This window comes from Carlito syrichta, unplaced genomic scaffold, assembly GCF_000164805.1.
Source record: "Carlito syrichta isolate Samal-C Ts95f unplaced genomic scaffold, Tarsius_syrichta-2.0.1 Scaffold308087, whole genome shotgun sequence".
NCBI lineage: Eukaryota > Metazoa > Chordata > Mammalia > Primates > Tarsiidae > Carlito > Carlito syrichta.
This window is the reverse complement of record NW_007252183.1, coordinates 148,089-213,166: the sequence shown is the minus strand read 5'-3', so window position 1 is coordinate 213,166 and position 65,078 is coordinate 148,089. Positions and strand designations below refer to the sequence as shown.

The 65,078-nt window shown below is 42.1% G+C and overlaps 1 protein-coding gene and 2 pseudogenes across 2 annotated transcripts; 2 read left to right on the top strand and 1 right to left on the bottom strand.

Moving 5' to 3' along the window:
* Positions 1-16,863: 16,863 nt before the first annotated feature.
* On the top strand, positions 16,864-17,331 carry LOC103267264 (ribonuclease 7). Its single transcript, XM_008064869.1, has one exon. It carries the CDS (start codon positions 16,864-16,866, stop codon positions 17,329-17,331), a length of 468 nt encoding a protein of 155 aa, XP_008063060.1.
* An 11,823-nt stretch (positions 17,332-29,154) lies between these two features.
* On the top strand, positions 29,155-29,485 carry LOC103267263 (annotated as a pseudogene).
* Positions 29,486-37,568: 8,083 nt separating this feature from the next.
* LOC103267262 lies at positions 37,569-38,225 on the bottom strand (annotated as a pseudogene). The gene has a single exon (XR_504743.1). The product of XR_504743.1 is annotated as a zinc finger CCHC-type and RNA-binding motif-containing protein 1 pseudogene (transcript).
* Between the last annotated feature and the right edge of the window lie 26,853 nt (positions 38,226-65,078).

The window sequence follows — 65,078 nt, the reverse complement described above, 5'->3', positions numbered from 1 at the left end:
TGTTCAGGGTCAACTGCACATAAAGTTCTTGCTAAAGTTGCCTAGCTGCCGCATTCTCTCCTATGGTTTATGTTACCTGTCACCTACCTTTTCTATTTTTTAACTATGTGAAAATTATTAATAATAATTGTATTATATGTATCATAAGCTTTCATAACCATTAATTACAACTTAAATAAAAATAATCTATGTGGGCCAGGCATGGTGAATCATGCCTATAATCCCAGAACTTTGGGAAGCTGAGGCAGGAGAATGACTTAAGGCCAAGAGTTTGAGACCAGCCTGGGAAACATAGCAAGACCCATGACTTAAAAAAAAAATTGTATTAATTAGCCAGGCATCATAGCCAACGCCTGTAGTCCTAGATACTCAGGCGACTGAGTCTGGAAAAATCAGTTGAGACTGGGAAAATCACTTGAGTCCAGAAGTTCAAAGTTACAGTGAACTATTATTGCACACTATACTTCAGACTGGGCAATAAGTAAGATCCCATCTCCAATAATGGTAAGAATAATAATAATAATAAAATGCATTTGTACTTCTACTGGCTGATTGACTTACTATACTTTTTTAAAGTTCTCAAGGAAAATTTCACTTTAAGTCCCATAACAAAGTGAGTAAAAGATATGAATAGATAGTTCTTTAAAGAATGCATGCCAATATTTTAAAGTTGATTCCTAGATGTATCCAAATAGGAAAGAGAAAGTTAAATTATCCCTCTTTGCAGACGACAATATTCTAGGCTCAAAAATTCAAGAGAATCTGTCAAAAACCTCCTTGCACTGATAAAGGACTTTGACAAAGTCTCTGGGTATAAAATAAATGTGCAAAAGTCAGTCACATTCCTATACACCAACAGTAAACAAACAGAACCCAAATTAAAAGCACAATCCCATTCATAATAGCCCCCCCCAATGAAATAACCTTGGCATATTCCTAACCAGAGGTCAAAGACCTTTACAATGAAAACTTCAAAACACTGCTCAAAGAAATCAAAGATGACACAAACATATGGGAAAATATTCCATGCTCATGGATTGGAAGAATCAACATTGTTAAGATGTCCATCCTACCCAAGGCAATCTACAGATTTAATGCAATACCCATTAAATCACCAGCAGCATACTTTTCAGACCTGGGAATGGCAATATAGGAATTCATATGAAAACATATTTGACCACAAATAACCAAAACAATTCTCAACAAAAAACAAAAACAAAATGGAAAGTATCACACTCCCATACTTTAAGCTTTATTATAAAGCTACATACAATAGTCAAAACATCTTGGTATTGGTACTAGAACAGGCATAAAGACCAAAGGAACAGGATAGAGATTCCAGAAGCCAAACGTCAATTTCTCAACCAATTCACCTCCAACTAAGCCTTTATCGTCAACCACTGGGAAGAGGAAGAGGAGAAGCTATTCAGTAAATTGTGCTGGGAAAACTGGCTGACCACATACATGAAGAAGTTTAAAACAAGACCCCTACCTATCATCATACACAAAAATGGATCAAAGAGCTAAATGTAAAACCTCAAACTATAAGATCCTTAGAAAATGCAGGTGATATCCATATGGAAATTGGAACTGGCAAGCAATTTCTGGTCAAGACCCCAAGTACCCATACCATAAAACCTCATCAAATTGACAAGCTTCTGCAAAGCCAAAGAAGCCATTGAGAGAGCAGGGACATAGCCCACAGCAGGAAAAAAATTTGTTAACTGTATGTCTGACAAAGGACTAACATCTAGGATCTACAAGGAACTCAAACATGTTGAAAAGAAATGAAAAAACAGTCCCATAAGAAAGTGGGCAAAAGACATGAGTAGACAGTTCTCAAAAGAAGGCATACAAGTAGCCAACATATACATGAAAAAATACCCAGCTTCACTAGTCATCAAAGAAATGCCAATTAAAACCACACCAAGACACCACATAACTCCAGTCAGGGTGACCATCATCAATAACTCAAAAAACAACAGATGCTGCATAGGATACAGGGAAAAGGGAGCACTTCTACACTGTTGGTAGGAGCTTAAATTAGTAAAACCTCTGTGGAAAACAATGTGGCAATTCTTAAAGATCTAGAAATCGACCTCTCATAGCACTCCACAATACCCTTGTTGGGAATATACCCGGAGGAACTCAAATCACTCTATGAAAAAGATTTCTGCACACACATAATTATCGCAGCATTATTTACAATACCAAAAACATGGAACCAACTGAGCTGCCCTTGGAAAGAGGACTGGATTGCAAAATAGTGGAACATATTTGTGATGGAATATAGTGTAATCATAAGGAAAGACAACATTATGAACTTCACAGCAACTTGGATGGACTCAGAGGCTATAATACTGAGTGATCTATCACAGAAACACAATATATTGACATACAAAATTTAACCTGTTGTTACCTGCTCAATTTATTCATGTATAACTTTTAGTTCACTGTATTCAGAAGTGCCTGGTGCTGATGCAACCACTTTGAGACATCTTGTAATTGATATTGGTACATATAGAGTATTGCAATTTTTTAAAATCGGAGTCTCACTCTGTCACCCAGGCTGCAGTGGAGGGCAGAGTCATGGATACCTCAGATTCAACCGGCTGAGCTCAGATCATCCTTCTGCTTTAGCCTTACTAGTAGCTGCAACTAGAGGCACATGCCACTATGCCTGGGTAATTTCTAGACATATTGTAGAGAAGAGGTCTCACCATGTTGCCCAGGCTGGTCTCGAACCTGTGGGCCCAGACAATTCTGTTGCCTCCACCTGCCAAAGTACTGGGATTGCAGGTGTGAGCCACCAAGCCCAGTCGAGTATTGCAATTTTAATACAGTTTTTTTTTCTTAAAATGTGTATACTTTTCTGGCACTCTGTATATGTTGGACACCACTGTTACTATGTATTATCTACATTTTAATTTTTTTCCTGTATGAATGAAGTGTGACAGTTGATTTAATAAAATGTTGCACCACATTCTTTGTGGCTTTACTGTGAGGGTGAAAACTTTCAGTGACTTTCTTTGTTTATCACTTCCTGTTTTCACAGTTTAGGAGCTTTAGGGAAACTTCTGGCTCTCTTCTCTCTGCCCCTATTCTAGATACCCAGGTATGTTGAATTCATGCTGTGAAAGCAGTGGTCTGTCACAGCATGGTTTTGCTATTGGTCAACACCGAGGACCTTTCTGTGTATTCTACTATTGTGTGGCCTCAATGACACCTTAGCTTTCAATTTCATCAGCAGTTGAAATCTTCAAAAGCATCAGCTAAGATAGAAACCTCAGATTTTCTTGCATATCTTAGAATCTTAATTAAACTAGAGCAAGACTTCAACCGCATTCATATATTTTTCTAGTTATTAAGATGTGGTTACTGTATGACTACAAAGAAGATTCCATCAATAAGGGGCCTAATAAGTCCTGTATCTTTTTTTTTCAGCAGGAGTCTCACTTTGTCGCCCAGGCGCATGGCCAGTGCAGACTTGACCTGCTGGGCACGGGTGGTCCAGCGACATGTTGCGAATTCCTGTTGCTTCATATCCTTGCCAGATTTTGATGTTGCCAGTTTTTGAATTTTAGCTATTCTAATAGGTATATAGTGGTATGTTATTGTTGTAGTTTGCAATTTCCTAATGACAGATGATGTAGAGTAGATTTTCCCATATGTTTATCTACAATATATATGTCTCCTTTGGTAAAGTGTATATTAAGATATTTTGCCCATATGGTAACTGGATTTTTAAAAAAATCATTGGATTCTGGGAGTTCTTTGTATATTTTAGATACAAATTCTTTATCAGGCATGTGTTTCCACAAATCTTTTCTCCTAGTCTGCACTTGTCTAATAGAGTCTTTCACAGAACAGAAACTTTTAATTTTAATGAAGTCAAGCTTGTCACTTTTGTTTTTCATGGATTGCACTTTTGGTGTTATGTCTAAAACGTCATTGCCAAATGCAAGGGGACCTAGGTTTTCTCCTATGCTATCTTCTAAAACTTGTATAGTTTTGCATTTTACATTTAGGCCCATGATGCCTTTTGAGTTAATTTTTGTGAAGGGTGTAAGGTTTGCATCTAGAGAAGGATGACGGTGATGATGATGATGCAGATGATGATGACGACGATGACGATTTGGCATGGGAATGCTCAGTTGGTCCAGCACCAGTTGTTCAAAAGACTCTATTTTCTCCATCGAAAAATGAATAAAGATGCCTGCTTGGTCAAAGACAAGTTCACTACATTTGAGTTGGTCTATCTTTGGGTTCTCTATTTTGAACCACTGATCTGTTTGCATATGCTTTTGCCCATACCATACTGTTTTGATCACCGTAGTTTAGTAGCAACTCTTGAAGTCAGGTACTGTCAGTTCTCAACTTTGTTTCGGTATTGTGTGGAATATTCTGGGTCTTTGGTTTTTCCATATAAACTTTAGAATCAGTGTGCTATATTTGGTACCACAAAAGAATTTTCTGGAATTTTTATCGGGATTTTGTGGAATCTATGGATCAAGTTGAGAAGAACTTACAGCTTAACAATATTGAGTTTTCATATCCATGAACATGAAATATCTCTTCAGTGATTGATAAGTATTTATTAATTTCATGAACATTTTATAGGCTTTCTCAAATAAATCTTATACATATTTTGCTGAAATTATACCCAAGTATTCCAATTTTTGCTGTTAATGTGAATAGGATTATGCTTTAAATTTCAAATTCCAGTTGCTCATTGCTAGCATATAGGAAAGCCATTGGCTTCTGTACGCTAGTCCACAACCTTGTTATAATCTCTTATCACTTACAAGAGTTTTGGGGGCAATTCTTTTAGATTTTCTATAGACAATCATACCACCTGTGAACAAAATCGACTTTTTTTCTTCCTTCTCAATGAATATGAGTTTTTTTTTACTTCTCTCTTAGTTGTGTTAGTGAAAGTTCCAGTACAATGTTGAATAGAGTGGTAAAAGGGAACATCCTTAATTGTTCCTGATCTTAGAGAGAACACCTCTAGTTGATCACCATTATTTAGCTGTAGGGTTTTTATAGATATTCTTTATTAAGTTGAGGAAGTTCGCCTCTATTTCTAGTTTTCTAAGTGTTTTATTATGAATAAGTGTTGGTTTTTGTCCAGTGCTTTTCCTGTATCAGTTGATATATCATTTTTCTTCTTTAGCCTGTTGATGGAATGGATTATATTGATTTTTGAATGTTGAGCCAGCATATCTGCAGTAGAGCTCTCTTGGATGTTATATATACATTGATGTATACCTTATTTTTGAATGTTGAGCCAGCATATCTGCAGTAGAGCTCTCTTGGATGTTATATATACATTGATGTATACCTTATTTATACATTGTTGGGTTTGACTTGCAAATATATTGTTGTTCACTTTTGTATCTATGTTTATGAGATATATTGGTCTGTAATTTTCTTTATTGTACCTTTGTCTGGTTTTGATATGAGAGTAATGACGACCTCATAGATGAGTTGCAAAGTGTTCCTCTGGCTTCTAATTTCTGTAAGAGAGTGTAGAGAATGGGTATCATTTTTCTTAAAATGTTTGCTAAAGGTCACAATCTGGGCCTATTGCTTTCAGTTTTGATGACTATACATTGTCGATTCAATTTCTCCCATATATACAGGCTATTGACATGATTTATTTCTCATCGTGTGAGTTTTGATAGTGTGTTTTCAAGGAACTGGTCCATTTCACCCAAGTTATCAAATTTTTGAACACAAAGTTTTTCATAATATATTTTATTATTCAGTTGACATTCAAGAGTTCAGTAGCAATGTTTCTCTTTTATTTTTGATAGTAGCTTGTGTTTTTTCTGTTTTTTCTTGGTTATCCTGGCTAGAGGTTTATAAATTGTAAGGATATTTACAAAGGACTAGCTTTTACTTTCATCAATTTTCTCTATTATTTATGTTTTCAATTTTGTTGATTTCTGCTCTGAATTTTATTATTCCTTATCTTCTCTAGTTTTTGAAGGGAGAAGCTTAGATCATTGATTTTAGACCTCTCTTCTTCTTCCACTTCCTGCTCCTCTTCTTCCTTCCTTTTCTCCTAAACTCCTCCTCCTTCTTCCATTCCTCCTCCTCCTCTTTCTCCTCCTTTTTTGAGTCAGGGTCTCACTCTGTCATCCAGGCTAGAGTGCATGGCACAGCTTACTTCCTGGGTTCAGTTTATTTCAACACCTCAATCTCCAAGTAACTGGGACTACAGCCATTCACCACCATGCTCGACTAATTTTTTGGTTGTTTGCAGAGATAAGAGCCCACTATGCTGCCTGGGCAGATTTCGAACTCCTGTTCTCAAGCAATCCTCCCGTTTTGGTTACTCAAAGTGCTGGGATTAAAGGCATGAACCACCGTATCCAGCCTTCGTTTCTAATATATACAACCAGTGCTATAAATTTCCCTCTAGAACTTGCTAAATGTACCCCACACATTTTCATAAGTTGTATTTTGATTTGTATTTGGTTCAGATTTGGAGGTTTCGTTTTAGACCCATGAGTTACTTAGAAGTGTGTCGTTTAACCTGAAAATAGTTTGGATGTTCCTGCTATTCTTCTGTTATTGATTTCTAGTTGAATTCCATTGTGTTCTGAGAGGATACTTTGTATGATTTCTATTCACTTGAAATATTTAATGTGAATTTTAAGACTCAGGATGTGGTTTATATTGGTGAGTGAGCTTGAGAATAATGTACATTTAAAATCCAGTTAATTGATGGTACCGTTGGGTTCGACTATGCGTTTCCTGAACCTCTGCCTGCCTGATCAGTTAATCACTGATAGAGCAGTGTTGAAATCACCAGCTATAATAACGAATTTGTCGATTTCTCCTAGCAGTTCTATCAGTTTTTGCCACATGTATTTTTAAACTCTTTGCAAGCGCCATACATATTATAGATCATTGTTTCTTCTTGGATGATTGACTCCTTTATAATTATGTAGTGTGTTCTTAAACCTGACAATTTTCTTACTCTGGTATGAAATTAACATACCTATTCCATCTTTCTTTTGATTAATGTTAGCATGGAGTATCCTTCTCAATCTTTTTACTTCTTGTCTTTGTGTGTCTTCATATTTATATTGGGTTTCTTTTAGGCAACAGATAGTTGTTTCTTTTTTAAAAATCCACTCTGATAATCTCTGTCTTTGAATTGGTGTATTTAGACCTTTCACAACAAAAATCATTTATATTGTTGGTTTAAAATCTACCATATTTTAACTGTTATATATTTATGACCCTTATACATTTTTTGTGTCTTCTCTTTTTCTGCTTTTGTGGCTTTACCTAACATTTAATATGATTCAATTTTCTCTTCTCTCTTGTCATATAAATTATATATAAAAAAATTTTAGTGGAGTTTGCAATTTACACTTACAACTAATCTAATAACACTCCAGTTCATGGTAGGGCTGCTACTTTATAACAGAATATGTATTTTCAATTTTTCCCTCCTGTCCAATACAGTTGTCATTCATTTCTTTTATGCATAACTCTAAATATCCAATATAGTGTTGCTATTATTACTTTGGATAAACTCTTAATAGATAAATCAAAAATAATAAAAATACAATAGTTTGCATGTATTTATTTATCTGTCTTTATGTAGATATGAGTTTCTGGCCCAGGAAAATAATTCTCTGAGAAACTTTTAAAAATATTTCTTTCAAGGCACATCCACAGGCTGTAGATTCCAGATTTTGTTTATCTGAAAATATCTTGATCTCTTTTTCACTTTTGAAGGATAATTTTTATTTATATGAAATTATAAGCTGAGTTTTTCTTCTTGCAACGCTAAACATTCACTTATGTTTTGATTAACTAGAAAATGTAGTTTTTATAATATCTGTCTAAGACAATAATAAGGCTTCAGAGAGTACAAAAAGTGCCCAGTGATCATATGTTCCATCATGTGCTTTTCTAGCTTCTTACAAATTTTCATTCATATTAAAGCCTAGCAACAGTGGACTCTTTTGAGTCTTTTCAAATCAAGAAAATGATGCATCCTACTTATACTTGATCTTTTTCTTCCTATTGGCATTGCCTCTTGAATCACTTCGGGGATGAACTCTGTGATAAGGTCTTCAAAAATATCTACTGTTTCAGTATAAGGATTGTTGTCAACCACAAACACATGCATCAAACACAATATTTCTGTGGACAAACTTTATTCTTTTTAAGAGTCTCCACCTTCTGCACTTTCCCCTGATTCGCCATTGTCTTCAGGAGTTGGACCTTCTTCCTCATCTGTCATCCTGTCACCTACTCAGCCATCATCAACCTGAAACTCTTTTATCTACTCAGTAAATTAATCCTCTTGCAGGACAACTCCGGGGAGGGGGGACTCTTTTACTGCATTGTTGACTGATGTACCCTCAGTACCTAGAACAGTGCTTAGAACACAGTAGGTGTCCAATAAATAGCTGATGCTGCATGTTACTTAGGCAGAAATTTAGCATTGTTTTTAACCCACTAAATTCACAAAACAGCGTTGAACGTAAATGCTGGATAGTTTTAGGCATAATTTAATTTTAATTTATGCCAATTTAGTGTCTCTGTACCTCATTTTTACTTAATACAGTAGGAAAATAATAGTGTTTACATCTGCATTGATAATTCTGTCTCCCTTCAACTCCAATTTTTTTTAACTCAGGTTCTCACTCTGTCAAGTACAATGGTACAGTCATCGCCACCGCAGCACCGACCTGCTGGGTTCAGGCAATCCTTCTGCTTCAGCTTTCTAGAGCTGAAACTACTGACTTGTGCCACCTCTCAAGGTTAACTTTAAAAAAAAATAATGTATTAATTGTACAGATGAGGCTTCACCATGTTGTCCAGGCTAAACTCTTGTGCTCAGGCAATACTCTCACTTCTGCCTCCCAAAGTGAAGGGATTATAGGCATGACTCACCATACCTAGATCATTCTATTTTTTTAAAAGTTTTGGGACAAGAATTTATTACCTTATCATCAAAAATCAGCTTACATCGGTACATGAGAGAGCACTAGTATGATTTAGGGATTTATTTCCCTAACCATATGAACTACAGACTCCTTTTTAGTAAGGTATTAACCTCCCTCCCTCCCCCACACATCCATCTGAAGAGAGTATTGTTAAGATGCTAAAGACATGAGGTAGGTAATGGACACTTCAGATGAGGAGGACCCAGGGAGTCTGGAGTCTTGAGCCTTGATTTACAGTCTGCTAATGCTGAGCATGGAGACTTCTACCAGTGCCTTGTGGGAGAGGTTCCAGATGTAGAGATACACAGTAATTAACTAGGATTGAGAAAATCCTACATGGATACTCGCCTATCCTGTACAAATAAATGCAACTCCAGATTTAGAGCACAGAGTGTGTTGACTTTGAAAGAAGCCCCTGCCTGTCAGGTGGGAATCCCAAGTGACACCCAGTGTCAGCAATAATGATCACTCCTTCTTACTCAGAATGCTAACCCCACATGATGAGAACTTTGCAAGTCCTAACCACTGCTTTGAGCAAACCAAACCTTTTCCCCAAGGATCCCTGCCACACCTACCCACCTGGATTCCCAAATACCGCCTTGGGGAACTGCCAAACAGACACTTGTGGGAGTTTTCACTCTACCATCATTCACAGTTCCAACGTGGGTGAGTTCTTGAGGGCTGATCTACGAAGATCAAGTTGGCCTCTGGGAAGCAGAAAGAATTTTCAAAATCATGAAAGTCAGAGTCGGTCCTTAGATGTAGTCACAGTAAGGACTTTTGCTTCTATGTGTAAAGTCTCTCCATAAAGGACGGGTTAGGGGTTAGCAACTTCCTGTTGAAAACCTCAGACAGCCAAGTGCATATGAGAATAAGTAAGAGTGATGGTGAAAGCATTGTGGGGTTCAAGGGGGTAAGGAAGGTGGAGTACAGTGTGCACCAGCAGATCTGAACCCAGAAGGAGGCCTATTTTGTCTCTTGTTGGTTACCTTAGTCAATGATTCTCGTGCTGGATGCGAAAGGGGACAGTGCAAATCTTGGGTGAATATAACTGTAAGACTAGACAACAAAGAAACAAAAAAAGAAAAGAAAGAGAAAGAGATGGCAATGTCAGGGAGTCATGTTTATATAGCCGAAACCACAGTGAGCACCTAGGTGTGGGCACTTTCCAAACCTCCATGATGTCCTAGGTGTGAGGTTTACAGGTCCTGGAGGGAGGGAGAGGGTCTGCTCTTTGCCACTAGTCCAAGGTCCTTGACGTCACCGGCAGGATCAGCAGATACCGTTCACAGTAATACCTGCAGAAGCTCTGTCAGGTCTTAATATTCGTTCACATACTGAGCCTCTATTTCCTCTTCTCTGAGATGTGATAATACCTTACTTACCTCATGAGGCTGAACTAATAAAATGAGACAGCAAGAATAAAAGTGCTTTGTAATCATTAAACAATATATACTTGGATAACTGGATATAAGCTCCTGGGTTCTACAGCAACTCACTTTTGACCCCTGCAAAGTCTCGTTTATTCCCTAAGCAAGCCTAGTACAGCACGCCCATCTACTACCCTCCACCACTACTCTGCCAATCTAGAGTCTCCTGTAGTTCCCGCCTTAGAATTCAATTCCACAAAGCTTTTTATGATTGCTTTAAATAATTTTCAAAAAACTTATTTTCAGATACTATCAGAAAATATTATGACAAATGTTGTGGGAAACATAAAGGTAAAGAAAGACAGTTCCAGCCAAGATTAAATTTATTATTCAGTATGACGAGGCACATGTATAAGCATACGTAACAAAGGAATAAACATAGACAGGGCTAGGAAAATTCTGAGATTGAGTAATGGGCCTTAGGGCTCGCAGCTAAAATCATTGTAGTCAGGACTTTACAATCCTGTCCTAGAGGCGCCAATCCATGGGACTGCCTCATCAATTCTGACTTCTTCAGTAGGATTTCACATGCTCCCAAGGCTGTGATCTGTGGGATTATTAACCTATTACACTGAGCTTTACGTATACAAGAATTACCCTAGAGGCAATTTTCCTTTGCCCATGTCATCTCTGGCATGTTTCTCTATCTCTCCCCTCTTCCTTCTATAATAAACTTTGTTTGGAAAATTATTTTTTAAGAAACAGAATTTTCTTACAGATGAAGAGACTAAGTTCTAGAGGGAAGTGACTTGCTCAGGGTAATATGTCTAATTCAGTGATTCTCAACTGAGATCAATTTGATAATGTCTAGGACACATTTTTGGTGAACATACTTGGGATTTGCTATTGGCACAAGGCCACGGATATTGCTGAGCATCGCACATTTCACGGGACAGCACCCATAACAAAGAATTATCCAGATCAAGATAAATAGCACTGAGGCACTGAGGTGGAGAAGCCGTGGTCTGCATGATGGCATAATGAAGTATCCTGGCAGACTTACTTGTACCTTACCTATTAAAAAGTATGGGTAAACAACTGGGGCTTAGAAGTATTTTTATTAAGCAGATTTTCATTGTAGTGGTGCTAGTTCTTCCACCAGCAAAAGAAATATCGATATTATACCATTGAAACAATAGCTGAGTTACTTTTCTTGTAAAGATGAATTTATCATGTAATCAGTTACACGTTTTCTTCCCACCTGCGATAATGGTAAGAATTCTTAGAACAATTTACTAGGGCGGCAGGTGCAGGGGTGACTCATTGTGATTGAGGGGAACCCCAAGATTTTGAAATGAATGGGCTCACCACTGTCTCAGTGGTTTTACTTTTCCCTGTCCAACTCAAGTTTCTCAAACAAAATACTGGGTTATAGACAGTTTCTGGGGTGCCCTTGAACCTGAAGGATTGCTTCAGCCATCTCAACCTTTTTGTCATAGTACCATTTCAAACCCAGGGCTGAAGACAGGGACTATATTGTCAGTTCCTCACCTGTTAATCATCGCTGTGGGTTGGTTGTAATCCCACCAGGGAGTGGACTCATTCAGCAACAGACTGAATATCTTCTTAAACTTGAGTCAGATAGGGTCACATGTATGCAAGACACGGTGCTAGGTCCGGTGAGACATGCAAAAGAAGTGGAACAGGTTGACAGTAGAAGTTGGAGGAAATGATACACACATATGAAGAAGTAACCAATAACTCAAGGCAGAAAATCATACATCTTGAAGGCAGTAAATGCTATAGGAATTTAGAGGTGAGAAAGATATCTCTGAATGGGTAGGGGAGTCACCCTAGGGTCTTAGGATGGGGTCTCATGGAGTAATCAGAAGGTAAGTGAAGATAAAAGCATCATGAATGATATGTTTGAGAAAGAAGAGAAAACCAGTCTGGCTGGGGTTTAGGCACTTAAGAAAGTCAGAGACAACAAGAGAAAGACAGTTTGCCCAACTGTGGCAGACCCTGCTTATCAGGCTACAGAAGTTATACCTTATGCTGTACATGAATGGCCAGTTGGCAGGGGCTCAAGAGACAGTGACCGGTTAAAGTCTCTCACCCCCAGACCCACTGCCTTGTTTCTTCATTCACAGTTGTTCCAGGAAAGGTCCTGGGAATTCAAGGACCTGAGGTGAGTTTCTCATCTGACCTCACTTGCTGTCTGTTTCACTTTTTCAGTCCACACAAATGAGCCCATATCCAGAATCAACAAAATTAGCAGAACAGAACTGGATCTGTCCCTGCTTGGAGGGAAACTCTCACAGGATTTCCACCAGTCTCCAAAGGCTGTGTGAAACTCCAGAGGAGAGAGAGAGGGGCTCAGCTCTGAAGGGTGGGCACCAATCCAGACCCAGCACTCCTCTCTCCCCTCCTCTCAACTCCCTCCTAGCACCAGAGAGAGGAAGTCGCAGCTGTGGTCCAGTGGGGAAGACAGGCAGTTGTCTACGTGGCACAGCTGAGACTTTCATAACACTCACCCCACCTTAAACCACTTGCACATAGCAGCAGCCTGGGGAGAGGTGGGGCCAACAGCAGGGACTATGGCAATAGAGTGAGAAGGAGGCAGGGTAGAGGCTGCTGGTGTGAGGGGCTCTCGTCCCTCCTGACTGCTCTCCTACCATTTTGTCCTCTGCTCTTTTTTCCCCTAAATTTCCATTCTCCCTTCTCTGAGACTCCCTGACCAGTCCTAGGCCTGATGCTGGACTCCTTTTGTTCTTCTTAACCTTGTCCCTCTTCCTCCGTCTTTTCCTGTTGCCCATGAATTCAGTGAGGGCAAAGTAACAAAATTATCCCACTAAATGCAAAGTGAAGCTGATCTTGAGAGCTGTGTAGATTAACCAAACAAATGAAATCACCCCCTCATCCAAATAATTGAGGCAAAGCACAAGTTTCAGTTGTATTATACAGATGGTAAGTTCAGCTCTTCTAATTCGATTTTCGTGTTCAAACTTAAACTTCTACTCTCTTTTCTTGTTGACCTGAGACAGTAGGGCCATGTTTATTTCACTTTCACACAGCACTGTGCCAAGCATAGTATAGTTAAAGGACAAACTAGGATAATTACAATGACAGGAAAACACAGAGTAGACTTCCAATCATTTCTTGGAACCATCTTACTCTCAGGTCATGGGAAGTCAAAAGGGGACCGGACTAGTGATTCAAATGGGCTGCAGCCTCTCACCCAGTCTCCACTTAAGGACTAGATGGGTCTACGCTGGATCTATAGTCTGTAACCACAGTCTGCTTCAATTCATAAATTTTACCTGCTTTCATTTGTGTTTCTACAGCAGTGGGGGAATAATTCTCCATCCAGAAGTTCAACCTGCAAAGATTCAGGCAACTTAACAAAGAAGAGATGGCTGTTACCATAGCCAAGGCCTTCCTCAGCACAAACCTGAAGAGCCAGAAGCCTGTGTGAACTTGCTCTTGATTTTCCTTTGCCATCTAGTGGCATCTTCCACCTCCAACACCACTTTTTCTTCTGAAGATCCTTTATCCTGACCTACAGCTTTACTCTCCATCTACTAAAACAATGTCCCACGACTCAAAGTAAAAAACCCACCTTCCTGACTCAGGTTCTAACTTCCGGACCATAAACCTTATGATCGAGACAGTTTATGTGACCTCTCTACTGTTATAATCAACACAACAGCCAGTTGATCCTTTGTCCTTCATAATGAGTGGCCCTTAGCTGTGCACGATGACTCATGCTTATAATCCCTACACTTTGGGAGGCATAGTCGAGAGGTTGCCTGAATCCAGGGATTCGACACCAGCCTGGGCAACTTGAGGAGACTTCATCTCTACAATAAATCAAAAAATTAGCTGGGTATGGTAGAAGGATCGCTTGGGCCCAGCAGTTCAAGGCTGCAGTAGCCATGATTGTACCACTACACTCCAGCTTGGGTGACAGAATGAGACTCCGACTCAAAAAGAAAAAGAAAAAAAAAGACAAGGTCTCTATTCATCTGCTTAGAGTCTTCCCATTGTGTTTGAGGTAAAAGTCACCAGCCTCTCAAAGTCTCTAAGGCTTCCCAGGACCTGGCATCTGCTTTCCCTCTGAACCCTTCATTCACCTGTTCCAACCACACTGGATGCCTTGCTGTTTGTTCTCCAACATCCCCGGTATTCGTTTGCTCGAGGCCATTGCATTGCAATTCTCAACACCTGAAAGTTTCTTTCTCAGACAAGCACAGGTTCACTCTCTCTAAGTTTCTGTACCAAAGTCACTGACATCAGTGACCCTACATAGAAATCACTGACCAGTTGGCGGGACAGACACTCAGGGACAACATGAGCACACTCTGGATATGGATTTAAGTATGGGATTGGAGACTGGGGAGTGGTTCTGGGGGTAACCCCCAGGATTTTCCCTTCCCCTCAGGTTCCATGCCTGGGCATGCTGGTATGTGGAATTCACAGGCAAAGTGTTCTCCATGCCTGCAGACCACATCTTGCAGCTAAGCATAGCGAATGTTCTCAGACACACTTCCTTGATGCATTCGCCTTCCCCAGCCTCGTTCAAATAAGATCAAGCATGCCTGGACCAATCCCACAACCTTTGGTTACCTTTAGTTCACCTTTAGGTCATTACAATACTAAGCAAACTACTCCTAGAGAGAAATCACAGCCACTTTATGTAAATGTGATGTACATATAAGTGCGTTCTACACTACACCTGAGCACTCAAAACCCTACCCTTTTCACACTTCACCCTACACTCAGCCCTATGCAAAATGCCATGTTACTTGTGTGCCCTTTGCAGTTGAGAACGGTTTTTTCCTGTCTAGCTAGCCATTCCTGGAAAGTCCATTTACTTCCATGTAAGTCCATTTCTCAGAAGTCCATGTCTCAGCCAATGTCTCTGGGTCATTTCATCTGCTCCATAAATATTTGTTGAAAAATTCTATTCATCTCAGTTTTCTAGGCCTTCACCCCCACGCAGAGTGATATTCCTCTGCCTCTACATCTCTGCTCTCCTGAGGGTCACGGGAACCCCAGAGCAGCACAGACCCAGACTCTCCACACAGCTGAAACCACCCCTAGGAACAGGGTACATGAAGTGGTAAAAGCACTAAGGCAGGGTGTTGAGAGCAGCAACACCAACAGCATTTTCAAACACAAAATGGCCTGTCTTTAAGTTCTGCTATGTTCAATAAATAAGGAGGGAAATAGTAAAATTGAGAGGCCTGAGTGCCTTCTCCAGGAGTAGCCAAGTGGCCTTGGTTGACACCTGGAATTGAAGGGCCAGAGTCATGAATCAATGTGCAGTAGCTGAGCCTCTAGGAATGATGCTGGGCATTGTGATGGTAACTATTCACTGCTTCCCTTGTCTTCTCGGTCTGCTCCAAAAGATGAGCAGTATCACCTGATGACTAGGAATCAGATACAGTAACTTCCTAAGCTATTCTACCTGCTCCTCAGATCAGAGCAGCAATCCTTAACCACAGTGATTGGTGCTTCCCAGGATAATAGACTAGAAGTGTGTATGGGAAGAGATAAATAACAACTCTTCCAGAAATTAATTTAGGTTGGCACCTGGATCAGGTGCTTTATTAGAGTCATCAAAACCATGTGGCCAGGGGACCAATATGTCTTTGAATGCAAGAATTCAAGCTTCCTCATTGCTGAACATGTCTAGGCAGCTACACGTATCCGTAGGCATTCACTTCTCTGGGACATGTAATTGGAGAGGCATGAGTCTGATTCATTTCCCCATCCAGGGATGTTTCCTAGTCCGCCCCTAAACAGAAGCATCACAGCCTCAGCCAGCTTTAAAGGAGGCAGGCAGCGAGAAGAGGCCCGCAGAGATCTGACAACCCAGCAGTACGTGGACACAGCTTCGACCCACTGAGCAGGAGCCACAGCACGAGGAGTCACAACACTAAGTGCAGAGACGAGGCCTGCCTCAGGACCTGGTAAGGAGAGGAGATAGAGGAAGAGGGAGGGATTCTGACCAAATGGAGTACACTCAACTGAGTGTCAAGACAGGCAAGGGAGGGACTCTATCTAGGGGATAAGGGCACATATATGGGGGAGAGAAGAGAGTGATCTTGCCGGTGGAGGCGCAAAATGGAACATAATGGGAGCACAGAGGAGATGATAATGAGGATGTGGAGGGGGTGAGACACAGACATTGTGACTTAGGAACACAAAAAGGATGGGACTTGAGAAAGAGGAGACAGGACAAAGAGTAGGAAGTAACAGGGACAGAATGATGGGATAGAATGTGAGGAACATGGGGCCACAGGATTGGGGATTGTGTCACAGTGGATGTGGGCACACAGAGGGGGAGGAAGAGATGAGACCGAGTGAGGAAGGAGGAGACTACAAGGTAGAGAAAAGGGTGATGAGTTAGAATGAAGAGGCATAGTACGGCTCACTTCTCAGCTTACCATGGCCTGCTTTCTGTCCCAGGTACCCGGCTCTCCATTCTGACGGTTCCCTCTTGAGAAATGGCACCAGTCAGAGCAGGATTCTGCCCCCTGCTGCTCCTGCTGCTGGGGCTATGGGTGGCCATGATCTCAGTCAGTGCCAAGCCCGGGCATGTGACCGACGCTGGGTGGTTTAAAACTCAGCACGTGCAGAACAAACGTCGATCATGCAAAGCCGCCATGGAGAACATCAACAAGCACACAAAACATTGCAAAGACCGCAACACCTTCCTGCAAACAACCTTCTCCAAGGTGGCCGCCACCTGCAGGACCCCCAGTATAGCCTGCAAGGATGGCCAGAAAAACTGCCACAAGAGCCGCGGGGCTGTTTCCATGACCTTGTGTGAAGTTACCTCAGGGAAGTACCCAAATTGCAAGTACAAGGAGAATCATCTGAAGAAACGTTACATAGTGGCCTGTAACCCTCCTCAGAAAGGGGACTCTAAGAAATTCAAGCTGGTTCCCGTGCACTTGGACAACATCCTTTAGGTTTCCAGGTTTCCTCAGTCTTTGGTCAAGCCTCGGCTTCCTTTCCAGTCCTTTCTTTCACCACCCAGAGCACTCTCTTCCTCTCATATCTTGGTGGTCTTCCTCCTTTGGCCTTTTCTGACCGGGAGACTGACACTTCCCTGACCTGACCTCCAGAGGAGATGATCTTTCATCTTTTTGTTGCTGTTTTCCCAGAAGCTTATCCTCAAGAGAGGGACTGAGCAAGAGCCCTTTCTTGAAAGGTATGATTTCCCTGGTCTATGCCTTTGTTTGTGTCTCCCCTGCCCCATGTCATCATAGCAGCATGACAATGGGAGGAAATAAATGGAAGGGGGGTATATGAGATTTGTGTATAGAGTTGTTTCTGTTCCTGAACTAGAAATCTTCCCCAGCTCTGATGTGGTAGTGAGGTGACCTGTATGGAGCGAGATGGCCTGAAGAAAAGAAGAAGACAGAAATACCACTTCATATATACATAGCACATCATGCATAAATGCACAGGAATCCTCTGATCTCTTATGACATAGACTTGTCTATTTATGGACGAAGAAATTGAGACTTCAGAAAATGTAATGAATTAAAGACCTTGTCTAATTGGTTAGTAGGAGAACCTGGACTCATACATAATTCTTGTTTCTCTAAATGCAATGGATTTTCCTCTGTCCCAGTTGGTCAAGAAAGCAAACACCATTGTAGGGTCAAGAGAAGAACTAGGTAACAATTCACCCGTGAAGAAATGTACTTGAGAGTTCTGAAGAGCCAGTTACCCTGTGTTGGCTGCAATGATGGCTATTACCTAGCTAGCCAAGAGATTGTTTATGAGGTGTTCCAGGATCTTGATCCATTTTCTCTCTCTGACTGTCCCTCCGCCTTCTCTAGTCCACTGTTCTTCAGACCTGGACCTCGGTCTGGCTCTGACTAGATCCCCTTGGCCTGAAGGAATAAGGTAAAGGGGGTGTCTCGCTTCATCCCTTTGATCCAGGATCCCACTTCCCTTGACCCAAAGGGACTTCCTTGGCCCCAGCCTGCCTGTCACAAACAGGCTGGTGGGAGCTTCCAGAGCTTCCTTTCTCCGGATAATGATCTCCTCTGCCTCTGTTGCTTCCCTGGCCCATCACTATCCTCTTCTCTCTTCAACTCAGTCCAGATAAACTGCCCCGTGTTCCACACTCACCCTACTCCAGACCCAAAACATGATTAGACATTCTAAACCCTGCTGAGGGTCCTACTCTGTCTTTCCTTTTTCACCAACTCCAATGAAACTTTACTGCTGACTAGAGTCAGAGCAAGATTTGGTGCCAGAGTCAGGTGTAAATACTGATTCAGTCTTTCCTAGCTGGGTGTTCTTGATCAAGTGACAATTCTATTTCCCTATAGGAAAACAAGAGCAATCCTACCTGCCAAACAGGATTGTAAGACAATTTAGAAATGACACACATGAAGCTCTAGACAGCCCCAAGTATGGTCTAAGATAACCATAACTAGTAGCAGTGGTTGTGGTAGGAGTAGCAATACCCACCTTTGGAAAGCAGACTGACCAAAGCAAACACCCACTCAGGTACTAGTGAGAAGAGACCTAGGTACTGCTAGAAGAGATCTTCTTCCACTAGAGTATAGTTCATGAATGGGCTGGAGGACATGCTTGCAGGCAGGGGATCCAGGTTGTTTGAGATGATGAGGACAGAAGGTAGGAAAACGGTAATAAAAAAAGAAAAGGAGAGAAGACCGTTGAACAATTCAAACAGAATGTGGGCCAATAAGTAGGTGAGTTGGACATCACAGAGGCTTGAAAGCACAGGAACATTTAAATGCACATTGTGGCCTAATATCTAAGTGAAAAAATAACTATTCCCTGGAAACATACATCGCCATCATAGAATGGACTTCTGGAATACTTGAATAAATCTGAAGTTTTATCCAAAATCTGAATTTGTTTGAATTCCTGTGATCACTATATCATACATTCACCATTCTAAAGAGATGATTTTCCACTGAGTACATTGAAAATCAAGATACATGGAGACAGTTGATTTTTTGTCTTCCCCTTTTTCTTTTGTCACAATTCTGTATATTCTCTTTTGTTGCTGTTGTTCTGAGTCAAAGTCTCACTCTATCACCCAGACAGAGTGCATTGGCATGCTCATGGCCACCTCAGCCTTGACCTGCTGGGCTCAGGTTTCCTTCTGCCTCAGACTTCCAAGTGACTGGAACCACAGATCCCTGCCACCATGCCTGGCTAATGTTTTTATTTATGTAGAGATGAGGTCTTGCCAAGGTGTGTCTGCTGATCTCCAACCCGTGGGCTCAGGCTATCTTCTCTCCTCTCCCTCCCAAAGTGCTGGAATTACCGGCTTGAGCTACCTCACCTCGTCAATTCTTCTTATTCTTTATTGATGATGGTTTCCTTTTTTTTTTCTCTTATAAACATTATGGTTTAAGAAATAGTCTCCTCACAAAATTTAAAATAGTTAAAATATGTCTTTAATGATCCTCCCAAAAGAATAATTTTCAAATAGGACATTTTCTTGAAAGACTTGTCACCTAAATAGGATTCAATAACAAAAAAGTGCTAAAGTAATCTGTGTGAAACATCTAACTGCAAAACCTTGCTTGACATAAGTAATATCATAGCTTGCTTGACATAAGTCACTCCATTTTGTAACAGATCCTCCATCTTAACCCAGAGATGAACCCCCCCACCCATGTAACCTTCCTGTAATCCCAGGATGTATCCTCCCATAATCAGAAGCCCATATTCTTGTTCCCCTCAGTGCTTGAAAACTCCCTAAATGCTAGTTCCATATCTAATCATAACTGTCAAATGTTCTGCCAGGAAATGTAATCATAAGCAGACAGCTTTCATGATTTTTGCCTTTATAAACCCACTGCTTTCTCTGTTCGGGGTTGAGAGTTTTCCTGGCACTAGCCTACTCTCAACCACCAGCTAGTAAAGAACTCGAAAATTCGACCCTCTGCATGTTGGTATCTCCTTTCTCTCAATTCGGCTATAACATGTGGTCACGGAGGTCAGAATAATTACAGCCTTGGGGGGATACTAACCGTGAAGGGGCAGAGGAGTCCTCTGAAGATCTGGATGTGTTCTCTTGGCCTGGATATATTTACTATGTGAAAACTCATTGAACTGTACACTTAAGATATGTGTAGTTTTCTGGATGTAAGTTATACCTCAATTTCAAAAATCTTTGCAGAAGTACAGTTAAGGATATTTTATTTTCATAATAAATGATAATGCACCAATTCTAAAAAGATTATGATATAATTAAATTAAGGTGGATTATGATATAATCTACTATTTATTGTTCTGCCTTGTTCTGTTCATTAAATTAAGTAGTATTGGTGCTATTTATTAAATGTTTATAAGTACTTTGTGCTCAGAAAGTACAATTGACCCTTGAACAACACAGGAGTTAGGGGACCCATTACCCTGTGTAGTAAAAAATCCAGTCGAATTTTTGACAGACCAAGAACATATCCACCAATAGCCTACTGTTGACTGAAAGCCTCACCAATAACATATACAGTCAATTAACTCATATTTTGTGTGTTGTATGCATGATATGTGGCATTTTTACAATAAAGCAAGCTTCACAAAAGAAAATGTTATTAAGAAAATCTTAACTAGGTGCAATGGCTCCCACCTGTAATCCCAGCACTTTGGAAGGCTGAGGTGAGAGGATTGCTTGAGTCCAGGTGTTAAAGATCTGCCTGGGCACCATAATGAGGCCTTGTCTCTACAAAAACTCAAAAAATCAGCTGAATGTGGTAGTGCATGCCTGTAGTTCCAGCTATTCAGGAGGCTGAGCCTGAAGGATTGCCTGACCCCAGGAGGTCAAGACTGTGGTGATTCATGGTTGTGCTGCTGTGCGCCAGTCTGAGAGACAGAGTGAGACCCCAGACAAGAAAGGAAGATAAAAGGAAAGAAATAAATAAGGAGGGAGAGGGAGGACGGGAGGGAAGGAGGGAAGGAGGGAGGAGAGAAGAGGGGGAAGGAAGGAGGGAGGGAAGAGAAAACAAAGAAAATGACAAAGAAGTCAGGGGCAGGTGGTTCACACCTGTAGTTCCAGTGCTTTGGGAGTCCACAGCAGGGGGATGGCTTGAGTTCAGGAGTTTGAGGCTACAGTAAGCTATGATCACTGCACTCCAACCTGGGCAACGGAGTGAGAATTGTCTCAAAAAAAGGAAAAAAATTAAAAAGAAGAGAAAATATCTTCACTATTCATTAAGTGGAAGTGGATCATTATAAAACTCTTCATCTTCCTCACCTTCTCGTTGAATAGACTGAGCAGGAGGAAGAAAAGGGCTTGGTCCAGCTGTCTCAGGGGTGGGAGAGGTGGAAGAAAACTCACACATAAGTGGACTTGTGCAGTTCAAACCCGTGTTATTCAAGGGTCAGCTGCACATGAAGTTCTTGCTAACGTCACCGAGCTGCCACACTTTCCTATGATTTATGTTACCTGTCACCTACCTTTTCTATTTTTTAATGATGTGAAAATTATTAATAATAATTGTATTATATGTATCATAAACTTTCATAACCATTAATTACAACTTAGATAAAAATAATCTATGTGGGCCATGCGTGGTAACTCATGTCTGTAATCCTAGAACTTTGGGAAGCTGAGGCAGGAGGATGACTTAAGGCCAAGAGTTTGAGACCAGCCTGGGAAACATAGCAAGACCCATGACTAAAAAAAAAATTGTTTTAATTAGCCACGCATGGTAGCCAATGCTTGTAGTTCTAGCTACTCAGGATACTGAGGCGGGAGGATCACTTGAGTTCAGAAGTTTGAAGTTATAGTGATTGCACACTGTACTTCAGCCTGGGCAACAAGCAAGATTCCCATCTCCAATAAAAGTAATAATAATAATAAAATGCATTTATACATCTACTGGCTAATAGACTTGCTATATTTTTTTAAAGTTCTTAAGGAAAATTTCACTCCAAGTCATACCTAGAATGTACGCCAATATTTTAAAGTTGATTCCCAGAGGTATCCTAATAGGAAAGAGGATGTTAAATTAGCCCTCTTTGCAGATGACACTATTCTAAACCTCAAAAACCCAAGAGAATCTGTCAAAAACCTCATTGCACTGATAAAGGACTTTGACACATCTCAGGGTACAAAATAAATGTGTAAAAGTCAGTCACTTTCCTATACACCAACAATAAACAAACAGAACCCCAAATAAAAAACACTATCCCATTCACAATACCCCTCCCAAAATGAAATACCTTGGCATATACCTAACCAGAGGTCAAAGACCTTTACAACAAAAACTACAAAATACTGCTCAAAGAAATCAAAGATGACACAAACATATGGGAAAATATTCCATGCTCATGGATTGGAAAAATCAGCATTGTTAAGATGTCCATCCTACCCAAGGCAATCTACAGATTTAATGCAATACTCATTAAATTACCAGAAGCATTCTTCTCAGACCTGGGAACAACAATACAGGAATTCACATGAAAACATAAATGACCAAAAATAACCAAAACAATCCTCAGCAAGAAAATTAAAAAGTGGAAGGCATCACACTCCCATACTTTAAGGTTTATTATAAAGCTACTATCGTCAAAACAGTCCAGTATTGGTACAAGAACAGGCATATAGACCAGTGCAACAGGATAGAGATTCCAGAAGCAAAACCTCAATTTCTCAACCAACTCATCTTTGACAAAGCCTTCACCAGCAACAACTGAGGAGAGGAGAACCTATTCAGTAAATGGTACCGGGAAAACTGGCTGACCACGTACTTGCAGAAGATGAAAACAAGACCCCTACCTATCACCACACAGAAAAATCAACTCTAAATGGATCAAATACCTAAACATAAAACCTCAAACTATAAAAGCCTTAGAAAATGCAGGAGACACCCTTATGGAAATTGGAACTGGCAAGCAATTCCTGGTCAAAACCCCAAGTACCCATGCCATAAGAGATAAGATAGACAAGTGGGACCTTATCAAACTGACAAGCTTCTGCAAAGTCAAATAAACCATTGAGAGAGTGGGGAGACAGCCCACAGACTGGAAAAAAATATTTGTCAACTGTATGTCTGGCAAAGGCCTAACATCTAGGATCTACAAGGAACTCAAATGTGCTGAAAAGAAAAAAAAACAAACAACCCCATAACAAAGTGGGCAAAAGATATGAATAGACGCTTCTCAAAAGAAGACATACAAGCAGCCAACAAATACGAGAAAAAATGCTCAGCCTCACTAGTCATCAAAGAAATGCAAATTAAAACCACACTGAGATACCATGTAACTCCAGCCAGGATGGCCATCATCAATAACTCAAAAAACAACATATGCTGGAGAGGCCCAAGGGTTAGGCCCATATACATTTAAAATTGTTATAGCTTCTTATTGAATTGATTCCTTTATCATTATATAATAACTATGTCTTTTTTATTGTTAATTTGAATCTTTTTTATCTGATACGAGAATGGCTACTCCTGGCTCTTTTTGTGTGTGTGTGGTCTTACTCTGTCACCCAAACTGGAGTGCAGTGGCACAATCTTGGCTCACCGCAACCTGAATCTCACTCCTGGGATCAAGTGATCCTTCTGCCTCAGCCTCCCAAATAGTTGGGACTTCAAGTGCATGCATCCCTGTTCGACTAATTTTTTTAACTTTTTGTAGGGATGAGGTCTCACTATGTTTTCCAGGCTGATCTCGAACTCCTGGGCTAAAGAAATTCTCTCATCTTGACCTCCCAATGTGCTGGATTTACAGGTGGGAGCCACTGTACTCAGTCTCTGAAAATCATTTTTTATTTTAGGAAAAAGAATTTATTTTGCACATACCACATACCTCACACAGTTGGTACTTTGTATATTAGAATTGTGGAGTTTTTAATATGCTTGTGTTTGAAGGTGGAGGAAATTCTTAGAAGATAAATTTTTATCATCTTTCATTAGTTAATAGATACATGTGTTAGTTTAAAAAATATATTCACAAACTTCTGCTCCCTTCAATGTGCAAGTGTGGGTTGCACTTAGTGATTAACTTTGAATAAACAGAGTACAGCAGAAACAATAGCATTTTGCACAGGTTTAAAAAAAAACCTGTGACACCCATCTTGGGCACTGGCTCTCTCTTGAGTCACTTGCTCTAGGGGAAAACAACTGCCATGTCTGAGGACACTGTGGAGAGGTCCACCTGGTAAGATAAGGAACTGATACATTTGGCCAACCGTAAATGAAAAACAGTGAAAAACAAGCACATGTGTGACCTTAGAAACACAATGTCTACCTCCAGATTACTATTGCCCTGGCCAACAGTTTGACTGTAACCGTATGAGACTTTGGTTAGGCACTCCAGAGAAATGTTGAGTAGAATTGGTAAGAACAGATACCTATGTCTTTCTTCTAATTATAGTGGGAAGGCATTCAGTTTACTCTATGATGTATATGAGCTGTACATTTTTATGTAGAGACTCTTTATAAGGCTAAGAAGCACATTTGCATTCCTAGTTTGCCAGTGAGTTTTTATCTCAAATAAACATTGCATTTTGGTAAAATTTTTGCATCTATTTAAGTAATCATATATATTTTTTATCTTGTTGTATAATAAGTTACATTGGTTTATTTTAAAATTTTAAACCAATCTTGCATCACTGGGTAAAATCTCACTTGGCCATGATATATTATCTTGATATATTTATAGATTCTACTTATAATCCCAGCATTTTGGGAGGCTGAGGCATGAGAATCACTTGGGGCTAGGAATTCCAGGCCAGTCTGGGCAACAGAACAGGACTCTGTCTCTAAAAACAATTTTAAAATAAAAATATTTTGCATTTTTTTGAATAAGGGATGTACAGTTTGTAGTATTTTTCTAATATTTTGGTCTAAATTTTATATTGGATAATGCTTGCCTAATGAAATGAGTTGCATAATGTGTCTCATTCTTTTATTTTCTAAAAGATTTATGTAGATATTGTATTCTCTTTTTTCTTTAAGTATTTGACAAAACTCACCAGTGAATTGATCTTGACCTGAAGTCTTCTTGGTGGAATGATTTTTAGCTACAAATTCTATTTACTTAATAGTACAAAGTAATTCAGGTCATCTATTTCGTCTTGAGTGAGTTGGCAGTTTGTCTTTCAAGTTAATATCCTCTCATCAAAGTTGTCAGTTTTTTTATATAGTTGTTCGTGGTATTGCTTATTCAACTTAACGAATGTAGAATCTGCAGTAATTTGTTTTTTTTCTATTGCTTTTCAACCTGAAATTTCATTGATCTGCTACTATCTCATGCCTTCTGATTATTTTGAACTTAATTTGCTCTTATTTTTCTAGTTTCTTAGCATAAAGCCTAGCTCATTGACTTGAGACCATTCTTCATTACTAATAGAAGCATGTCATGCACACACAAAAAGTCTTCTCTAAGCAATACCTTAGGCATAACCTCCAAATTTTGATCTATACATTTTAATTTTATTTTAGTTCAGAAAATTTTCTAAAGTCTCCTGTGAGTTCTTCTTTAGGTCATGGTCTATATAGAAGTGTGATATTCAATTTCCAAACATATGGGACTTCTCATACAGCTTCCTGTTTTGAATTCTAGTTTGATTCTGCTGTGTTCAGAGAACATACTTTTAAATACTTTTGTATTTATTGAGACTAGTTCTATGGCTTAGGGTACATTTTCTCCTGATTAATTTTTGCGTGCCCTTGAAAAGATGTCTATTCTGTTTATTGAATGGAGTCTTCTATAAATATTGATGAAGGCTAGTTGGTTGAAAGTGTTGTTTAAGTTAATACCTACACTGATTTTCTGTCTACATGTTCTATGACCGAAAGAGGTATTAAAATTGCCAATCATAATTATGGATGTATCTATTTTTGCTGTATACATTTTTAAGGTCTGTTATTATTTGCGAATACATTTGAGGATTCTTATGACCTCTTGATTAACTGATCACTACAATTTTGAAATGTTACTTTTACGTCTGATAATCATTTTTTGCCTGAAATTACATTCTGTGATATTAACATATTCTCTTTAACTTTCTTTACTTAAAAAGCTTTATTAAGATATAATTAAAATATATTAGCCTGTCCATATTCAAAGTATAAATTTGATAAGTTTTTACTTGTATATACACTGAAAATACATCACAATTAAGAAACTGAACATCTCAGTCACCCATGAAATTTTGTTGTGATTCATGGTAATCCCTGCCTTCCACATCCCTCAAACTCTTATTCTTAGGCAAACATTGATCTAACTTCTGTTCTACAGGTTAATTTGCATTTTCTATAATTTTGTATCAATGGAATTTTAAAGGATAAGCATTTCTTGACTGGCTTACTTTTAAAACATAATTATTTTTAGATTTTTCTTCCAAGGTTTTGAGTTTCTCTTTTATAGCTGAGTGGAATTTCATTGCTTGTATATATTACAATTTGTTTTTCCATTCACCTGATTATTGATATTGAGGTTGTTCCCATTTGGGGACTATTTCAAACAGAGCTGTCATAGAAGTTTCTATAGATGTCTTCGTATCGGCATATGCTTTTATTTCTCTTGAGTATATTCCTTGGTATTGAAATGCTCATATGTTTAACCAAGAAGTTGCAAATAGTTTTCCAAAGTTGTACCATGTTACCTTCCCACTAGCGTTATATGAAAGTTCCAGTTACTCTATATTCTCTCCAATGCTTGCAACCATTATGACTATCTAACTTCAGAACATTTTTTTCACCCCCAAATGAAATCCCAAAACCATGAGCACTCATTCCCTTTTCTTCCTTCTCCTGACCCCTGGTAATTACTAATTTGTTTTCTGCCTCTAGTATTTGCTTTCAGGACATTTTATATAAATGAAAGCATATAATATGTGGCATTGTGTGTCTGGTTTCTTTCACTTAGCATAATGTTTTCAAGTTTCATCCACGTAGAATGTATCAGCAGTTCATTCTTTTTAAGATTGAATAATATTCCATTGTATAAATAAAAGACATTTTGTTAATTCATTCACTAGTTGATGGACGTCTGGGTTGTTTCTACTATTTAACTACTGTGCGTAATGCTACCATGAATGTTTATGTACAAGTTTTTGACTAAACATCTGTTTGCAATTTTCTTGGGTATATACCTAGGAGTGAAAATTCCTGGGTCATGTGAGAAATGTGTTTAAATCTTTGAGAAACCACTAACTGTTTTCCACAGTGGCTACATCATTATATATTCCCAATAGCAATGTATGGGTGTTCTAGTTTCTCTACATCCTCACCCATACTTGTTATTTTAATTTTAAAGCAAGTATAACCATTGTGAGTGGATGTGAATGATATCTCATTGTGATTTTAATTTACATTTCCCTGACTAATGATGTTGAACATTTTCTTTCATGTATTTATTAGCCATTTGTATATGTTATGTTGAGAATGTCTATTCAAACCCTTTGCCCACTTTGTTTTTGTGTGTGTCTGGGTCTCACTTTGTTCCCTAGGCTGGAGTGTAGTGGCACGACCAGGGCTCACCATAGCCTCAATCTTCTGGGCTCAGGTGGTCCTTCCACTTCAGTCTCTCAAGTAGCTAAAATTACAGGTGTGCACTACCCTGCCTGACTAATTTTTTTTATTTTTGTAGAGATGAGGTCTCATTATGTTGTCTAGACTGGTCTCAAACTCCCTGGCTCAAACAATCTTCCTGCCTCAGCCTCCCAAAGTGCTAGGTTTATAGACGTGTGCCACCGTGCCTGGGCTAAAATTTATATTTCTGCATGTTTATTCCTAGTATGTGGAAATATTATTGTTTATTTATTGCTTTTATTTTTTTAAACATTGCTGTTTTCAGTTATTACTTCTAGTACTTGCTTTGTAGATGTCATAAGATTTATACATACAAGATTATGTCATCTGTGATTATTTTATATCTTTCCATTTAAGTGATTTTCCCTCTGGCCTTGTTTGGCTGGCTATAAACTCAAATATAATGGTCAATAAAAGAGGTGAGAGCAGACATTTTTGCCTTGCTCTAGACCTTAGGGATAGTATTTAATCTTTCACCAGAAATGTGTTGTTAGCTGTAAGATTTTTGCAACTACCTTTCATCAGATTGAGGACATTCTCTTCTATTTCTAGTTTGCTGAGACTTTTTATAAGGAATAGATTTTGAATTTTGTACAGTTTTTTGCATCTATTGAAGTAATTGTTGGGGGTCTTTTCAGTATGTTAAAATAGTGAATTACTTCAATTCATCTTTTACAAATTAGTTAATGTATTTATTCTGAGATGGAGTCTCACTCTGTTGCCCAGTCTGGAGTGCAGTGGCCATTCACAGCATGGACTTACTACTGATCAGCATGGGAATTTTTACTTGCACCATTTCCAGCTGGGGTCAGTTCTCCCCTCCTTAGGCAAACTGGTGGGCCTCCACTCCCAGGAGTTCACTGTACTGATGCTGATCTTAGTGAGAACACCCCATCAACATACACACTGGACTGCCACATTACAGCCACAACAGTCCAGAATCACTCAAGAGATTCTCCCAATTCAACTTTCCCAGCCGTGGGAACTACAGACAGGTGCCACAGCACCTGACACACCAACTGATTTTTGAATACTAAAGCAACCTTTTTTCCCTACGATAAATCCTACTTGGTCACGTTACATCACATTTTGTGTGTGCTGTTAGATTAGATTTGTTAAAATTGCATATAACCATTTGCCACAGTGCTCAGTCCTTCCAAGGCAGCTAAGGCCATCTTGGGGTAAGGCCTTCACTTCGTCCAGGGACTAGCACCGCACCCAGCAGCTCCATCCCGCACTCGCCACGCTATGGCCTCCGTTTGCGAGCTTGCCTGCGACTACTTGGCCCTTATTCTGCACAACGACGAGGTGACCGTCACGGAGGATAAGTGCAACGACCTTATTAAGGCCTCCGGTGTGACTGTGGAGCCTTTCTGGCCTGTCTTGTTTGCAAGGGCCCTGGCCAACGTCAACACTGGGAGCCTCATCTGTTCTGTGGGGGTTGGCGGCCCGCATCTGCAGCTCGCGCTGCCCCAGCCAGGGGTCCTGCCCTGTCCCAGAGGAGGAGAAGAAAGTGGAAGCAAAGAAGGAAGAATCTGAGGAGTCTGATGATGACATGGGATTTAGTCTGTTAGACTAAACCTTTAATAATGTGTTCAGTAAATAGCTGAACTCTGAAAAAAAAATTGCATGCAAGTTTTGCAACTATGCTCATGAAATAATATAATCTGCACATTTCTTTTCCTATCCTGTCCTTTTATGGTTTAGGGCTACCCTTCAAGTTTTTGGAAGAATTTTTATTAAATTACATAGAAGTGGTATTATTTATTGCTTAAATTTTTGGCAGAATTTTGCTAGTGAATCACTCAGGGCCTGACATTTTCTTTGTGGAAAAGGTTTTAAGTACAAATTTCAATTGTTTAATGAGTATAGGGCAATTCAGGTTATAGATTTCGTTCTTAAATTTTTTTAAAAAATTGTTTATTTTATTGTTATTGATACTATAATAATTGTACATATTTATGAGGTACATGTGACATTTTGATACATGTGTACAATATGAAATAAACATATCAGAGTGATTAGAATGTCATTTACCTCAAACATGAATCATTTCTTTGTGTTAGAAATATTCCACATCTTCTAGCTATTTAGAAATATAAAATAAATTGCTGATAACTGTAGTCATCCTACTGTGCTATCAAACACTACAACTCATTCATTCTTCTAACTGTATTTTTGTACCCATTAACCAAACTCTCTTCCTCTCCACTTCCTTTGCCTGCCTCTGGTAACTATCATCCTCCTTTGTACTTTCATGGGATCAACATGTCAACTCCCACAAATAAGTGAGAACATGCAATATGTGTCTTTCTATGCCTGACTTATTGCATATAACTTGGCACCCTTTGATGTTTAATAAATGCTTTATATTAAATCTATGACATAGTTCCCTTTCCTTCAATCTTGTTTGAATTCTTTCTCTGTCACTCTTGTTTTTGTTCTGAGTGACTCTTGAGTGTCTTTTAGGAAATTGCCCCTTAGTTGGATTTCAGTATGAAATTTAATGCAGTTGTGTGTTCTTTCATCATATTAATCCCTACAGACAGAATCTGGAACCACTCTATAGAGCTAATTCTCCAAGAAGAAAGAGGGGAGAAAATTGTGGAGTTAGTCATACTTGTAGGACTTTTGGGCCACAAGAAAGGCCACTGGTGAATAAACTCCCTCAGGACCACAAAAGATGGCAGTTTACATGACGCTCAGTGAGGAGCATGCATGATGCCTAGCCAGGCTCTATGAACTTTGTCCCAACTTTTCCTCTTCATATTAGTTTTGCATACTTGATAGGTAGTGATACTGTAATCAACAATGCTCTAAGATTAGATTTTGAAGAGGAAGGAAATGAGGAGTTCAGAGAGAAACACGGAAAGGCAACCACAGTTTCAACAGCCCTTTACTGCCTATCTCTGTATATTCCTTCAGATTTTTTCCTATGCCGAACACTCTATGAGTGACTCTTACTTATTTTAATACCTAAATTAGCAGGAAAGCAAATGTATGGAGCTCTGAGAAGGATCTTCTTTGGTCAAGAGTTTAAGAGGTCAGTGCCCTTTTTTGCGCCACCTATTCTTGTACCAGCTGTTACTTTTTTAGGTTGGAAAAATTATTTTTTCAACACTCTGCTTAGTCAGAATTTTAGAAAACACTTCACATTCACACATTTGACATAGATTTATACATACAATGAATAAAAGAGAATATAATATATTAATTTGAAATAAAAATAATTGTCAATTTTGACTACATAGTTAGATTCCCTCATTAGCATATTCCTTTACATGAACAAATCTACAAAGGAAGTTGTAGCAAATATTTGTTATTTTTTATTTTTCTATCCAGACTCTGAACCCTCTTCACATATTTGGGAAATTCTCTACTTGATCAGTCATGGTGAGAAGCAGACTCTGTCATCACAGAAAAAGCTGACAATTCCAAAATTCACTTTCCCTTCCTATTCACATGCACCTTGCCACTTTTAAAAATAGAAGCTAACATTTTAAACAGGGATGCCACTTAAAGATAACATTCTAGCGCAAGCAATGGTTGTAGAAAATCCTGATCCTTAGATATCTAATTATTATCAACAAATTGGTAGGAATAGTAAAGGATCAGAACAAGGAGAGTTAGAGTTAGTGGCATGATATTAATAGCTATAAACAGCGTGATTATAGATGACTTTCTTCTAATGATGCTGGAAGGTTTTGTTACTTGCAACCAAAGAATCCAAATGAATCCAGACTCCAAGTTTTAAGCATTTTTATAGGGCTGCACAAAGCACTTTCAGTTGCATTTAAACTTCACAATGACAACTTTAAGGAAGATATCTTTATTCCTACTATACAAATGACAAGATTAAAAGTCAATAAAAGTGGTCAGGTGTGGTGGCTGACGCCTGTAATTCCAACACTTTGGGAAATAGAAGTGGGAAGACTACTTGAGTCCAGAGATTCAGATTAGCATAGGCAGTATAGTGACACCTCGTCTCTATAAAATAAATTTTTTAAATGTTATAAAGAGTCAATAAGTTAAAATAGTAGTCTGGGTAAAATTTAATTTATAAAATAAATAAAATAGTAGTTTGAATACTTCTAAACCTGACTAATGGGGTAGCTAGTTTCAGACTTAAGCCTCCATAATAATCAAATATAAAACTAGACAAAATACACAATATAACTGCTGTTAGATTTTGGACAGTGGTTAGAACAAGTCTCACAGAACTCAAGAAAGCACTAGACTTACTATTAGTTTATTACAGCAAAAGAACAGAACTCAAAAAAGTTTATTATAGCAAAAAAACAGACTCAAGAAAGCACTATACTTACTCCTAGTTTATTACAGCAAAAGGATGCAAATCAGGGTCAGCCAAAAGAAGAGACATATAAGGTGAGGTCTAAGAGGATCTCAAAAACAAAGCTCCTGCATCCTTTCCCCATGGTGTTAGGATGAATCATGTTCCTGGCTTATTGATGTGCGACAATTTGCAGAGTATTACCAACCAGGTAATCTAACCCAAGATTAGACTGCAGAGTATTTTGGGGATTTCATGTATTGGCACAATTGATTGAATCATTGCCTCAATCTCCAGTCATCCTCCCCTTACCAGAAGTCAGGCCTGTATCACGTGGTTCAAAGCCCCAACTCTCTAATCCCATAGTTAGTCCTCAAGTATGGTCAGTCCCAGCTTGAGTCACCCCATAAACTCTCTAGGAGCCCACTAGATGACACCTTATTAGCATAAGCTTTCAGTGTCCACCATGAATACAGAGGCACGCCTATCATTTGAGATATTCTAATTGGAATCGTTCTAAGGGTTTAGGGGTCACATCTCAGTAACTGGGAATAAAGGCTAGCTACATTGTTTGTTGTACAGGAAGTAGATAATTGGATAGTTTTAAAAATACAAGTCAAAATCAGTACATTAAGCATACTATTAGGGAGCATGAATATGGCATATAAAAATAAAGGAAAATGGAGGGAAATAGGAAATGATAGACATGTGGAACACAGTCAAAAGGAGACTACGTGCACAGAATTGAGGTCATAGAAAAGAGAATGAAGCCGGGCTCGGTGGCTCAGCCTGTAATCCCGCGCCTTTGGGAGGCTGAGGTGAGTGGATTGCCTGAGCCCGCGGGTTCGAGACCCGCCTGGGCAGCAAGACCTCATCTCTACAATAAATCAAAAAAATCAGCCTGGCGTGGTAGCGCATGCCTGTAATTCCGGCTCCTCGGAAGGCTGAGGCGGAAGGATCGCCGGAGCCCAGCAGGTCGAGGCTGCGGTGGCCGGGAGCGGCCACTGCACTCCAGTCTGGGCGACAGAGTGAGACTCCAACTCAAAAAAAAAAAAAAAAAAGAAAAGAGAATGAGAATGAGGCATAGGCACAGTTGAGGATGATAACCAAAAATTTTCTAATTACAATTTAAAAAATTAAGAAGGGATTCAAAAAGCTCAGAAAAATTCAGTCCGGATAAATACATAGAAAACCACACCTAGAAACATGCAGCCAAACTCCTGCAAACTAAAAATTTTAAAAGAAGTCTTAAAAGCCACAATGGGAGACAGGGCACATTGCCTTCAGGGAAACAAAAGAATCATCACAAATTTATCAGAAGAAGTTGTAGAAACTAACAGAAAACAATGGAACACTCTCTTTAAAGTGCTGAAAGGTTTTAAAAAATTACTGCCAATCTATCTTCTTATACTAGTGAAAAATCCTTCGTGACCGAAGTTGAGATGAAGATATTAAACAAACAAAATATTGGAGACAATTCATTGCCAGTAGACATGAACTACAAAATATATATTTTTCAGACTGAACAATTAGTCAGTTGGGAACATGGAAATAGAAGAAGGAATAAACAGTACAAAAGGATAAAAATATGAGTAAATATAAAATAATGTAGTATTTACAGCAACAGTAGTAACAAGGGATTACGGAGTTTAGGATGTATGCAGAAGTTAAATGTGTGAAATCATAGGAGAGAGGTGGGAAGGGATAAATGGAGATAAATTGCTATAATGTTCTCAGCATTATTTGAAATATGATAAAATATTAATGTCAGGTCATGTTATAAGAAAAAGAACACATTTTGTAATTTAAGGTTAATAACTACAAGGATGATATTCACAGGTAAAAAATAGTTAATAAAAGAGATAAATGGTGTAATAAAAATGCTTGTTTAAAGCAGAGAAAGTCAGGAAAGCAGGAGTAAAAAAAAGAACAGATAAAGGAGAAATTTATCAAACATTTTATACCTTGATATTGATGATGGTTGCATAGATTGTAAATTGACTTTTAAAATGTTTGCATTCAAAGATGAGTTGATTGAGAAATTGAGGTTTTGCTTCTGGAATCTCAATTCTATTCCATTGATCTATATGCCTGTTCGTATACCAATACCAAGCAGTTTTGATGATTGTAGCTTTATAGTAAAGTTTGAAGTCTGGTAATGTGATACCACCTGCTTTGTTTTTTTTTTTTTTTTTGATGAGGATTGTTCTGGCTATTCTTGGTCGTTTGTGTTTCCATATAAATTCCTGTGTTGTTTTTTCTAGATCTGAGAAGAATTTTGCTGGTAATTTGATAGGTATTGCACTGAATCTGTAGATTGCCTTAGGTAAGATGGACATCTTCACAATGTTGATTCTTCCAATCCATGAGCATGGGATATTTTTCCATTTGTTTGTGTCATCTTTGATTTCTTTGAGCGAAGTTTTGTAGTTTTCATTGTAAAGGTCTTTCACATCTCTGGTTAGGAAGATGTCAAGATATTTCATTTTGTTATTGTGAATGAAATTGTGCTTTTTATTTGGGTTTCTGTTTCTTTATTATTGGTATAAAGAAATTCTCACTCATATAGTGGACCTTGATCATCCAACGCACTACCATAAGAAAATGACTGATAGTGGTGGGAAACTATGGGGAGGGAAGGGAGATGGGACTAATGGTAGTAAACATCTGTCTGGGGATGGGGAGACACCTGTTATCAACAAGGGGGCCTGAATGAAGCATATTTGTATACCTAACCCTTAACTGTACCCCACAATATCATAATAAGAAATATTGATTTAAAATAAAATAAAATAAAATAAAATCTTTGCATTGTTCAGTTGCAAAGATGGATTTTTTATGTAAATTATACTTCAACGAAGTTATTGAATAAAAGAATTGTTGGGACAAATGGAAAGCAAATATTGAGATGGTAGCCTTCATTCCATCTATCTCAGATATTACATTTAATGTAAACGTATTCAATAATCTAGTTAACTGCAAAGATTGCCACACGGAATAAAAGCGAGATCCAACTCTACGCTGTTTCTACAATACACTTATTTCATTTTGTTTTTAAGGGACAGGATCTTGCTCTATCGCCCAGGCTGGAGTGCAGTGGCATGATCATAGTTCGCTCCAGTCTCAAACTCCTAGGCTCAAGGGATCCTCTGCCTCAGTCTCCTATGTAGCTGGGACTACAGTTGCATACCATCATTCCCGGCAATTTTTTTTTTTTGTAGAAACAAGACTTGCTGCCATGTTGCTCAAGCAGTTCTTGGATCATCCATCACACCAAAGTTTGAATTTAGGCATTGTCCCTTCCTCAAGGCTTTGGGAAGAAGTCCCCAGTTTATTTTAGCAGGTGGTGATGGAACCTGAGTAGCCCGTGCTTTATGGAGTGATGAATTTGTCTATGTGGCTTGTTACTGTAGTCAGTCTTGATAATAGTAACATTTTGGATTGGCCAATTCTTTCCTTTGGAGGGTCATGCTGTCTATTGTTGGATATTTAGCAGCATCCCTGGCCTATCCCACTAAATGCTGATAATACGGCCCTCTCACCCCAGCTGTGACAACCAAAAATATCTTCATACATTGCCAAATATCCCCTAGAAGAAAAGTCATCTCTGAAGGTGACTATCTCCCACTGTGAGGCTCGTCTCTTAACAGTGACTTTCACAAGGCAGAGGTTCTTAATCCTGATGAAGCTCAATAATCATGTTTTTCTTTTGTGGGTCATATGTTCATCGTAGTTTTATCTAAAACATCTTTCCCCAACACAGGTTGAAAAATACTTTATTCTAAACATTACAAAGTTTTGAGTTTTGTTGTTTGGATCCATTTTTAGTTAATTTTTGCACATGGTGAGGTGTACGAATCAAACAGTCTTTTGTTGCAATTTTTCTAATGCGATTTGTTGGGGAAAAAAGATCTTTCTCCACTGAATTGCCTTTGAAGATTTGCCAACTATCAATTGACAACAGATGAATAGTGCTATCTTTGTACTCCTGTTCTATAGATTTAAAAAATTTTTAATGTCAGTATGACAATGTCTTAATTATAGCAGCTTTGTAATAAATACATAGAAATTTAATATTAATACATAATATATAACATAAGTAAGGCAGAGTGAGTCCTAAGGTTTCGTGTAATTCAAAGTTATTTTGACATGCTATCTTTGAATTTAGGTTATCGATTTCATTAGAAAACAGCCTATTGGGATACTTATTGGGATTACATTGGAATTATAAATCAATTTAAGGATAATTGACAATTTTCTTTTTAGTCTGGGTCTCACTGTCACCCAGGCTGGAGTGCAGTGGCACAGTCACGGCTTACTGCAGCCTCATTCTCTTGGACTCAGGCGATCCTTCTACCTCAGCCCCCAAGGAGTTGGGATAACAGGTATGCAACACCATGCCATTTCACTATGTTGCCCAGGCTGGTCTTGAACTCCTGGGCTCAAGTAAAGCTCCCGCCTCAGCCTCCCCAAGTGCAGGGATTACAGGAATGAGCCACAGCGCCCAACTCAATAACTGACATCTTAACAATATTGAGTCTTTTCATTCACAAATATGAAATGTCTCTCGATGTATTTAGGTTTTTCTTTCAACTATCTTAGCATTTTTTTCTTCATTGTACAAGTCTTAGGCATATTTTATCCCAAAGTAGTTCATATATAATGATTCTTTTTTTAAATTATCTTCCTTTATTTCTTTATTAGTCAACAGAAATATATGTATTTATTTAGTTATATGTATGTACATATGAGTGTTGCTTCTAGGGAATAGAATTTGGCGCTATGGGCAAGGGAGACGAATAACTGCTGTGTTTGATTTTAAGGCTTTTCAAGTTACTTCACTTTATATTTTATGGGTATTTACAACTTACCCAGATGGGAATAAATCTCCAAGAAACAGGATGACAAAACACCCATATTTAAAGACAAAATTATCTTGAAAAGTTTATCAACATTGTTATTAATGTTTCAATCTTCATGAAGTTTTTGTTTTAAAGATTAAATTTATTTCAAAAGTTCTCATGTAAACCCATCAGATATGAATAAAGCTTTTATAGTGAACTTTTGAAATCTTTATAATATCCGTCTTTTTTCTTAGGATGACAATAGTGTTACTATGATAGTATTAAGTTTTCTCATTTTTTATTAAAATTAACTCTTTTCAAGATTGTTATTAACAAATCTTGATTTTTATTTGTGTGCTAAGGCAAGAAAGGAACATGATGCTTTATGTTTTTAATTTCCTATAAACTATTTTATTGTAAAGAACTATTTGACTTATGCTCAAATTCTAAAAGTAATCCCCCAAATTTAGTCCCCAACTGAATTTTGTACAAGATTTATTTTAATATTTACATAATACGTATTAATTTTAATCACTCAGTTCTTCATCACTAAAATATGTGCTTTTCTTTATCCTTGGGCGTCTTGAGTCATCTGATGTTGAGGGACTCCCTGAACTGGGTTTCCATTTTTTTTGTTCTTCTTCAATTTTGGCTTGCTGGAATGCTATGGCCTGACTGAGACTGTTAAGAGCAGGATCTTCCCCTTCATCTTCACTTTCTTCTACTTCCTCAATTTCTTCTTCTGGTTCAGGAACTTTCTTTTTTTTCTTTTTTTCCTTCTTTTTTGGAGGTTCACCTTCTCCAAGCATATTTTTAGGACAGGCATAACTTAAGTGTCCGCTTTCCCCACATTCATAACACTTAAATTTAAATCTATCAAAGTACATTCGCCTTCGGATGAACTCAGCTGCTCTTCCGTTGTCAATAGCAATACTTGTTTTTATCACTCTACCAAACAACTGTTTGTTGTTTATTGCCCTGGTACAGTTTTGTGCAGAGTATTTATCCAAAAATAAAATAAATGCAACCCCTTTACTCTTCCTGGTATCTTTATCTTTCATTATAGTAACCTTTACAACTTTGCCATACTTGGAAAATATCCTCTATAAGTCATTGTTTGTCAGGGAAAAAGGCAAGTTGGATACATACACTGTATTCTTACTTGGAGCCAATCCACCACTCATTTCTTCAGGTGGGGCAGGCCCGGGAGACCAGATGAGCGCAAGCCCTTGGCTCAGCAGGGGCTTAACCCCTACTCTTCCTCGCCAACCGGAGCGGCCTTGACATCACGGATCCTATGAGATGTCGGGCGCAGAGACAAGGCGGTAGCAGCAGCACCGCCTTTCCTGGTTCTACCTATAATGATTCTTTTAATTGTGTTGCTTTTAAAATTTTCATTTTCTGATTGTTCACTGCTAGTATATGCAATTATACATATGTATATATAATATATACACTTAATTTCTAATATTTATCTTAAGTCTTTCAACTTTGCTGAATTCCCTTACTAATTTTTATCTTAGTCCTTTGTGCTGCCATAACAAAACATACCTAAGACTGGATAATTTATACATATCAGATATTTATTTTTCATAGTTATGGAGGTCAGGAAGTACAAGATCAAGGTGCTAACAGGTTTGGTGTTGAGTAAAAGCTCTATCTCCAAGATGGTGCCTTGAAGGTTTTATTCTCCTAAGGGGATGAACACTGTATCCCCAGATGGCAGAAAGGATAGGAAGACAAAAGGGGCTTAGTTAGTCCTTCCAGCCCTTTTATAAGGGCCTACTGCCACTCACCAGTGCTGCCTGGCCCCACCTCTGCCTAGTCAAAGACCCTGCAGCCACCAAGAAGCATCCCCACTCACACAGAAAAAAGCCAGCACAGTTTTCCAGACCACGTACCTTCCTACAACCTGTGCTGTGGCCACAGAACATACCTGGGAGCCTGTTCATTATTGCCACAGCCCCCGGGCACACAGCACAATTTTCAGTCCGCCTTGCTTCTGCCTTGGGGTCCAGCCAACACCCCATTCCTACCCACACCATCCCATGCTCTTCCACTTTTATTTACAGACCACTCTTTTTCAAGCACTACTGAGCCCAGTCACTGGCTCAGGAAACACTGCTGGAATATTTTTTCTTTTGTGTTGGGTCTCACTTTGTCACCCAGACTAGAATGCAGTGGTATAATCATGACTCACTACAGACTTGAACTCTTGGGCTCAAGATATCCTACTGTCTCAGGCTACACCCAGTTACTTTTTTTAAAGAGACAAAGCCTCGCTATGCTGCCCAGGCTGGACTCCAACTCCTGGCCTCAAGGGATCCTCTGGCTTCAACCTCCCAAAGTACTAGGGTTACAGGTGTGAGCCACCATACCTGGCCACTGTCCCGCATATGACAGAGCTCTCTTCATCAAGTAGGCAAAGAGGCGGGTCCATTTTGAATTCCTGGGAGGTCAAGCACCCTGGAAGAAATAAAGTCTAAAAGATGAATCTACAGGGTTAGGGACAATCTTGACATAGTCTTAAAACCTCGCCCTCATAGTCCTCTTCTTCTGCAGCTCTAGATTACTACCTTGGGATGCAAATCTGTCATCTCTGTCTCTATCTCGCGTTCCCTCTCACTCTCAGTATCTCTCTGAATCTCCCCAACCCCAATCCCTGTTTCTCTCTCTCCTTCTCTCTAATCCTGACACTCTCTTCTGTGCATTTCTCTGTACCTGTCCCTTCCCCATCGCCTTTCTCTCTATCTCCTGCTCTCCCATTCCTCCCCTCTCCTTCTTACTCCTTATCATATTTTCCTTAGCTTGTAAAGCACAGATGTATACAGACAGAAAATACTGATCCCTGTTCTGCTGTTTCTACTTCAGGTAAACAGCTGCCAACATAAGAATTTCTTACTTTTCCAAATCCCACACTCTTTAAGAACTTCCATTAGTACCATCAGGTTGTCCTTCAGGTTGAGGAAAGAAGTGTGTCCCCACACCTGTTTCAAATCTCCCAAGCCTCACCAGTCCTGGGACTTTACTCGCTTTCAAGTGGCTAGAGCAGGGTTGGCCATAATGGAAGAATGAGGATAACTAACACTCAATGGAACCTTGGCCAAATCAACTGCACCAAGTGCCCTACTACTACTGAGGGTGAGGGAAGAGAAAGAATGCTAAAGCCCAGACATGATAGGAGCTCCAGAGACCTGGAATAGTTGGAGCTGTTGGGTCCACAGCAGACAGTAGAAAAAAACTTTTGTTGTTCTCAACCACAGAGAGACCCCAGCCAGGAATGACAACAAATCTGGTAACAAACAAAAGGGACAAAAGTAGAATTTTTGCCCTTCACTGGGTCTGTCCCTGATGGCATGTGGAGACACTGGATCCTCCAGAACCCAGAAGGATGCTTGACAGGAATCAATTGAAGTGAGCCAGTGAGTGGAATTTGGTCATCAGAAAATGGGTGGTGGGTGAACCCACATCCACGTCTCATTCCATAGACACTCCTTAAAAAGAGGGCCCCTAAGGTGTGACTTGCATACTCTTCCCCATGTCCCTACTGGGTACATGAGTAAGTAGTCTTAGGGTAGTGGCCCCACACCAGATGGGATCTGAAGCCTCTCTAAAAAGTTGGAGCCTGGATAAGGGTCCAAATCCCACACTTTGTCCTCTGTACCACCTCTTTGCCTTTCCAGGAGGTCCACAGAACATTTCCTCTCTTCAATATGCAGCAAGCAGCCTCTGGCAATGGATTTCTGCTCTCTTCACTGAGAAGTAGAGCCAAGGCCCCAGGCTCGGGCTAGTGATGGGCGGTGGTGGCAGGAGGCTATATAACAGGTGCCTGTGGAAGCCCTGGGCATGATCTATTCAACCGTGCTCACTGGTTTTCACTTTCCCTTTCCAGTAGGCCTCAATTAGCCAAAAAGTGAGTGGAGGACACTGTGTGTAGAAGGTTTGGGGGAACATCAAGAGCAGCTAGGGGAAGACAGAGCAGGGGATTCTGGGAGGGGAAAAGTAGAAAGGTCAGATAGTTAGTGAAGGGCTCCATTCACATTCTCCTCCAGACTCTGAGGCCTGGCTGCATTTGGCCACTACCTACCCAATGCCTATTCCTGTCCTCCTTTCCCTCCAGCCAGCCCTCCCCTGGCCCCAGAAACCCACTCATCCTCCTCAACATCCTCTATGCCCTCACTATCTCTTGTTTTTATATGTTTGGTTGGGATTTTTGTTTGTTTGCCACTGATGCCTATCATCCTCACCTGTAAAAAAAGAGTGCATAGAGGGAACAAAGGAGCAACTTGGACCCTATCAACCCTGCCTTGCCTGCACTATGGGAATCATGCCTTTCAGCATCCCTGGATACAGACCACCACATCCAGAGGATTTGCTCCTCCCCAAAAGGGGTGGTAGCGACCAAGGCAATGTTCTCTTGGAAGGTGTGTTTCCTACCCACGCAAGGCATACTGAACCTCTGGCAGTCCAGAAACTGGCTCCTTCATTTCCTGAAACCACAAAGACTCAGCTCTGGCAGTGTGCACCCTTTGATAGTTCAGCTAGTAGAGTGAAAGACTATCATCTGGACAGACAGGTGTGGCCAACCTTAGGTCACTGGTTTGATTCTGGCTCAAAGGAGTTGCCTCTTGCTTTTGCACAGACACCACTGCCTCCAGGCACCACCTCTGCTGAGGCAAAAGCTCTGCAGCTGCAAAGAGTACCCCTGTTCTCAAAGAAAACACCCAGCACAGCCTTCCTGTCCAGGACAACTTACCTGCCTACGGCCTGTGCTGTGGACAAGGAACACGTCCGGGAGCCTGCTCAATCTTGCCACGGCCCACGCCACATACCAAAGGGCGTCTGCCCTGTGACCCAGCCAATCCTGTTTTCTCTGCCCACAGGCTCCCAAGTGCTCTTCCACTTTTATTCACACTGCTCTCTGCCAAGCCGTATAGAGTCCAACCATTGGCTCTGACGACAACCTTGGATACCTTTCACAGAGCCCTCTCTATCAGATGAGCAGAGAGGTGGGCCCATATTCAGGCCCCAGATGGTGAAGGTCCTTAGAGAATGTACAGTGTATAGGGCCAGACTTGGGTCAGGACTATCTTGACAACCCTTGTGAACACTCATCTATTTTTCCTACTGTTCCCTGTTTCTTCAATGCTGTATCACAGGCTTGGGATCTGAATCTCATCTCTTTATCCCTTTCACAATTTCATTTTCTCTCTTAGTATTTTTCTTTCTGTCTCCTTTTCCTGTGTGTCCACTTTTCTCTCTCACTTCCTCTTAGTGTTTGATTGTGTGTGTATCTTTCTTTCTGTCTCTCTTTTTCCCTCTCTATCTTTGTCTCCCGTTCTATTTTCTGTGACTATCTCTCTCTGTATATCTCTCTCTCTCGATCTGTCTTTCTTTCTGTATATCTCTCTATCCTTGTCTCTTTCTTCTCTTTCTATCTCTGTCCCTCTTTCTCTCTGTCCTCACTTTTTCTCTGTTTCTTTCCTCTAGCTTATTCTTTTTATCTCATCATACACCAACTTGTATAGACAAAATGTCCATCCCTGGTCTATTGGGTCCACTTCTCATAGATGGCTTCTGTCCTGAGAATTTTCTACTTTAAAGAACTTCCATTGCTGCACTCAGATCATCCTTGGGGTTGAAGACAAGAGTGTGGCCCTACTCCTGTTTCAAATCTTCAAGCCTCACCTGTCTTGGGCCTTTATTCCTCTTCATGTGGTTAGAGTCGGGTTTGGTCATACTGGAAAAATAATAATACCTAACATTTAATGGAATCTTGACAAAACCACCTGTACCAAGTCCCTGCTACTTATGAGGGGGAAGAAAGAGAAGAAGAATGCTGAAGCCCAAACGTGGAAGGAGTTCCAGTGACCTGGAAGAGTTGAGACTGTTGGGTCTATGGCAGGTGCAGAAAGGAAGCGTGGGCAGCTCTCAGCCACAGAGAGACTCCAGGCTGGAATGAAATCAACTGCAAAGACAAGCAAGAAGAACCAAAATAGAATCTTTGCCCATCATTGAATCTGTCCCTGATGGGATGTGAAAGCACTGGGGCCTTTGGAACCCAGGAGGGTGCATGAACTCAGGAGCAAACTGATGTGGGCCAGTGTGTGAGGTTTGGTCACCAGCACAAATGTAGGCGAACCCCTATCCATGACTCGTTCCATAGACACTCCTTGAAAGATGTGCCCCACAAGGGCACCTGCATAATGAATATTGTATACCTAACCCTGAACTGTACCCCACATCTTTAAAATAAAAAATTAAAAGTTAAAAAAAATAAATAAAAATAATAAAATTTTTTTAAAAAGATGTGCCCTTAAGGTGTGACTTGCAGCCCCTCCAGAAAGCCTCTTTGGATAGGTGAGTGAGTGGTCTTGGGGTAGTGGACACTCATAAGATGGGATCTGAAGCCTCTGTTACAAGTTGGAGCCAGGATAAGGGTCCAAATCCTCCACCCATATTATCGTCACCATCCCCATTTGCCTTTCCAGAGAAGGCCCTCAGAACACATCTCCTCTTCAGTATGCAGCAGGCAGCCTCTGGCAAAGGATTTCTGGTCTTTTAGCAGAGGATGGGAGACAAGTCCCTAGGCTAGACCCAGTGGCGGGTGGTGGTGGTTGGGGACTGTATCACAGGTGCTTCTGGGAAGCCCTGGGTGTGGTCTTTTCATCAGGATCCACTGGTTCTCTCTTTTCTTTCTTTTCCAGAATGTCTCCATTGGCCAAAAAGTGAGCAGAGGATACGGTGGGTACGAGGTGAGCATATTGGGGGCAAAGGAAGGGGGGATGGGGAAAAACCGAGATGCCAGACTGTTAGGGAAGGGCCCCTGATCCTGATGTTGCCTGTGCTTCCTTTAGCCTACCCAGCACCCATTCCATTTCTCCTCTTTTCCTCTTCCAGCCAGTCCTCCCACTCACATCCCACTCATCTACCTCCACAAATTATCTGCCTTCACTCACCCTCTCTTGTTTTTTACTGACCACCTATTAAAAGGGGGTGCATGGAGAAAACAAAGCAACAAGTTAGAGGCCTCCATCAACTCTCTCTTTCCTCCACCATGGAAATCCTGCCTTTTAGAGTCCCAGGATGTCAGACAACCATCCCCAGGGGATTTGCTCCTCCCCAAAAGGGGCAGTGGTGACCAGGTCTAGATTCTCTTGGAAGGTGTGTTTCCCACACACCTGGAGCATATTAGACCTCTGGCATTCCAGAAACTTGGCTTCTTTCATTTCCAGAAATTCCAAGCAACCAACTGTGGGAGCATGCATCCTTCAATAGCTCAGCTGGTAGAGTGGAGGACAGTAGTCTGGTCAGACAGGTGTGGACATACTTAGGTCGTTGATTTGATTCCAGTTTGAAGGAATTGCCTCAAGCTTTTGCATGTACACCACTGCCACATGACCCCACATCCACATTGGTAAAGGCTCTGCAGCCACCAAGGACCACTCCTATTCTCACAGAAGACACCCAGCACAGCCTTTTGGGTCAGGACACCTACCTTCCTATAGCCAGAGCTGTGGACAGGGAACAGCCTAGAAGCCTGCTCATTCTTCGCATGGACCATGGCACAAACCATAAACTCTTCGATCCCTTTTGCTGGGCCTTTATTCCTCTTCTCCTCCTCTTGCTGGGCCCTATTCCTATTCTCCCCTGTGGTCCAGCCAACCCCCTTTTCGCTACCCACCGAATCCCGCATGCTCCTCCATTTATATACAGACTGCTTGCTCTCAGCCTAGCCATACTGAGCCCAGCCACTGGCAACACTTCTATTTGTGCTACCTTTCACAGAGCCCTCTCTATTAGGTAGGCAAACAGGTGGTCCCCAAGTGGTAAAGCTCCCCAGAGGATGTCAAGTGTATAGAACCAGACACAGGTCAGAAACAACTTGACATTCTTCTTGAAAACTCACCCTTCCTTGTTTTCTCCAGCTTTGCATCACTGCCTTAGAATCTGAATCTCATCTCGTCTCATCTCATCTTGTCTCATCTCATCTCATTTCATCTCTGTCTCTTTATCTCCTTAACAATTGCATTATCTCTTTCTGTATTTTTCTTGCTGTTTCCTTTTTCTGTGTCTCTGCTTCTCTCTCTCTCTCTCTCTCTCTCTCTCTGCCTCTCCTCTCTGTCTCTGTTTCTCTCTTTCATTCTCCCCATCTGTGTCTCTCTCTGTCTCTCCCTGTGTGTTTGTGTATGTGTATCTCTCTCTGTCCCTGTTCCTCCCTCTTTGTTTTTCTCTCTTTGTGTGTCCCTGTCTTTCTCTCACTTTTTTTCTCTATCTTGATCACTCTCTGTGTCTCTTTCTGTATATCTCTCTGTCCCTATCTCACTCTTCACCTTGTTTCTGATTCTCTCTGTCCTTTCTCTTTCTCTCTCCTTCTCTCATTCTCCTTAGGTCATAAAACACAGACTTACAGCCAGGCTCGGTGGCTCAGCCCATAATCCCACACCTTTGGGAGGCTGAGGTGAATGGATTGCCTGAGCCCGCGGTTCAAGACCTGCCTGGGCAGCGAGACCTCATCTCTACAATAAATCAAAAAATCAGCCAGGTGTGGTAGCGCATGCCTGTAATTCCGGCTACTCAGAAGGCTGAGGCGGAAGGATCGCCGGAGCCCAGCAGGTCAAGGCTGTGGTGGCCGGGAGCAGCCACTGCACTCCAGTCTGGGCGACAGACTGAGACTCCAACTCAAAAAAAAAAAAAAACACAGACTTACACAGACAGAAAATACTCATTCCTTGTCTGTTGGGTCCATTTCATGTAGACAGCTTCCATTCTGAGAAATTTCTACTTTAAAGAACCTCCATTGCCACGGTCAGATTGTCCTTCAGGTTGAGGGAGGATGTCCCCCCACCCCTGCTCCAAATCTCCTAAGCCTCACCTGTCCTGGACATTTTCAATGGCCAGAGTAGAATTTGGCTGTAGTAGAAGAGTAAAGACACCTACACTCAGTTGAAGGTTGGCAAAATCACCTGCATCATGTTCCCTGATACACATGAGTGTGGGGGTAGAAAAAGAGAATACTAAAGCCCAGGTGCAGAAGGAGCTCCAGTGACCTGGAAAAATTGATGCTGTTGGAATAGTTGGCTGCCATTCCTCTCTGTTGGACCAGAAAGGAAACCAATGAACATCCCTGATGTCATCCCTGGTCTCAGAAAAAATCTCCAGACACTTGATAGCTAAAAAATATCACAGCAAACACACTAAGCATGAGGCCACGGAAGTTAGGCTCACTGAGCCCTCTACAAAACTGAGCACTGTCCTCGTGGAACCACCACTTTTCACTCTGTGTCTCAAACTGGTGACTGCACATATCTTCCTCTCCAGGGAAGCAGCCCCTGTTCTTTCTCCTGCCTCTTTCCTCCCCCCAAACAGCCAGGCACCCTCTTCCACAATGTCAGCCTTCCTTCCTACTCTCTGCTCACAGAAAGGGGCTGCTGTGGTGATGCCACCGTTCCATAGTTCTCGGTCACTAAGAGATGCCAGCCTGGAATGACATCAACTGCAGAGACAAAAAAGAAAGGACCAAAAATACATCTTTACCCTTCATTAGCTCTGTCCCTGATTGGATGTGGAGGCACTGGGTCCTTTGGAACCCAGAAGGGGTACTTGAGAGGAACACACTGCAGTGGATCAGTGAGTGGGGTTGGCCACCAGCACAAGCCTGGGTGATCCCCCACCCATGACTCATTCCATAGACACTCCTTACAAGGGGGTGTCCCTATAGTGCGACTTGCAGTCCCTCCAGAAGCTCCCTGTGCATAGGCGAGTGAGTAGTCTTAAGGTAGCAGACACATACCACTTGGATCTCAAGCCTCTGCAACAAGTTGAGGCCAGGATAAGGGTCCAAATCCCATACCCGTGGCATCTTCACCACCCCTTTGCCTTTCCAGGAAGCCCTCAGAATCTTTCTCTTCTTTAATATTCATCAAACAACCCCTTGCAAGAATTTCTGGTCTCTTAGCAGAGTCCCTAGGCAGGACTCGGTGGTGGGGATCATGGCAGAGGGTTGAACCACAAGTGCCTCTGGAAGCCCTGGGTGTGGTTTTCTCAGCTGGACCCACTGGTTCTTTTTCCCTACCCAGTAGGCCTTAACTGGCCAAAAAGTGAGCAGAGGACACTTTGTGTAGAAGGCTGGGGGCACACCGGAAGTGGGGGGTTGGAGGGCAGGTGTGGAAAGGGAAAATAGAGGCCAGACTGTTAGGGAAAGGCTGCACTCAACCTCTCCACCAGATTCTAAGGCTGGACTGCACTTGGGAGCTGCCTACAAGGTTCTCATTCCACTTCTCCTCCTCACCTCCTCCAGCCAGTCCTCTTGCCTGCAACCTGCCTCCACAACCTCTCTGCGTTGACCCTCCCACTGTCTTTCTGGTCAATGAAGATACTATTCTCACCTGTAAAAGAGGGGTTGCACAGAGGGAAAAAGCTAGCAAGTTAGAGACCCCATCAACCCTCCCTCCCTCAACACAGGAATTGAGCCTTTCAGCGTCTTAAGAGGACACACAACCACTCCCAGAGGATTTGCTCCTCCCAGAGGAGAGAGGTAGAAACCAGGGCCAGATTCTCTTAGAAGGCATTTCCCACCCACCTGAGGCATACTGGATCTCTGGCAGGCCCAAAACATGGCTTCTTTCATTTCCAGAAACTGCAAGAACCCAGCTGTGACAGCGTGCACCCTTTGATAGCTCAGCTGGAAGAGGACTCAGGAGGACTGTAGCAGACAGACGTGTGTGGACATCCTTAGGTCACTGGTTCGATTCTGGCTCAAAGGAAGTGCCTCACACTTTTGCACATACACCACTGCCGCCCAACCCTACCTCTACCTAGACAAAGGCCCTGCAGCTTCCAAGCAGCATTCCCCATCCTTACAGGAAACACCCAGCACAGCCCTTCTGTCCAGGTTCACCTACAACGTGTGCTCTGGACAGGGAACAAACTTGGGAGCCTACTCATTGTTGCCACAGCCCACAGCACAAACCACATACTCTTCAGTCACCCTTGCTTCTGCCTTGTGGCCCAAGCAATAGCTTGTCCCCACCCACAACATCCCGTGTGCTCTTCCACTTTTATTCACACACCACTCACTGCCAAAAGAAACTGAGCCCAATCATTGGCACTGGCAACACTCATATGCCACCTTTCACAGAGCCCTCTCTATCAGGTGGGCAAACAGGTGGGCCCACATTCAGTAGGACTTCAAGTGTGTAGACCAGACATGGGTCAGGAACAATCTCAACGTCCTTCAGAATACTCACCCTCCCTGTCCTCTCATTCTCCAGCTCTGTCTGAATCACTGATTAGAATCTGAATCTCATTTCATCTCTGTCTCTTTATCTTTATAATTTATTTTCCTCTCTCTATTTTTATGGTTGTCACCTCCCAGTACTTTCTCGTACTCTGTGTGTGTGTGTGTGTTTATCCCCCATCCCAGTCTCTCACTCTCTGTCTTTGTCTCACTCTTTATCTTTCTCTCTGTTTCTGTCCCTCTCTCTTTGTATCTCTCTATGGCTGTCTCTCTTTCTTGCTCATTATCTCAGTCCCTGTCTTCCTTCTCTTTCTATCTCTCTTCCTCTTTGTGTTTCTTTCTGTACATCTCTCTGTCCCTGCTTCTCCTCCCTGTCTGTTTCTCTCTGTCCCTGGCGCTCTCTCTCTCTCTCTCTCTCTCCCCTCCCCCATCTCTCCTTCTCATCTCATAATGCTTAGCCTGTAATGCACAGACTTATACAGATATAAATAGCTGATCCTTGTCCTGTGTGTCTACTTCGGGAAGACAGTTGCCACCATGATAATTTCCTGCTTTAAAACTTCCATTGGCATGGTCAGATTGTCCTTCAGGTTGAGAATAAGCATGTGTCCCCACCCTGTTTCAAATCATCCAGGCCTCACCTGTCCTGGGATGTTACAACACTTAATGAGGAGTAGAGTAGGGTTTGACCATTATGGAAGAGTAAGGATTCCCAACACTCAGTCAATAGTTGGCAAAACCACCTGCACCAAGGGCCCTGCTACTAGGGAGGGTGAGGGAAGAGAAAGAGAATGCGAAAGCCCAGACATGGAAGGAGCTCCAGTGACCTGGAAGAGCTGGAGCTGTTGGGTTCATGGCAGGTAGCACCAGGGCAGTTTGGGCAGCTCTCAGCCCAAGAGAGACTCCAGGCTGGAAAGACATCAAGTGCAGAGACAAGCAAGAAGAACCAAAAGTAGAATCTTTGCCTTTCATTGGATCTGTCTGTGATGGAATGTGGAGGCACTTGTTGCTTTGGAAACCAGGATGGATGCTTGAGAGGATCACACTGTAGTGGACCAGTGAGTGGAGTTTGGTCACCAGCACCAATATAGATGAGCCCCCATTCACAATTTGTTCTGGAAACACACCTTAAAGGGGTAGAAGGCTATGATGTGACTTGCAGTCCCTCCACTGCTCCCTGTTGGGTAGGCAAGTGAGTGGTCTTGAGGTGGTGGACACACACCAGATGGGATTTGAAGCCTCTGTAACAAGTTGAGGCCAGGATAAGGGGCCAAAACCCATACCAAGTTTCCCTTCACCATCCCTTTGTCTTTCCAGGCGGTTCTCAAAACCTTTTTCCTCTTTATTATGCAGCAAGTACCCTCTGGCAAAGGATTTCTGATCTCAATGCAGAGGACAGGAGCCAAGTCCCTAGGCTGGATGCAGCAGTGGGGGCTGGTGGTTGGGGGGTTGTATCACAGGTGCTTCTGGAAGCCTTGGGTGTTGTCTATTCAGCTGGACCCACTAGTTATTGCCTTCCCTTCTCAGAACACCCCAGCTGCCCAAAAAGTGAGCAGAGGTCACTCTGCGTAGAAGGCTGGGGAACTTCAGGAGCAGGCATGGGGTATAAGAAAGGAGAAAAGTAGAGAGACCAGGCTATTATGGAAGGGTCCCATTCGACCTCTCCACTAGACAACAATGTGGACCACCCCCTGCCTGTTGCCCATTCCAATTCTCCTTCTTTCCCTCCACCCAGTCCTCCTATCTGGAACCCACTCATTCACTTCCACAACCTCTCTGAGCTCACCATCACATTGTTTCACCCTCTCATGTTCTTTCTGGCCACTGATGGCTGCCATCCTCACCTGTAAAAAGGGAGTGCACAGAGAAAACACAGCAACAAGTTAGAGATGCCCATCAACCCTTCTGTGCCCCTACTGCAGAAATCCTGCCTTTCAGCTTCCTAGAATACCAGACAACCAAGCCCAGAGAATTTGCTCTGCCCAGAAAAGGGAAGATAACAAGGGCAAAGTTCTCCTGGAAGGAGTGTTTCCTTCCCACCAGAGACAAATTGAACCTCTGGAGTTCCAGAAACTTGACTTCTTCCATTTCCAGAAAATCCAAGGACACAGCCCTGGCAGCATGCACCCTTCAATAGCTCAGCTGGCAGAGTGAAGGACTGTAGTCTAGACAGATATGTGTGAATATCCTTAAGTCGCTGGTTCAACTCTGGCTAAAAGGAAGTGCCCAACACTTTGGTGCATACGCCACTGCCACCTGGCCCCACCTCAGCCTGAACAAAGGCCCAGCCACTGCCAAGCAGTTCCCCCATTCTCACAGAAAACACCCAGCACAGCCTTCCTGCCTGTGACCACTAGCCTTCCTATAGCCTGGACTGTAGACAGAGATCACACCTAGGAGCCTGCTCGTTCTTGCCACAGGCCATGCCAAATACCCTCTTGCTTCTGCCTTGTAGCCCGATCAGCTCCCTTTATCCACCCACTGCATCCCACATGCTCTCCTACTTTTATTCACACACTGCTCTCTGCTATGCCACACTGAGCCCAGCCATTGGCTCTGGGAACAGCCTTGTGCTACCTGTCACAGAGCCCTCTCCATCAGATGAGAAAAGAGGTGGGTTCATATCAGGCCCCAGGTGGTGATGGTCTTTAGAGGCCATTCAATGTACAGGACCAGACACTGGTCAGGAACAATCTTGACAGCCTTTGTGAAAACTCATCCTTACAGGCCCCTCTTTCTCCAGCTCTGAATCTCTTCTCATCTCATCTCATCTCATCTCTCTTTATTTCTTTCACAATTTCATTTTCTCTCTCTCTCTCGCTCTCTTTGTACTTCTCTTTCTGTCTCCTTTTCCTGTGTCTCCACCTAACTCTCTCTCTCTGCACCTCTCCCCCCACCGGTGCCTCCCTCTGTATGAGTGTGTGTGTATCTCTGTCCCTCTCTCTCCCTCATTATTTTTGTGTCTCTCTCTCTCTTTTTCTCTGTCTCTGTCCCTCTTTGAATGTATATATCTCTCTCTTGTCCCTCCCTCTTTATCTTTGTCTCTCTCTCTCTCTCTTTTTCTCTTTCTCTGTCCCTCTTTGTATGTATTTCTCTGTCCCTGTTTCTCCCTCTTGTTCTTTTTCTCTGTCTTTGGCCCAGAAATAAGCTGGGCTTCCAGAAGGCAACTGGGACATCAACTCTGAAAGGAGAAAGTGGGTTCCCGGAACTCTGAACAAAAAGGAATTCAATGAACATCACTTTGTGTCATTCCAGGTCTCGAGAAAATCTCCAGACACTTGGAAAATATCCAAGTAGTTGGAAAATATCACAGAGCATTCCAAGCAGGAGAGCTATGATGTTAGGCTCACTGAAGCCCTATGGGAACTGAGCACTGTCCCCCTTACCTGAGGTGGAACTATCACTTTTTCATTCTAGTCTCTAACTGGGGACTGCACGTGACTTTCTTTCTTGGGAAGTATCTCCTGTTCTTTCTCCCCACCTCTCCCTACCCCACACCTCCATGCACATCCCTCCTTGGAGTCAATCTTCCCTACTGCTCAGTACTAACTGAAAGGGGCAGCTGTGGAGTCGCCACTGCTCGGCACTATTCCATAGCTCTCAGCCACAGAGGGACCTCCGGCCTGGAAGGACATTAACTGAAGAAACAAGCAAAAGGAACCCAAAGCAGAATCTTTACCCTTCAGTAGATCTGTCCCTGATGGGATGTGGAGGCACTAGGTCCTTTGGAACCTATGATGGATGCTTGAGAGAAACAAACTTCAGTGAGCCAGTGAGTGGGGTTTGCTCACCAACATGACTGGGAGAGGTGATTCTCCATCCATGATTTGTTCTGTAGAAAATCCTTAAAAGAGGGGTTCCTGGGGTGTGACTTGCAGTCCCTTCCCCAGATTCCTGTATGAGTAGGTGTGTGAGTGGTCTTAAGGTAGTGGGCACACACCAGATGGGATCTGAGCCTCTGTAACAAGTTGACACCAGGATAAGGGGCCAAATCCCACATCTGTGGTCCCTTCGCCACCCCTTTGCCTTTTCCAGGAGGCCCACAGAACCTTTCCCCTCTTCAATACGCAGCATGCAGCCTCAGCAAACGATATCTGGTCTCTTAGCACAGGATAGAAGCCAAACCCTAGGCTGGACCTGGGCTGGGAGTGGTGTTAGGAGGCTGCATCACAGGTGCCTCTGGCAGCTCTGGGTGTCATCTATTCAGGTGGACCCACTGGTTCATTCTTCCCTTCCCAGTAGGTCTGAGTTGGGCAGAGCACACTGTGTGTAGAAGGCTGTGGGAACATCAAGTGGGGTGGGGAATGGGAGGATGTGGCCGGAGGTCAAGAAGGGGAAAATTAGAGAAGCCAGACTTAGTGAAGAGCCCATGTGTCCTCTCCACCTGACCCTGAGGCTGGGCTGTCCTTGACAGCTGCCTACCCAGCACCCATTCCAGTTCTCCTTTTCCCCTCAGCCAGTCTTCCCGCCTGCCATCCACTCATCCACCTCTGCAACCTCTCTGCCCTCATCCTCTCACCACCTCATTTTCTTTCTAGCCAGTAATGGCTGCCATCATCCTATGTAAAAAGGGGGTGCACAGAGGGAACAAGGCAACATCAACTCTTCTGTGCCCCCACCACAGGAATCAAACCTTTCATCATCCTGGGATGCCAGACAACAAAGCCAGAGGATTCGCTCCACCCAGAAAGGGGATGATAGCCTGCAGGGCATGTCCTCTTGAACCACATTTCCTACCCACCTAAGGATTACTGTACCTCTGGCGTTCTAAAATCTTGGCTTCTTTCATTTCACAAAACTGTTCGGAAACAGCTGTACCAGTGTACACCCTTTGAAAGCTCAGTTGGTGGAGTGGAGGACTGTAGTCTGGACAGACAGGTGTGGACAACCTTAGGTCACTGGTTCAATTCTGGCTCAGAGGAAGTGCCTCATGCTTTTTGCACAGACACCACTGCTGTCTGGTCCCACCTCAGCCTGGGCAAAGACCCTGCAGCTGCCAGGAAGCCTACCCATTCTCACAGGAAATATCCAGCACAACCTTTTGAACCAGGACCACCTACCTTCCTACAGTCAGTGCTGTGGACAGAGAACACACCTGGGAGCCTGCTCATTCTTGCCACAGCCCACGCCACATACCACATACTCTTCAGGCTCTCTTGCTTCTGCCTTGTGGCTCTGCTAATTCCCTTTCTTCCACCCACAGCAACCCAAAGTTTGCTCTTCCACTTTTATTCTTAGTCTGCTCTCTGCCAAGTGATACCGAGCCCAGTCGTTGGCTCTGACAACAACTCTGTGCTATCTTTGTCAGAGCCCTCTTCACTGGGTAAGCAAATAGGTGGGCCCACATTCAGACACCAGGTGGTGAAGGTCTTAGAAGATGTCTACTGTATAGAACCAGGCATGAGGTGAGAAAAATCTTGACATCCTTTGTGAAAACTCATCCTTCCTGTCCCCTTTCTCCAGCTCTGGATCACTGCTCTGGGATCTGAATCTCCCTTCATCTCATCTCTCTTCTTCTCTTTCATAATTTCATTTTCTCTGTATTTTTCTTTCTGTCTTTCTATCTCGTGTCTCCACCTCTTCTCTCTGTCTCTCTCACTTTCTCTGTCTCTCTTGTTCTGACCCCTCTCTGTCCCACTTCTGTGTGTGTGTACTGGTGTGTGTGTATCTCTGTCTCTGCCCCTCCCACTCTATCTTTGTCTCCTTCTCTCTCTCCCTGTCCCTCTCTCTATCTCTCTGTCCCTGTCTCTCCCTCTTGATCTTTTTCTCTCTCCCTATCTTTCCACCGTTTCTCTCTCTCTTTCTGTATATCTCTCAGTCCCTCTTTCCCTTCTTTCTGTCTCTGTCTCTATCTCTTTCTCCACTTTTTCTCCCTCTCTCTTTCTTTCCACTTTCTCATTCTTTTTATCTCACAATGCACAGACTCATGCAAACAGAAAATGCTCATCTCTGGTCTTTTGAGTCCACTTTCTGTAGGTGGCTATCTTCCTGAGAATTTCCTGCTTTAAAGAACTTCCATTGCCCCACTCAGATCCTGCTTGAGGTTGAAGACAGGAGTGTGCCTCCCAACCCATTTCAAATTCTTCAAGTTTCCCTCATCTTGGGCCTTTATACCTCTTTTTGTGGTTAGAGTAGGATTTGGTCATACTGGAAAAGTGGCAATACCTACTCAATGGAATCTTGGCAAAACCACCAGTACCAAGCACTTTGCTACTTATGATGGCGAGGAAAGAGAAAGAGAAAGCTAAAACCAAAACATGGAAGGAGCTCCAGTGACCTGGAAGAGTTGAGGCTGTTGTGTCCATAGCAGGCAGCAGAAGGGAAGCTTGGGCGGCAGCTCTCATTGTGCAGAGGCAACAGATTCACCTCCTTAAGCAGGGCACTGGACTGGTGTGTCTCATCAGCTTGCTTACTTTTGCTTTGGAAACCAGAAATGATTGGAGGACTGCCCATTTCCCCAAAAGGAAAAGATCTCTTGGCCAATTAGAGAGCCTGCAGCAGGAAATGGGCTGGGTTTTTCAGCAAGCAACTGGGGCATCACCTCTGGAAGGAGAAAGTGGGTTTCTGGAACCCTGGGCCAGAGAGAGGAATCAAATTAACATTCCTTGGTGTCATCAATGGTCTTAGAAAAAATCTCCAGACCCTTGATAGAGAAGTGGAAAACATCAGAGAGCACTTGAAGCAGGATGGCCATGGGAATCTGGCTCTCTGAAGCCCTAGGGGAACTGAGTACTGTCTCCCCCTACCTGATGTGAAAGCACCACTTCTCCATTCTGCATCTCAGACTGGAGACTGCACGTGTCTTCCTCTACTGAGAAGCAGTCCTGTTCCTTACCCACCACCTCACACAACACCCATACACCCCTATGCACATCCCTCCATGGTGTCAGCCTTCCCTGCTGCTCACTGCTCATGAAAGGGGCAGCAGTGAATATGCCACTGCTCGGCACCATTCCATAGCTCTCCAAGCCACAGAGAGAGGCCAGCCTGGAATTATATCAACTGCAGAGACAAGCATAAGGGACCAAAAGTAGAATCTCTGTCCTTCATTAGATCTATCCCTGATGGGATGTAGAGGCACTGGGTCCTTTGGAACCCAGGATGGGTGTTTGAGAAGAGCAAACTGCAATGGGCCAGTGAGTGGGGTTTGGCCACCAGCACAAGTTTAAGTGAATTCCCACCAGTGATTGGTTCTGTAGACACTCCTTAAAGGAGGAGAGTGCCTAAAGTGTGACTTGCAGTCCCTTCCCCAGGTCCCTGTGTGGGTAGGTGAGTGAGTGGTCCTAACCTCTGTAACAAGTTGACTAGAAAAGGGTTCAATTGCCACACTCATGTCGTCTTCATCACCCCTTTGCCTCTCCAGGAAGCTCACAGAAACTTTCTTCTCTTCAATATGCAACAAATAGCTTCTGGAAAAGTATTTCTGCTCTCTTTGACTGCATGGAATGGAAGGATGGGATGGGAGGATGGGCACCAAGTCCCTAGGTTGGACCCTGTGGTTGGGTGTGGTGGTGGGTGCCTCTAGAAGCCCTGGGCAAGGTTTCTTTCACCACACCACAATTGAGGAAAAAGTGAGCAGAAGACACTGTGTGTAGAAGGTTGTTCAAACATCCAGGGGAGGGAGCGTTGGGGAGGAGGAGCCAGGAAGGGGAAATGTAGTGAGGCCATACTGCTAAGAAGGGCCTATTTGGCCTCTCCATCAGACCCAGAGGCCCGGTTGCACTTGGCAGCTGCCTACCGGGATCCCATTCCAGTTCTCCTTCTTTCCCCCTCCAGCCAGCCTCCATGCCAGAAACCCACTCACTCACCTCCACAACCTCTCTGCCCTAATCCTCTCATCTCTCATTTTCTTTCTGGCCATTGATGACTGCCGTCCTCACCTGTAAAAAGGAGAAGGCACAGAGGGAAGAAAGGAACAGGTCAGAGACCCCTATCAACCCTCCCGTGCTCACACCACAGGAATCAGGCCTTTCAGCATCCAGGGATGCCAGACAACCATGCCCAGGGGATTCACTCCACCCGGGAAGAGGGCGATAACAACCAGAGCAAGGTTCTTTTGGAAGCCCTGTTTCCCACGCACCTGAAACATATTATACCTCTGGTGTTCCAGAATCTTGGTTTTCATGTCCAAAAAAAATCCAAGGACCTAGCCGTGGCAGCGTGCACCCTTCGAAAGCTCAGCTGGTAGAGCGAAGGACTGTAGTCTGGACAGACAGGTATGGACATCCTTAGGTCCCTGGTTCGATTCTCACTCTAAGGAAGTGCCTCATACCTTCGAGCACACACCACTGCCCCCTGGCCACACCTCTGCTTAGACAAGGGCCCCGCTGCCACTGAGCAGTGCCCATGTTCTCACAGAAAACACCCACAACAGCTTTCCTGCCCGTGACTTTTTACCTTCCTACATCCTGGGCTGTGGACAAAGATCACACCTCGGCGTCTGCTCCTCCTTGCCACAACCCACATCTCAAAACTCACTCTCTTTGGTCCCCCTTGCTTCTGTCTTGTGGCCCAGCCAACCCCCTTTTATCCACCCACAGCATTCCTCCTGCTTTTCCTCTTTTATTCTCTGCCAAGCCATACTGAGCCCAACCACTGGCTCTGGCAACAACCTTGGGCTCCTTTCCACAGAGTCCTATCTATTAAGGAAGCAATGAGGTGGGCCCACATTCAGGCCCAGGTGGTGAAGGTCCTTAAAGGAAGTTCAAGTGCATAGGGCCTGACGCGGTTCAGGAACAGTCTTGGCATCCTTCGTGAAAACTCACCCTCCCTGCCCTCTCCTTCCCTAGCTCTGGATTACAGCCTTGGGATTTGAATCTCATCTCATCTCTGTCTCTTTTTGTCTTTTACGATATCTTTTACTCTCTCTCTCTCTCTCTCTCTCTCTTTCTCTCTCTCTCTCTCTTTCTCTCTCTTTCTCTCTCTCTCTCTCTCTCTCTATTTCTGCCCTTTTGTTTGTGCGTGTTCTTTTTTAAATTATTATTTTAATGTGTGGGGTACAATACAGCATTAGGCACTTCTGCCCTCTTTTCATCCCTTCCTCCTTGTCTCCCTCCCTATCTTCCTACCTCACTCTCATTCTCTTGCCTGTCTCTGTCTCTGTGTCTGTCTCTGTCTCTCTGTGTATCTTCTGTCTCTGTTCCTTCCTGTCTATATCTTTCTTTCTGTTCTTGTCTCTCTTCCTCTGTATGTCCCTCTGTCCCTATCTCCTACCTTTCTCTTTCTCTCTGTCCCTGTCGCTCTCTCTGTTTCTCTCTTTTCCACTCTATCTTTCTCTTTATCCCTTTCCATCTCTTTGTGTGTATTTCTCTGTCCCTGCCCCTCTCCTCGCCCCCCCGCCACCGCCCCATCCTGGTCCCTCTCTCTCTATTTCTCTCTCCCTCTTTCTCTCTCCTCATATTCTCTTTAGCTCATAATACACGGACATACACAGACAGAAAATGCTCATCCTTGCTCCCATGTGTCTACTTGGGAGCACAACTGTCACCATGAGAAGTTCCCACTTGAAAAACTTCCATAGACACGGTCTGATTGTCCACCAGGTTAAGGATAGGAGTGTGCCCCCACCCCTGTTTCAAATCCCCCAAGTCTCACCTGTCTTGGGATTGTACAACATTTTGTGAGGCTAGAGAAGGGTTTCTGCACAATGGAAGAGAAAGGATACCCGATACTCAGTCAAAAATTGGAAAACCACATGCACCAAATGCCCTGCTGCTTGTGAGAATGAGGAAAGAAAGAGAATGCTAAAGCCCAGATGTGGAAGGAGTTACAGTGTCTTGGAAGAGTTGGAGCTGTTGGGTTCATGCCAAGCAGCAGAGGGGAATCTTGGGCAGCAATCAGTCATAGAGGGACCTCAACCTGGAAAGACATCAAGTGTAGAGACAAGAAAAAGGGACCCAAACTAGAATCTTTGCCTTTTATTGGATCTGTTTCTGATGGGATGTGGAGGCACTGGGTCCTTTGGAACTCAGGAGGGTACTTGACAGGAACACACTGAAGTGGGCCTGTGAATGGGGTTTGGTCACCAGCATAAGTGAAGGTGAACCCCCATCCATTACTCTTTGTGTAGACACTTCTTAAGGGAGGGTCCCTAAGGTGTGACTTGCAGTCCCTTCCCCAGGTTCCTGTGTGAGTAGGCTAGGGAGTGGTCTTTAGGTAATGGACACACACCAGATGTGTTCTGAAGCCTCTGTAGCAAGTTGGGGCCAGGATAAGGGTTCAAATCCCACGGTGTGTCCTCTTTACCAACTTTTTGCCCTTCCAGGAGGTCCACACAACCCTTCCCCTCTTCAATATGCAGCAGGAGATTTCTGATCTCTTAGCAGAGGAAAGGAGTCAAGTCCCTAGGCTGGATCCTGAGATGGGGGGTCATGGTAAGGGGCTGTATCACAGGGCCTCTGGAGGCCCTGGGCATAGTCTATTCTGCTGATCCACTGTTTGTCTTTTTCCCTTCAGAGAACCCCTCAATTGACCAAAAAAGGGAGCAGAGGACACTGTGTGTAGAAGGCTGGGGACACATCAGGAACAGGGCAGAGGGTGCAGGTGGGAGGTGGAAAAGTATGGGTGGAAATGCCAGACTGTTAGGGAAGAGTCCCCTTCTGCCTCTTCACCAGATTCTGAGGCTGGCCTGCACTTGGGAACTGCCTACCTGGCATCCATTGCAGTTATCAATCTTTGCCCCTCCAGCTAGCCCTCCCTCCCAGAACACCCAGAACCCGCTCACCCACCTCCACAACCTCTCTGCCCTCACCCTCTCACCCTCTCGTTTTCTTTCTGGTCATTGCTGGCTGCCATCCTCACCTGTAAAAAGTGGGAGGCGGTGCACAGAAGGAACAGGCATCAAATTAGAGTTCCCCATCAACCCTCCCATGCCCCACCACAGGAATCGGGCCTTTCAGTGTCCTAGGATGCCAGACAACTACGTCCAGAGGATTTGCTCCACCTCGAAGGGAGCAGTAGTGATCAGAACAAAGTTCTCTTGGAAAATGTGATTCCCATCAACCCCAGACACATTGGACCTCTGGCATTCCAAAACACGGCTTATTTCATTTCCAGAAACCGCAAGGAACCATCTCTGATAGTGTGCATCCTTTGATAGCTCAGCTGGTAGAACTCAGACAACCTAGACAGAAGTGTGTGGATATCTTTAGGTTGCTGGTTTGATTCCTCAGCTTTTGTGCAGGCACCACTGCCACTGGCCCACCACTGCCTGGTCAAAGACTCCGTGCCACCAAGCAAGGCCCCCATCCTCAGAGGAAACACGCAGCACAGCACTTCGAACCAGGACCTCCTACCTTCCTGCAACCTGTGCTGGGGTAGGGAACACCACTTTTCATTCTTGCTGTGACCCCTGGCACATACCACACACTCTTCAGTCCTTCTTGCTTCTGCCCTGCGGTCCAGCAAACCTTGTTTCTCCATCTACAACATCCCGTGGGTTCTTCCACTTCTGTACACTCACCACTCCCTCCCAAGGAGTACTGAGTGCAGGCATCAGCTCTGGCAACTCTTCTGTCATACCTTTGACAGAGCCCTCTCCATCAAGAGGGTAAAGAGGTGTGCGCACATTCAGGACACAGGGGTTCAAGGTCCCCAGACGATGTCAAGTCTACAAGAGGAGAAATCTATCATGAACAACCTTGATATTCCCTTGGTAAACCTGCTCTCTCACCTTTTTCATGTCCGATTCCCTTCCTTGTAATCTGATAATGTCACATTGTCTGTGTCTTTTTTTTCTCTTTAATTTATTTTCAATATATAGACATATAAAATTCAATCTGCTGTAATCTGCTCAATCTATCAGGACTGCCAAAAATATGTACACACATTTTAAGTGATGTTAGATATGTATTACAGTTAGTTCACTGTAATCAGAAGTGTCTGGCACTGATATAAACACTGTTAACACCTCTTGTGACTGCAGAAGTCAAACGTGTCTTGTATCATCCTTTGTTATCAATATATATTGAGTATTGCAATTTTAATACATTTTTTCTTTCTTAAAATGTGTATACTTTTTATGGTATCTTAAAAAGTTTATACTTTTTATGAATATTTTGGACACTACTGCTGTCATTATCAGTTTTTACTTTTTTCTATATGAAGTGTGACAGTTAATTTAATAAAATGTTGCACTACAGTCTTTGTGACCTTAATAGGGTGAAAAGTTTCAGTGGCTTTCTTTGTTTATAAGCTTCTCTTTGCACAGTTTAGGGGCTTTCAGGAAAGCTTCTGGTTCTCTTGGCTCTGCCCCTGTTCTAGATTCAGCTTTCAATGTTATCATCTGCTGAGATATTCAAAAGTGTGACCCAAGATAGAAAAAAACCTTTGGATTTTCTTGCATATCCTACTTGATTAAACTGGAACAATGCTTCAACCACATTTAGATGGAGTTTTTTCTATTTGTTTATTTACATTTATTTTATTATAGAGATGTGGGATACAATTAAGGGTAAACTACACAGGTAGGCTACATGCAGATGAAGTTTGAGCTTTCACGTAGCTCTCATGTTCCCTGGTTCAGGTTTTTTCTATTTATTAAGAATGTGGTCGGTGAATAGCTACAAAGAGAACTTCAGCAATAAGGAGCCTAGTAAATCCTGTGTCCTCTTCTTAGTATGTTGATTCATAAGAGTTAAGAATGCAATCCTTAGGATTGTCATTTAGGAAAGTTTTGTTCACACACCTTTTACTAAGCACCTGTTTTGTCCCAGGTGCTGGGAAACAGAGATTAAAATTTATGTCTTCCCAGGACTTTATGAGGCCAAGGAAGAGGATCACTGTGGAGGGCCAGGCCCAGTAGAGAGATTTAGGGGGTCCCTGGGTAGGTGTGGTGACCTTGGCAATTATTCTGGAGAAATAAAGAGAAAGAAAGAGAGAGACGGTGGAGAAAGAAAGAGACTGGACTCTGTCTAGCGCAGAAGCTGATTTTGTAGGAGGGATAGATATTAAAAGAAAGAAAGATGGAGGGATAGATATAAAGAGAAAGAAAGTGGACAACTGCTCAACGAATTGAGCAGAAGTCATTTATTGGAACTTACAGCGGGTATTTATCCCCAAATTTTACACAGACAGTCTCACAAGTCTTTTACGTGAACACAAAGCCAGGTGCAGGAGGGGCATCCCCTACCTACCAAGTGTTTCCTCAGGTGTGAGGAAGAACAATCCCAATTACATCACAAAACTTTTACATGAACACGAAGCCAGGTGAATGAGGGGCATCCCTCACCCACCAGGTGTTTCCTGGAGTATGAGGAAGGGCAATCCCAATTAAATCACAAGACATTTACATGAACATAGAGCCAGGTGGATGAGGGCCATCCCCCACCCACCAGGTGTTTCCCCAAGCATGAGGAAGAAGGATCCCAAAACTATCTCACTGTTCCTCATGTTTGGTTAATATTTCTCAAAAGCAATACAACAATTCTAATATCATAATATTCTAATAATCAATAACTTTTAACACTTATGCATACACAACACCTAATGACCAACCTAAATCCCAATTCCTCTCTATTTTATGCTAATTCTACCTACACTATAGAAACTCTTAATTATAGCCCAAACCAATTCCTAAAGAATGCAGCCCAGTCCAAAGTATGCGCTGGGCCCTGAGGAATGTGGCCCAGCCCAAAGTTCAAGCTGGGCCATTTCTGGTAACCCTAAATAATTATCTATATTATTAAAGTTGAAACAGCATTTTACATGTATATACTAATTCTACAAATATACTTTTAAATCTTATAAAGAAGCTTGATTTGTATATAAGGCTCCCAAATGTGACCTGAGTTTGAATTATGTTAAGTTTAAAGCCGAAACCGCAGTCTGTGAGAAAAGGGAACAATGGACTCCTAAAGTAAGCCATGCCTGTCGTACTCTCAGAACTTCATGCTTAGATCATCAAAGTCCCTGCTAGTGGGACATGTCAAACAGCAAAGAAGGGAAGAGGGAATGGGCCTTCAGCTCCTGAATTCATCCTAGTGAACTCAGTGGTCCGCAGCCTGCCTGGATCCCTAATGCTCAGGTGGGCCTCCACGGCTGGCTCCCAACAGATTACTTGAGTCCAGACCAGTCTGGGCAACTTAGTGAGACCCCTTCTTTACCAAAAAGATAGAAAATTTAGCCAGGCTTGGTGGCAAGTGCCTGTAATTCTAGCTAATTGGGAGACTGAGGAGGGAAAATCATTTGAGTCCAGGAGTTCAAGATTGCAGTGGGCTATGATTATGCCACTGAACTCCAGCTTGGGCAACTGAACAAGATCTTTTCTCTAAAAAGCAAAAAAAAAAAAATCACATTGTCCTAAAGTACATACGTGCCTACTGGGGACTTAGAGGTGGAAGCAGACTGTAACAATACAATGTGCTAAAAACTGCCCTAAAGAAACAGTTAATGCCATCTTAAATTGGAAAGTCTTAGTTCAGGCTATGATAGAGGGCAGGTTAGTAAATAGAGGAGGTTTTCTGGTACAGTCTGTGCCCAAACAAATTGAGTCAATTGAGTTTTAGAATGTGATTAGAAGAAGATCTATGATCAGAGAAGTGAAAAGTCTGAACAAATAACGAGAAGGCTCAAGAGTGTTGACTGTGTGTGTAACTGACTACATATGGTATCATTGGAATGTACATATAATTCCAGGAGTAGCAGGAAGTGAGAATTTTAAAAGTCATGCATTATATTTTCTTGGGTGTCATCACATCCCTGGGATTTCAATTGCTCCTCACCCTAGAAGCAAAGGGAAGATTTCCCAGCATTTCTTGTGAGTCCTCATAGAGAGGGAACTATGGCTATGACACTTTGTATGCATATTATTCCCCAGAATGGCAAGCAGGAGAAAAATTATATAATCTACATGTCCTGCCACATCCACCACCACTCCATTCATTTCCATTTCTTTGTCACTGCCCCTGCTCACACTTTTTGCAGCTGCCTGATTTGAGTCAACTGACAGATGAAGGCAGAAATATCGCCGATGCCAGGAAAAAGCAATCTTATGCTGAATTACCGCCTTTTCGGATTCGGTGGTAATTGAGAATTGGGAAATCTGCATTCAAGATCTCTCAAAATTGTCCTCTCTCTTTCTCAAATCTCATCATCTTATCCCATTGCCAACTGAATTGCTTTTTTCAGCAAGTACTACCTCTAGCTGGGTTCTGATGCTTGGATTAACATCATTTCTCTATGTGGAACATCCTTAGTGCTGGCTAAATGGTTATAAATAGGCTGTAAATAAAATGTCTAACTTTAAATAGTGGGATTAATTAGAAACAAGAATTTTGTTATTCTCTTTTATCTTTTCACTCAGGCTAATACCAACAATGAAGAAGGATATGGCCCAAGTTAGTGAAGTGACCGCTTGCGTGTAAAATCCATAGACAAGAAACATAAAACCTGGCACCTAATGCAACATTTTCCAGTCCATATGGGTCAAAGGACAGTGGTTAAGTGCCAGAGAATTTTCAAGATGGAGGCTGAGAGGTCTACATTTTGCCTTCCTGCTTCACAGACTGAAATACCCTAGGATATTCTGAGCCAAAACCCCCCTGTTTGTATAGCAGAGCCAACTCAAGTCAACAGTATTAAGCACTTTTTACAGATAAACACTCTCTAAGGCAGGAGAGGGTGGGGCAGTATAGGCTGGCAGGCACATGAAATAACATGATGACTCAGTCTCTTCAGGATCAGAAGGTGCTTCTTTTTTACAAGGCAGAAAAACAGCCCCTGAGAAGCCATGCCTGGGATGAAAGCCTAAAAAACAAGCAGTTTCTAACTAGGTAGAGCTCCTTGTTTTTCCACGTGCTTTCCCCATTGTTGCAGCCTCACTGTCTTTCAGAAAATAAGGCATGAGTCCGAGTCACTAAAAAAGCAAGTGCATCCCTGTGTCTAAGGTTTGTGAGCTTCTGCCACCGTCAAGGAGAGGTCAACACTGTCCCAGCTAATGGGATGTACTCTTCTTTTTACAGTGTGATTTTTCTTCTTCTCATTTTAATATTTTACTGAAAATGTTGGAGACCCAAAAAGGGCACCTCTGAAGTAACCAGTTTAATCATTTTTATTTCTTCTGTTCCCACATCCTTTGAAATGCTTTGACTCAGCCAAAATGTTTCCTGGACTCACAAATCAAGGTGATAACAAGGTGCTTACTCTATTTTGATCCCTCTGCTTCCTCTTTGGTCAAATACCTTTTATTGTCTGTTACTCATCTCAGAATCATCTTTTTTTTTTTTTAATGAAGTTGTGCGGAATCATCTTTTAACAGAATCTTTTCATAGCTCCCCAAGTCTTGGTTTGGTTCTCCTCCTCTTTGCGTCTTTGATTATTTACATCTTATCACCTATCACTTTATACTGATGTTGTGCTTTAACCTCTTTGTTAGGTGTGAGCTACTTGAAATCTGGGACTCATACTCATATTTATTTTGGTATCATCAGCACCTTGCACAGTGTTTTGAAAGGAATAGACACCCAGAACACATTTCATGTTTAACTATTCCTGGTTATAAGGTATTTCAACATCAGCTTAATAGAAACAGGGGCTTGAATATATCATTACATCATGGAGTAATGATTAGAGACCTACTTTACTGGAAGACAAAAAAAGGCTCACAATTTCTTCGAAGATAAGAACCAAGGGTGATATATTCCATGTAAGAGCCCAGTGTTTTCTGTGATAAAAAGTAAATGAAGGCATTCCTTGGAATTTCATGGTTGGATATTCAAAATCAACCACACAACCATAGAAATCTAAAGTTTGAAAAAATCTTGGTGACACTGGAGAGATAACAAGGATGAGAAGAGTTAGC

Coding starts and splice junctions, on each gene's coding strand:
- LOC103267264 (XM_008064869.1), top strand. CDS start 16,864: ATGGCACCAGTCAGAGCAGGATTCTGCCCCCTGCTGCTCCTGCTGCTG.